The 72,089-nt window shown below is 42.9% G+C and overlaps 2 protein-coding genes across 3 annotated transcripts; one reads left to right on the top strand and one right to left on the bottom strand.

The window, feature by feature from the left end:
- Window positions 1-12,621: 12,621 nt before the first annotated feature.
- zic6 (zic family member 6) lies at window positions 12,622-67,311 on the bottom strand. 2 transcript variants are annotated; one of them, XR_009708375.1, is made up of 3 exons: window positions 67,175-67,311; window positions 40,809-40,965; window positions 13,877-14,005 (listed from the first exon to the last, which is right to left on the bottom strand). XR_009708375.1 is itself a non-coding variant. In XM_061236688.1 (2 exons), the coding sequence occupies exons 1-2, from the start codon at window positions 17,072-17,074 to the stop codon at window positions 13,371-13,373; spliced, it is 1,593 nt and encodes a 530-aa protein (XP_061092672.1). In that variant the 5' UTR covers window positions 17,075-17,161; the 3' UTR covers window positions 12,622-13,370. The 2 variants fall into 2 exon arrangements, 1 of the variants encoding a protein (XP_061092672.1); XM_061236688.1 differs by lacking the exons at window positions 40,809-40,965; window positions 67,175-67,311 and adding an exon at window positions 16,117-17,161 and having other exon boundaries at window positions 12,622-14,005.
- On the top strand, window positions 25,549-30,617 carry zic3 (zic family member 3 heterotaxy 1 (odd-paired homolog, Drosophila)). Its single transcript, XM_061235477.1, has 3 exons — window positions 25,549-26,820; window positions 27,679-27,842; window positions 28,272-30,617. Exons 1-3 carry the CDS (start codon window positions 25,821-25,823, stop codon window positions 28,452-28,454), a joined length of 1,347 nt encoding a protein of 448 aa, XP_061091461.1. The 5' UTR covers window positions 25,549-25,820; the 3' UTR covers window positions 28,455-30,617.
- Window positions 67,312-72,089: the final 4,778 nt, after the last annotated feature.

The raw sequence follows: 72,089 nt of genomic DNA, 5'->3' as shown, positions 1-72,089 counted from the left end.
GTGTGAATGAGCCGTGCCAGCTCCACACTCCTGGAATACCAATGATGCAACAGCCGTGCTCCTTGAGGTAATGTCCTCTCTCGTGAGATTTTGGGGGGGGGGGGGGGTTTCACCTCGTGAATTTGCTCCACATTCAGATTAATGTCGGCAGGTTATAGAACGGCTATAATCCAATGTTCTATGAATACCTGTATTTCTGTACAGAATATCAGAATTTATTTTGTTCGATTTTGGATTGGCACTTATGTAAGTTCTTAAAATGTGTAATAAAATATTTGCGACAACGTGAGGCATGGAGAGTAAACAAGGCAAAGTAAGAGTGAAAAGTAGAACGGAAAATAATGCAATGCTGACAACTGGTCTAAGGATATCAGGGGCCGGTGTCTATCGAGGACATTGCTTGTGAAGAACTGGCTGACTACATCCACGCTCATGCACTCAAACCTATCCAAGTATTTTCAACCACTCTACTTGCCTTAAAGACTTGAAAAATCTTTGTATACAAAGTATACAAAATGGCTAGGACCTCAAATACATTGGCTAAAATACACTGAAATGCAAGCCTAATATACAGTCATCAAATTCGTCAAACAAGCCCAAGATCTTTTGAGAAGCCAATGGTAACCAATAGTGTTGAACCTGTCCTTCCAAAATCAGTTATTTTCTACATCCTGAAATCTGGGAGTTCTGTGGCTTAGAATCTTGCCGTTGGATGATACTGAATAATTGACATTTTATACGTCTTTCCTTCTTTGCTTGATATTGAACATCTCCAAAGGTTGAGAATAAATGGAAGTGGTGAAAACGATGTATGTTTTCAAACATGTGCAAAGACACATTTTTCTAGCCTGAAATTTCAATCAGGAACAGGGGTGTTTCTCCGGCTAAGTGTCTTTTCATCTGGCCTGCTATTCTGGCTCCTAGATACAGTCACTGCAGTGCCTCTTACACAAATCCCGCATGAATATTTCCAATATATGCGTTAACAGTTGGGTAGTATCCTCTGAGTCATCCCTTTAAAAGAGAGGGAGTGAGCGAGAGAGAGAAAAAAAAAAAACCCAAGCAATCAAGTTATTTATTCAGATATTCAGATTCTTATGCAGTCATTCCTGCTCATTTAGTGCAATTATGTCAGCCATCATTAAACAATAAGACGCTTTAAGAACATCGAATCTGCGACCTTCTTCTCTTTAAGAGTCTCAGTCACACGGAAGCCCATTGCCAGACCCCCCGATATCTGTCAAGCCAAACGGGAGTCTACTTCTTTCTTTTTTTCTCTTCTTGCTCTGCCCCACGCCTTCTTTCATATTTAACCTTTCAGAGCCCACCCTGTCACCGCACTTACATAAGTCTGTCACTTACATAACGCTGAGGATATCATAACGTGACACACAGCGCCCATAATGCAGGTTTATGTTAATGCGGCAGAGATCTGGGCTGAGCCCGGGACGGATGAGCTAATTACCCCGGCTATATCCCACGCTAATAATGGCCTGAAAAAATTCACACAAATACATTCTCTTCTTTCATGCCGCTGGATTTTTTTTTTCCTTTTTCTTTTTTTTTTTTCTCTCGCACAACTTCCTCTATACATCTGAAACGTGGCACCATTGCTGGGGATACGCGAACATAAATCGCGATGCAGGTCTTTTCTCTTTGGTGATGCAGAGACACGTTTGTATTGAAGAATGATTAAAGCAGTTTTTTTTTTTTTCATTTGAAAGGTACCCGGCATTCCAGTCAGAGAAGATCACTGGTTTATTTTACAGTTGAGATTACATGGACGTCTTATTAGAACAGGATATTCTTATTGAGTATTCGGGGAAGGTTAAAAACAGTAAGAATTCAAAAGAATGTTTTCAGTCATGCACACCTGTCACACAACTAAAGGCTGTAAGTAGCCAGATTTATGCATCAGTATGTTCAACCACTTTCCATTGTTAATATGTCACTGTCTCAGGAAAAAACCCCAGGGTAACTTTAAAAGTGTTTAAGGAGGTAGGACTATTGTCATGAGTAACGACTGAGGCAAGGTTAGCGCTCAAGTAAAACTCTGATTTCCAAAATATTTTCAAAAACAGGTAAATATAGTAGCATGAGACAGAAGCGGAGAGAAGGAAGTTTCATCACTTCAAGGAGTGCCCTGGATAAAATGTGAAGATGAAGAGAGCTGCCTCGCTCTGTTACGATAACCGTGTCACGTGTGTGAAAATGTGGAGAGGAAACCCACCGTGCGGCTGCTAATGGCTAGGTGATGTCGATGGCTGAGGGAGGGTCTCCATTTCACACACGCGGCCCGAACCAGCTACCTGGGCAGCTCAAGAGCGGGGCAGCTCAAGAGCGGGGCAGCTCAAGAGCAGGGCAGCTCAAGAGCAGGGCAGCTCAGAGCGGGGCAGCTCAAGAGCGGGGCAGCTCAAGAGCGGGGCAGTTCAGAGGGGGGCAGTTTAGAGCCAGGCAGCTCAATGCGGGGCAGTTCAGATTGGGGCAGATCAGAGCAGGGCAGTTCAGATTGGGGCAGTTCAGAACAGGGCAGTTTAGAGCCAGGCAGCTCAATGCGGGGCAGTTCAGAACAGGGCAGTTCAGAGCGGGGCAGTTCAGAGTGGGGCAGTTCAGAGCAGGGCAGTTCAGAGCAGGGCAGTTCAGAGTGGGGCAGATCAGAGCGGGGCACCCCATCGTCTGCCCTCGCTGCCCCCTGCCCCAAGGTCACATTCCAACAGAGACACCAAAGCCACTCTGGCTTCCTCTCCACTGCCACAAACAGAGACATGACAGAGACGCCAGTGGAAATGGACTGACACTCAACAGCTGGACCAGATGAGGTTCTGTCCATGACGTCCAGTCTGTGTCAGTCTATTAGTATTACAATCATGAGTATTGTTGTTGCTGTTGTTTTGCTGTTGTTAGTATTATCATTAATATGATCATTATAAGGAAAGGGACAGCTTATGCATTGTTGGTAGCTAAAGTGACTTGATACAAAAACATTTAACCACTGATTTATTGGGACGGGGGAACACAAGCGAACAGAAAGTGGAGTCCGTGCGATAGTGTTTACCGCCAGCCCCCTCCGATCATCGGGTTCTGCGTGACACTCAGAGGGGTCTCCGGCGTAAATAAATCCCATCCGTCCCTGCCATTAATGTCACGGTCTTAAAGCGACATAGCGTTGGGGGGGAGAGAGAGATTACTTAAACTGTAATTGAAATGGCCCAAAGGGAATCCTCAGCGCCGGGCCGGCCCGCCTCTCCCCGCCACTCAGGACCTCCACGCGTCCCCCTGTCATCCATCACCGGAGACCCGGGCCCCCGAGGTGCCCAGGGCTGAGAGGTTAACGGCGAGATTGCCGACGCAACGCCGGCTTATTGTTTCCCGAACCGCGGCCCCGCGGGCCTAAACAAGTGCACACAGACACTGCACCAGCAAACCTCACAAGGCGACTTGTCGAGTACATATTAATTTAGTAGGTGGGACTGCGGGAATGGCGAACGTCAGAACGTCAGCAGTGAGAAGCTCAGAGGATGGACAGACTTCAATGGCGGGGGGTGGCAATCACAAACACTACCCTTCTATCAGATGTGGAGTTCACAGGCTAGATTATACATTCCCCTTGCGACACAACCTGCTACAGATAAAATTAAACACTCGCGATTACACGCCCGCTTTGAAATAACCCTGGACTGTGATCAATGTACTCGCATTTTTTGAGCTCTCCCTCAAACGACGAGATTTGAGGATTTCAGAGGAAAGAAGAGGAAAATCAAATGCCACATCTTACAACAACCACAAATTATTATTAATGGAATATGATGGCGTTGAGAGACGGCAAAGACAACAGGCACTCGAGGTCCCTCGGCGCCGCGTTTGTGTAATGTAAGGGTTCCTTCTCTTTGGGATTTCTGATCAAAGCCCGCAGTACTCGAAACGCATTCCATTAAACATAAATCACCGAGCATCGAGGCAACGCAATAAAGTCTAATTCCAGAAATATCACAACCATTCAAAAAGCAATTAAGCGGGAAAAAAAGAACAGCTTAGATACAACTAAAACGCGCGCTCTCTTTCCTCCGCGCACACTCGAAGGCTGGGCGTCGTCCTTGCCAGGGAGAGGACATTAAGCGACCGCGTCAGCCCATCTCTAATGAAGAGGTTCTGGGAGGCAGATCAGAGAGAAGGGGAGCGAAAGCTATGGTCACCCCCCCCCCCGCCCCTCAGAAGGATGGCGGGCTCCTCTGCGTCTCGGGCCAGTGAAAGTCGCCCGTCTTCAAACGGCTAAAAAACCTAAAGAGACTTGGATTTTGGGGATGGAAATAAAAAAGAAATCCCCTTCTCCCCCGTGAAAAATGCCAGTCCGCACGCGTGACGCGGACAAGCCCGCTCCAGGGGCGGGAACGTCGACCTGTTGTTGCATCCCGCCACAAGATGACTATTGTCAGCGGCGGGGTAATTTCTCAGCTGATTGGCTGAGAGGAGATCTTTAATCTCCTCCAGCTGCCCAGAGACTGCATCATCAGAAACTGTCAGCCATATCTCTTATGTATTGCATAGATAATGAACGGAGAGGGAGAAAAAAGAGAGAGAAAAAGCTGCCTTTTTAAGAACTTTGTCCACAGGGGGAAATTGGAAAACTAGAAATGCATCAAAAGAGAAAAATACATCAGACGTAAAAAAAAAAAAGAAGAAGTAGTTTTTTTTTCTTCCCATCTTGTTGCAGCTCAGTTGGCAGACGACAGGTTTGGGTGAAGACATACAACAAGATTTTATCAAACCTGTGTTGGGGTGGCTGGCACTTAAGTCAACATTCACCTGAAAGTGTGCTAAATGAACCGGGGTCTGTTTTAATCAGCTGGCACCAGTGCTGGAGGGGAGTCACACAGGGCACGGGGTGTTGGTCAGATTCAGACCAACCCTCGGTACTTTATCTCTTTTCTCCGTCGTATTTGCCTTTTCACTTTTTGATAAAGCTGCAAGACGCACATGAATAGTTTGGATCACTGCATTGCCAGCACATTTACACCTTAACAAATGTTTGCCCGTTTTTTAAAAACAATGACACACTACTTATATATTCTCTTTGGGCGATGTTATTTCCAGATGTCACTGTTTAATCCCATTTGATGACCCAATTAATGCCGTCTCCTACGTCTCCCGTGAAATATCTGTTTACCCGGATCTTCGCCGTCAGCTCATTGGCCTTGTGCTCTCGTGTGTACGGAGGAGCCGTGTCTCGATCCTTTTAACACAGCTTCTTCTTCAGCTCCACCAAAAACCCAAAATGCGGGGAAGAATGGGCGCTCTGCACCGAAGCCGGGCCCAGGCAGGCATGGCGGGGGACAGAGAGCGGAGACCGGGGGGGGGGCAGAGGTAAGATGGAGGAAGAGGAAGTGGACCGCGAGGGTGAGGCTGATTGGTCAGAACCAGCGTGCGGGTTTGGGGGCAGATTGCAGGGGCAGGAAGCACAGTGCACCTGCTGAAGGTCAACAAAGAGGAAGGGGGGGGGGGGGGGGGGGGGGGGCACACCATTATGAGCTGAGGGGGCCAGAGGTATGCAGAGATTAAGGGGCCAATCTACAGAAGTCCTGGAGAGAGAGATAGCCCAAGAGCAGAGGGAGAGGGAGCGATGGAGGAGGGGTGAAGGAGCAGGCCAGAGATGGATGAAAAGGAGAAAGCGTGGAGGAGAACAGCTCTCTTGGCTTGACCTGGGGAAGTTGGAAAATTCCTCAAATCCAATTAAGATGACACTGCATCTGCAATCTAAGCCTGTCCCTGCACGTGTGTGTACACACGCATACACACATACGCACATGCGCACACATGCATACACACACGCACACACATATGTGCACACATACGCACACAAAGGCACACACATATGTGCACACAGAGGCACACACATACACGCACACACGCATACACGCACGTGTACGCATGCGCACACACATGCATACACACACGCACACACATATGTGCACACATACGCACACAAAGGCATACGCATACACTCATACACACACGCACACACATGTACACACACACCCACAGGCACACATACACACACACACACACACGCACACACATATGTGCACACATACGCACACACATGCACGCACACACGCATACACGCATGTGTACGCATGTGCACACACATGTATACACACACCCACAGGCACACATACACACACACACACACACGCACACATATGTGCACACATACACAAAGGCATACACACGCATCCACGCATGCGCACACACAGACACACACACATGCACGCACACACACGCACAGGCACACACACACACACACACACACGCACAGGCACACACACGCACATGCACGCACGCACACACACACGCACAGGCACACACACACACGCACAGGCACACGCACACACACACACACACGCACACGCACAGGCACACACACACACACGCACAGGCACACACACACACACACACGCACGTGCACACCTTCCATACTGCCTAACAGCTGAGATACGGGCAGTGGGGACCCCACTCGGAAGGCCCTGTCAGACGGGCCCCTGAAGGGACAGGGAAGCGCGCAGGAGGGGAACGTTTCCTCCGAGATCGACCGGACCCAGTCACTAAGTGCTGAAGCCTTTCAGACCGGTTCGGAGACGTGCGCTTCGGGGTAAAATGCGGTAAGGGAAGGCGTAACGGAGACCGCCAACTCCTGTTGCTAGGCAGAAAGCGCGCTTTAAAGATGGAGGCCAGTAAGAAGATCACGCAGAGATGAGAAAGGTTCCATCACCCCATAGAGAAGATAATGCTAATAGAGGGCTAGGCAGTGGTGTGGTGGGGGGTATAGGATTTTGACATTGCGTTGTCATTGCCATTAACACAGAAAAAAATCTGTGAATATTTTAGGCTCGGAAGGAGTGTGGGTGTTACAGAACAGAACATTTCAGGGTATTCGATCTAACCTTCCAAAGTACACGAAGACACTGTGCATCCACATAACAGGATCACAGTAAAACTGATTTCAGTATCCCTGTACATATTTCCAATAATAAATATACGAAGGCTGACAGGTTCCCCTGTAGGCGGTTCTGGAACCTCACCAGTGAGCAAACAGAGCTGCAATTCAATTTACAAATCAATCACAGACCATCTCCTGCATTGTCTACCAACATCTCTCTCTCTCTCTCTCTCTCGCTCTCTCTCTCTTTATCTATCGCTTCAGTAAAGTCACGGTGTGACTTTTTTTCACATTTATTTTTGGAAACTCGAAAAAAAAGTGTATTTCTGTGTCAGGTGCATACTCTTATGTGTGGGGCAGTGAAAGTTTCATATGTCTGATTCTGTGAGACGCATGCGTGGGCCACTATAAACATCATATTGATGTCTTTGTATAAACATTATTCTAAATGTTTTTGGCATAGGACTGACTGATAGATCTTCAGACCACGGCTACATGGCTGGCCTTGGCACTTATCTACTTCTTTAGCTAACATTGAGATACGAACACAGCCCTTAACTTTTTTAAAACTGTAAAGAAGTAGGGCGTACAAGAGGAGGAAGCCTGCCTTATAGTCTGTCCTAAAGACTGTATCACAGTCTCTCTGCCCTAAAGACTGTATCACAGTCTCTCTCCCCTTTGTAGCATTCTGATTATTGGGGCTCCCAAACTCTCACACGAAGAGCAAGTGCATGGCGTCTCACTCACGCCTTATTAGAGTGCACCCTGACATATGAATTAGCACAGGATAAGTTCCGCACAGACGTGAGTATTATTTTCACACCAAGAGTGGTCACAGTGTGGAACAGCTTGCCAGGTCATGTGGAATAGCTCGCCATGGAGACAGAAACTCTGGGGGGTTTCGAGACCAAGCTTCAAACAGTGCTCGACACTATCCAGCTTTTAGGTAAACTAAGCATTAGGTACGCTTTAGTGGGAGGAAAAGGCGAGCATTGCTGGTTCGAATGGCCCGTTCGCTTCATTATGGTATGTGTTTTGTTATGTGTAAGCGCTCCAAGACTTTTGCATAACATAACATTGTTTTATTGCAAATGTTTTATTTACCTGGTGTGAACATGAAAGAAAAATATTTACTATATTATGGGGGGGGGTTTTTATCATCTCCTGACCCACCTCAGTACCTCCCAGGACTCACACCCGGGGCCTGGTCCACCGTGTGAGACGCACTGGGGCGTCCGAAGAGGACTTATCTTTCACAACATGGATAATTTGGGGTTCCTATCCACAATACTAAATGCACCTGAATATGAGAAGCAGGAGGAACAGAGAATCCTGGGAGGACATTGAGGGCAGAACTGCACCAGAGACTAAAGACTACTTCTTTAGTCGCTGGTGCAGTTCTTACAGTAATAGGGTTCCCACATAGCCTCTACATTGCAATCTATGGGAAACAATGCATTGCATTTTATGGTTATTTTCACCTCTATAAGAAGTCTCAGATTACTGTGCTCAAGACTGTACATTTGGTGCACAATCGCGCCAAATAAAGTGAAAAATCAAGGATAAAATACCGCTATTGCATATTTGCATGAAACTACCATTCATCGCGAGATACAACAAATACAGTTGTTGCAGTATGTACCCAACCAAAAGAAGAAGTGCGTATTTCTATAATGTATAAATGTGGCGAATCGCTCCAGCAACAGTAAACAGACCTTGTATTGAAGGCGGGTAGCCATCTTTGGATCGGACCAAAAATCAGACCAAAAATAAAAGATATTCATGTCACCGAGTGTAACATTTTGTTCCTCCATGCGGTCCTTGCACTGTACGACCTTTTGTTTTTCAAGCAAAACTGCTGGATACGTTCACATGCGTGTTTTGTAGTTTCACACTAAAAGTCCGGGGCCTGGTAACTGAAATGGAACACTACGCACATTGATTTTCAGATTCTCTCTCCCTTTGAAGTAGACGGTGATTGCAGGAGCCAGAGTTCATCCTTGACACGGTCAATCGGGAGGGTAATCTATGAATGAGCGGCATAATTATGATACTAACACAGGATTAAACGGGTCTGGCCAACCGCAGTAGCATGTTTAAACAGCACAAAAAGGCAAGCTAATGAGGAGAGACCTCAGAGAGCCTAAATACACGTCTGTACCAGAGTCCTGCAGTACCTTCACTCTGCATGTAGGGGACTCAGCTTCACGAGCAGAAAACTGCAATTACATGACAAAAGTCAAATGAGAAAATGAACTTCCCTATGTTCAACTGTTTGAAGTCTGAGTTTTGTAAGAAATATAGAATTAAAATGCATCTTTATGTGTTTGCCTGCATAAGAAGCCATATTAAAAACTTCTGATTCTGTCTCCTGTACCCGGAATATCAATTATTAGGTACAATTATTTAACCAAATAATTATTTGAATCAGAAGGACACAGTACAAAGCGTATCAGTGTAATTGGGTTCAAGTATTTTGCCAGTTAGAAAATTTATTTTGAACTAGTTAATTTGAGGTTCTTTTCCTCTCAGATGTCCTGCCTGGGTGCTCAGAGTTAAAATCAGAACATCCAGTTACATTTTCCTCTCAGACGATGAACTGAAACTGCACTACGCGCAATGACAAGTGCCCGTTAGGCAGTGACACGGAGAATGACAAGGCCACACATCCATGTATCCACAAAGATTATGAAATAGATCCTGTACTTCAGAGACTAAAGGTGAAAAGACACACACAATATATGTGCCTTGCATGCACATCAACCGCACATCGCGTGGGAATTGCATGATTCACTTTCTTATAGGCTAACGTACACAGAACCAGTTGCCCATCCCCATTTTTAAGATTAAACGATCACAGTGTTGCATGCTTAAACATAAAAATGTTTAATAATAATAATAATAATAATAATAATAATAATAATAATAATAATAATATGTAATTAAAGGGTTATTTGTATTTTGAAATTGTCCAGTATATAATACTTAATCTATCTGAAGGACCATTTTTGCCAAGAATTCTTCATGATTCCAAGCAGGGCCTGTGGGCGGAGAGGTTGTTAATAGATAGGAAGAGCTGTTGTTCAGCCATTATGACTGCAGATGGTTCTTTGTATAACCATCTGCAGAGGATTCTGTATTTGACCTTCGTGAGGGGTTCACTGGAGCTCCAAAAAGGCTACATCCTGATGGCCAAATAAAATACAACACGGAGCCCTGAAAGAGATTGCAAACTGTGCAGCCACTTAAAACTCAGAAGTAACATCTGATTGTTTGCTGTCTAAAGGGTTGTGCAAAAATAATTGAGGACAAAACAGGTAAGCTATACTTCCTATAATGAAAATATTGATTATAGTCTACTTCTCTGATGAATTTCGACTTTTCTGCTTGAACGCGACTGTGAATGGTGAATGTCGGAATCCAGAAATCGGTCACACGACAAAAACAAGACAGTCAGCGTTCAGAACCACGGAATACACTTTGCATAAACATCCTCCAGAGCACCTCAATTGATTTTGTTCAATTAATAATGGTTCACACAACATTTTGCAAAACAATGCAATTTGGCGGGGAAAAAAACTGAAGTTTGGATCCGTCCACTCCCCTGTTGCAGGTGGCAAAGGGGTAGTGGACGAATTCTGATGGGCTGCCTTAAAACATAAGCGCTTTCGTCAGCTCTGTTCTACCCATTACGCTCGGCAGCCGAAGCCCGGCTACATCATGCCGGCATAATGTGGGCCAGGTGTCACTCTGATCTTCGGTTGGTGATATGCTGCCTCATCAGCCATCAATAACAGGTTCCCCAAGTTACTATCGGCCTACTAGCCTACTCATCATGAGTCCACATTATCAAACAGCTTCTCAAGCTATCCGTTTAGAAAGCTAATAAGACTGCTGTAAATATCTTATTAATACAATATTACACGAAAACATTACGCATTTGCATTGACAGTGTAGTGTGCTGGCTGTAATAATGGCAATAATCTGAACTCAGTTTAGCAATTACGTTGACCTATGGTGATGTTGCACCAATGGATCTTCGTCAGGTATTTTCGCTATGACCTAAGGTTCTCCGTTTTTGTGATAATATTAAAGCATCATTTTCCAAAAATAGGCATACTGGCCGATACATAAATGCTGTTTCTGAACCGGACGCCGTATAACCATTATTCATGTTGCTTTATACGTAAAGATATAACTATGTCTCTTGTTTTTGTTGCTATGTGACATTCACTTAACGTTTCTGACACGATAGCGTTAAATAAATAAATAAATAAATAAATAAATAAATAAATAAATAAATAAATAAATAATCGTCAGTGGTCACATCTCTCACACGGGCGCCCAGAAGTGATAGCCTCTTGCTCTGATTCAGGAAGTATAATTGGTCTCATAAATATTAGCCTACAGATAGCCTACTACGTTTCGTCATGTTCCATCACAAATGTTATGCTACATTAAACAATGTTTGTCTTGTTATCACACACTCCAACGAATAAAGAAATCCAACCTGACTCGCTTTTTGGAGTGAACCAAATATAATATGTGTCACCGAACTGGAACTGAGAAAAATCCATAATTTGAGGTGAATTACACTTCGGGAAAATAGTAGGACATTGTTTGGTGATCCGAGCGTCTGTTTTTCTCCCAATAAACATCACTTGACTATTTATCATCTGAACAATTTCACAGAGTGATTATAATTTCCCGTAAAATAAAGCTAAATACCGGCAAAAGTAAAAATTACTTATGTGTGACAGATTCCATGTGAAGATACCTAATCAGGTTTATTCACACTTTTTTTTTTTAACATGACGATTTCCTTAGGCAGGCAATCGAAACACACTATTAGATTAAACGCTTATTTTGAGAAAAGAGTAGACTGAACACAAGAGGTATGGCGCTTTCCCGAACCGAGCACGGTTCTCTTGTTAGAGTTAGAATTAATTAATTGTATTAAAGTGCTAATTTAATTCCAGGAAACCTGAATTTAATCCATTGAAATCTAGTAATACTGAAATCAACACGGTGCTGAAGCTTAAGGCGTCACTATGGAACTATATACTTTTTTTTTTTTTTTTTTTTTTTTTTTTGAGAATGCATTTCGCTTAATGACACACTCCCTGATCAAAGAGAATTGAGACACTTTAATGAAATATTGTATGCATAATTAATGTTACAGTACATACAGTAGGATTTTCATTAAATATCTTAATTCCTATCGCGGAAAAAAAGCTTATCATCTCAAATGAACCCAAATCATTTTCACACAAACTCGTGAAATGCTAACACGTAAATATCTGCGCTGGGGGCAGGGAGATTCCTCGTAAATCGCGCGCCGCCTCGAGTAGAGCATCCACATCCAACCCCACTCTAATGCCCACAGCGTATGGCATAGCAAGAGTCCAGTTTGTGTTTACACAGTTAAAATGTTCAGTGTTAACTCAAGTCGAACAGACCGCATATGAGTCCAATACGGACCATATGGGCCTGTAAGAGGACATCTAACGCTGAACATGTATGGCTCCACTTGTCCCATCGTTAATGTCATATACCGGTGCTATACATCATATAGCCTACGCGTAAAGAAATGAACTGAAATAGCAGGTATTCGCCCATATAGGGCTGCAATATAATTTGCAGTGATCTTGAATATTTCGGCAAAATATAGTCAGTTGACGTCTTAATGCTGGTGATTAAAACACGATTTTAATTTATTTTTTACATTAAATTACAGACATGATTACATTTACATATCCCATCCATCCACGTTATTTAGCCTACTAAATTAACTTGGCGATACAAAGAGAGTCTACAATAAACTCAGGCATCTTGTTTCAGTCTAAAAATATTGGCAGACTGATATTATCCTATTATATTAAATACGATGCCACTTTCTTTCAGTGATAAATTAGCCAGTTTAGACCTTCAGCAAGACACTGAACACAATACAATTACATGTGCTCCCCTTTTGTTTTAAGCATTGTTGGTTATGTACAAAAAAAGCGTAATAAATAACAATTAAGAGTATGCTTATTTGTTTCTCAAAAACTGCGACTTGTCTTCACTTGCTATTAAACAATCGTCTTCAATAAACCCCGATGACCCAAAGAGGACGTGTAGGAAAACGGGTTAAATATGATTTTAAAAGGTGACATGTCAGCTTAATTACATGTTAAAACCGCGCTATACACCAGTTAAAGCTTGTCGGTCATAAATTGCACGTGATGCGTTGAGTTCCATCATCTTTACCCACGAAGACTATCCATACAACAACATTTTAAAATACAGTGAGGCGTGCATTTTTTATTAATATTACAATCTGATATTGAGAATTTCACAGACATGAAAAATCCTCGCCCATTTTTGTTGATTCCACGCACAAATGACCACAAATCCAACCATAAATGAAATATATATTATATTATTAAGCAGGCTATACATCATCGTTACACAGCTTTGGCGAGAAAGACTCTGAACCCTTATAACAGGTGTACCATCCGTTGACGATACTTTTTTGGAGAGGCGAGCCGGTATGAAAAGGCCGGTGGCTCTGGGCGAAATTGTGACCCGGCTGGTTGGATGAGTATGGTGCCGACTCCGTCCTAAAGTGACCCCTTTGTAACAGCAGGGGGTCCAAGAGAGCCGGTGACCTATGCGTAGAATAGTCCAAACTGTTGTCATATGAATGATGGACGCGTGGGCACAGAGTAGAAGCGTTTCGAGCGTTCGGGGATAATGAATCTCGCGAGGTCGCAGGCAGAAGTGTGCGCGTCACTGTCGCTTTAGGGGAGCCTGCACTTTGATGATCCGTTACTTCGGGTGACGTGACCTCGGCAAGGTGCTCACTGTCATCCCCACACCCCTCGCTGGTTTTCGCCATGAAGGCCTTGCAGTGTAACTTCATGTGCTTGCGAAGGGAACTGGGATGGGTGTAACACTTCTCGCACCCTCTGATCTTACAAATGTAGGGTTTGTCGCTGGAATGCACGTGAGAGTGTTTCTTCCGGTCACTGCTGTTTGCAAATCTCCGATTGCAGCCCTCGTATTCACATTTAAACGGCTTTTCACCTAAACGTACAGAGGAGGGAGAAATGGCCTGTTATGTGAAGAAGTATTGACTGATGAAATACATAGGCCAAAAGGCCCGAATTAATTCAACCTTTCTACTTATTTTGACACGACATTTTGAGAATTTCTCGACGTTTTGTGGGTTTGTGGAAGAGAAAAATTTAGAATGTTTTTCCATCATACTACAAGCAAGAGATCATAGCATTCCAATAACTGCAGTATATTTTGCATAATTTCCATAATAATGGCGGTCTAAAACATGACATGTCAGATTTATTAAATGTACAGTTGAGAAATTATGCAATCAATGTTTTGACTTTTGTTAAACTAGCCACTAAACGCTATCTCCGTAACGTCATTGTGGTGTTACGTTATAGCATCTAAGCCAAGGTAGCAGTGCATTTCAGCAATCAATGAACTCAGGCTTGATGGCAATGTAGCATTAGAACTGTATTACTCTCTTCATAATGGCACATTTCAATAGCAGCAGAAAACAAATACCTGCATGAATCCTATCAGAAGTAGATACACTTCATGAGAAAAACCTGTTACACTGAATGGTTGCCTAATTTCATACACAGGTTTTGCATATATATACATGTTTATGTGTGTGTTTGTGTGTGCATGTGTGTGTGAGTATGTGTATATATTTTGTTATATATACAGTTGGTTCTATGGCAACTACATAACAACTATCATAACTCATGTAAAGCCTCTACTCTGTTGGATAGGACCTCTGGTTTAGTACAGGCACTGAAGCTGTCAAAACGAGTCAATCCAGGACCTATTTCTTCCTTTTCTTTTTCATTCAAGCATTTCGCTTTATCTCCCAGTTTATGCGTCCATGCGCATTCCGTTTGACATTTGGCCTTCTTTTTTTTCTTTCTTTTTTTCTTTGTATCTCCTCAAGATGTTTTTTAATTTAACGTCTTGTCCTTGTTACATATTCCCCCTGGTTAATAAACTGCATTTAAATATGTCACTGCATTCACAGACTGTATTTAACAATAAAGCAAATGTGCCTTGTCGTCGACTACTTTCTCTAAGCAGTTGCAGCCTTGTTCCTGTGGGAGCGCAGCAAAATAGTGTGAGTTTACCCCAAGCCGGGGCTGCATGAGGCGTAACTGCTACGTCACAGCTCTCCGGTGTCCCTTGTTTTACTTTCTTGGCTAAACTGACTCGGAATGAGAAGGGAACTAAAATAATTACGGGCCGCACTCTCTAGGAGGAGTTCCGGCACAGAGAATCATTACACTATTACAATAATGCTTTTCAGAATGACAGCTACCTGTTTCTCGAACACTACTAATGTGTAATTATTTGCAACTCACAGGAACAGATTCCGAAGTTTGGGCTAATTCAAAAGAACAATTTCATTGAAATCTTATATTCAAAATTACCATTAGGTATTGTGGATACATGTGATATGAAATTTTCTGAAATACCAGGAGATTATCGATTAACAATACAACTACTAACGATAATAATGAGAGTAAAATAGCGCATTGATAGAATAGTAAATTATTTAAATAGTAAATAATCAAGTGTCAGTAAAAGTTTCACCCATTATCTAAAACTGCCGAACAACATGGATAACACGGTCACTTCAAATATTTCTGCATAATGGTTCCAAGATTATCACAAGTGCCTACTTCTCTGAAACTTTTTAAGTTATTAAAAAGTCTTTTTTTCGTAACTGCACTTTAAAATGATTTGGGGATGGAGTATTAATTGTGTTAACGTAAATTCGAATGCAATTGATGCCAATAGAATCACAAACGTCAGTTTATAAGTGTAAAAGAATGACTTAATACCCTACAATAATATCAAGTACTTTCGCGTAATCGCTTTAGTTTACTTAAAATAACCTAAAACGTATTGCAAGAAACATTATTCCATTGAGAATATTTTTCCAAAGTTTCCGTAATTGAAAAAGCCATGTTGTTGATTCTGAATGTGTTCATGAAAAATAAACTCGCTAGACGCAGAGAAAACTAGACTAAAAGGCATCTGCTGTCAACTTCACTTCCATGAAATACAGAAGAGTAGCAACATTGTTGTTATTATTATTATTATTATTATTATTATTATTATTATTATTATTTACCAACCTGTGTGCGTTCTCTTGTGGATCTTGAGATTTTCTGATCTTGCGAAAACTTTCTCGCAGCCGTGAAAGGGGCATGGGAATGGCTTTTCCCCAGTGTGGACTCTGACGTGGTTCACCAGCTTGTATTTGGCTTTGAACGGCTTTCCCTCTCTGGGACAGCTCTGCCAGTGGCAAACGTACTCAGACTGCTCGGGTCCCCCAACGTGCTCCACCGTTACATGGGTGACCAGCTCATACATGGTCCCGAATGTCCTCGAGCACGGCTGCTTCCCGGCCCCATTTTGGCCGTCCATCCACTTACAGACCAGCTCGCGCTTCAGGTCTTGCCTGGAGCACCTGAAGAAAGCATCGCCCCCGCGCTGTATGGCCATGTTCAGCGGCTTGTAGAGATCCAGGAACTGGGTAACTAGTTGTTGGCCGCTGCCTCTTGGGCCACTGAGCGCCTGGCCGTACGGGTGCGTTCTTGTGAGAATATCCCCGGGCAGACTCAACATCACTTGGCCGCTGAAGTCTCGGGTGGCGTCGGAGGAGCCATGGGCCTGCTCCTGATACGCAGTGAAAATCGCGTGGCTCCTGCCTTCTCTATAGCCGGGAAGGTCACGATACCTTCCAATTCCGCCATGTTGGGTAGATCTTGGTACGAGTTGATCAGTGACTGGTGGCATTCTTGTTCCAGGAAGGTTGGCGCCACCGATGAAGCCCCTAGGACTCTGTTCTAACCGGTAGCTGGAGTATCCCGAGTCTGCAGGATGGGGGACGGAATAGTCAGCATATGTGCTGGACCTTGTCTCGGGGTAGTCTCCTAAATTGTGCGAGGGGCAGAGTTTTAAGGAACTGCCAGTGGGGTGTCCCATGTGCTCCCCTGCCAAAGGTGGCAGCACCACGCTGGGTTCAGTATTGCTCTCCCCGGGGTAGACGCAGGAAAGAGGGCAGCCAGCGAACCTCGGGAGGCTTGTCATGTTTTGTTGTGGGTTTGGATGTGGACTTGCAAAATCAACCTGTTTTATGCCTAAGGTTTACCTAGAAGTCGCATTTCCATTATCCACGCTGTGTATCATCTGCATGTGAAATTCCTAACCCTGAACTTCCCAGAACGAACAGGAACCATACTCAAGTCGGTTAAAGTTGGTGCGAGTCCCATGCCGTTTACTTTGCCCTCTTGATTTGTGGCAATAACCGTAGTAGTAAAAATGCTTCGAAACAGGTCATGGTGCAATATAAAAGCACAGCAGGCAAGACCTGCTTTTAAAATGGAGCGCTTTGGGATTGGTTGGAATTCGGTATGATTGACGGGAACTTGGTTTGTTTTAAAAGGGACACGCATGCATTCGCTCCACGACTCCGTTTTCGAATATTGCGAAGAAAATTCTTTGAAATGTGCCGCCTATACACCAACAAATGCTGGTAGCTCTTTGCCTCTCATTAAAAAATCAAACATTTTCCCAAATCCACACATTCCTGCCTGTTTCCCATTGCACACACTGCATACTCATGCGCTATTACGGCTGCAATGGGAGAAATGTGAAGTCTAGTGTACCTCCGAACGTTCTTGCGATAGCATGGTTTTACAGCCCATAGCAAGGGCGTGGTTTAATATAATCCAGAAAGCAATACGACCCCAGTTCAGACAGTAATAACAAATTCGCCTTTTCATACAAAACTACTATTTCGCTTGCAAGCATAATCCGTGCACACGTTATTGTGTGTATATTATAGCCTGCGTGTACATGTTGTTGTTTTTGTTCTTGTTGGTGTATGTGTGTATGTGTGTATGTGCGTGTGTGTGTGTGTGTGTGTGTGTGTGTGTGTGTGTGTGTGTGTGTATGTGCGTGTTTGCGTGGGTGTGTTTATATCATTATACACATTTTACGGAAACTCTTCAGAGATTAGGTTGCTCCGTCCTGTCGGATCATGACTTAATTTAACCAAGATGTTCACACTAAACTCAAACGAAGCGAAACTGACTGTATATACTGTAGCGACATGGAACCAAAATCTAAAACAGCTAAAATGACTTCAAAAATGAAAAAGCTATATTGTTTCTCATTTTATGGTCAAAGGCTTAGGTTTTGATTAAGTGACCTCACTATTGTCCGTTACGACAGTTCTGTACTTCTTCAGTAATCCTTCAACCAGTTGACCATGCTACTCTTGCAAGCAACTTAATCGAAACGAATACTCTGTGCGGTGTGTGTGAGAGAGAGTGTGTGTGGGTGTGTGTGCGCGCGCGCGCGTGCGGAGGCATGAGTGTCTCGCGGTGAAGATCTCCTGGAAGACATGATTACACTATGCATAGAATCGATTGGACGGATGAAATCCATATTTACGGGGCATTTGTTTGCCAATTTAACAAAAAACGGGGGAGATAAGATGCATCTACGTCATCTTAACTTCTGAATTCTCAAAATAGTGACAGCCCACCTGAAGTTGAATGTATCAACAAGTTTGTCAACGTTTCAGTGAAACATGAAAATGAGTATTTCTGAATGCCAACCTGTTATTGACTGTATTCACAAAGTGTGGTAATAAAAGGTCAACTTTAAGTTCATTGCATGATATCCTGGGACATCAGTCATGCTTCACTCCTACTAAGGTCACGACCAACCCTACGGGCGTACCCAGGTGGGTATTTACCAGAATATCTGTTGAATGCGATTTATGGTTATGGTCATGATCATCTTAACTAATTAAAAAATAGCAGGTACGTCTACTTTCTCCTTTGCCAATATACCATGCTACGATTTTAGTTTTTACTGGTCATTTGTATAGGGCCCAGGGGAGACCGATTCTGCTGAAACCAGATAACAATTTTTTTTTTTTTCTAAAGGCTTAAAATCTTATACGATAATTTACTAGATCATACTGGTCTGGAGAGAAGTTTGTAGTCTAGAGGTTCATCAAGCATATTTCAAGTGTGAAAGATTCAATCTAATGAAACGGATTACGGCGGAGCAATTCAGTTTCTTCTTTTCGGTGTAAGAAAAAAAAGTAATCAAACAATCCAATAGCTTATAAAATGCACATGTATACAGAAGCGTACTTAGTGCACATGAAATTATATTCCAAAAAAATAAGCAAGTTTGTGTGTGTGTAGACAAATAATGAATTGATACACAATTAACATGATGAATCTTCATACCAATGAGAATGAATCATTCCTAAGTGTTTCATTCAGTTAAATGTTTTTAAAGGCGTCAATTTATACAGATGCTACTATTGGTTATTATTGTAGCCTTTTCTCTTCCAAAAAAATAAATAAAATGTTCGTCACACCTCTGCAAACTTCCGGATTTGAATGTTCAGTCTATTAGGGGAAAATGTCTCTTTGTCTTCCAGGTTCGTTACATTTATACATTTTGAAACAATAAAAGTAAAAAGTAGAGAAAATGTAAAAAGTAAAACAAATGTGTGGTCATCATGTCACCATTCACCAAGTGCTTTCAATGGATATTCTCAGAAAGAAAAAAAGGTTCCAAAAGGAACCCTCTGATTCCATAGAAGAACCTTATGTAGTTCAAGGGCTCTTTGTCAGGCAAAATGGTTCTTTGTCCGGCAGCTTTCACACTTCACACCTATGATAGAGGGTTCCATAAAGAACAAAAAACGGTTCATCAATGGAGACAAGCCAAATAACCATTTTTTTTCTGAGAGTGTACAAGTTAAACATTGTTGGTGTGGTGTAGTGTGTGTGTGTGTGTGTGTGTGTGTGTGTGTGTGTGTGTGTGTGTGTGTGTGTGTGTGTGTGTGTGTGTGAACAAGAAAGTAAGAATGTATATGTTGTCTCAGTGACACATGACACTTTTATTTAACAAGATACAAAAAGCAGTTACTGTTATAATGGCATAACATCACAAGACTGATAATGGGGTGTACGGATGAGGCTTGTTGACAGACATAAACGTGGCGATATCTGCACGCAAGCAGCCCATTAGCCTTAATAACCATTCGAAGGTAATTAAAATGCTCCTGAGCATTCGCGCCAGTTTGCCCTCTCACCTTGGACATGTTAGTTTGCTAGATAGATTGCGCACAGAAAAGGTGCCTCAGACTTAAAGTGACTTTTCTGGCGAAGGCCTTGTTGGGACGGCAGCTGACTCACACGAGGGCATTAATACACCTGGAGCGTAATGCACGGTACACACCCAACACACCCACACAACGCATGCATATCCATATCCACAACGCGTCGAAGTGAACCAGGACACAACAGGCAAGACAAAACTATATTAAAATATGAAACATATCGGATTTCTATATTACTTTTTTTATATTCTGGATTGTATGGTTAACCTGTGTACCTTCATAGATATTAAGCATCACACCCATGGCATGTGGTAACCTAAAATGAATCTCTCTCTCTCTCTCTCTCTCTCTCTCTCTCTCTCTCTCTCTCTCTGTATATATAAAGACTGTATATTTTTTGATTTTATTCTAAATTTTAAGGCAAATTGCTGTACCTAAAAGTTGAGTATATTTAAGACGTGAAGTTGCCTTACAATTTGAAGTTGGCATTTTTAGACATTTCCACTCAGAAAAGTAATTGAGTCGTAAGTAAATTGATGTGAATCGATGATTGATTTAAAACTTAAATGTCATACGTACATTTCACAAAGCAAAGATGCTGAAAAACAAAGTAAATACAAACGTACTATTTTTCAATGCAGGCAATAATTGACAATAAGTTTCACCAAACAAATACTAGCCTATACTTCAATATACCCGTTCCTTAAAATGACATGCACAAATAATTTGAAAATCTGACGGAAATATCGCTGGATCGCCTGGAACATCAAGACTGTCTGAGAAATAGGAGCAACAGGAAGAGAGCACAACAGACATATGTAATTCAGATAATCAATCTAGCCAATCATTCATTTATTCTTCGTTCTTTAAATAGACATAGTGCCGAGCACAATTTCTTCGAGTTTCTCCATCAGAAGTGTATCAGCAGTCACACTGTACTGTCTTGCTTTAAAAAAATGCTGTTTATTAAACGAAAAATCGTTTGTTGGAAATGTCTATGAAACTGCGGAGAGTGTATAGCATTGTATTTTTCCGTTGAGTAACGAGTGGGTTAAATGCAGTGCAGAAGTTCTTTAGAAATAAACCTGTAGAGTCTGCGCCTTCTAGCAGTACGAAATTCGGAAATACAGTATGCAACTAGGTTTCATGCTGGTATATCCTACGTATTATCCATAACTAGTCATTCATATTTTGATTTCAGCCATGTGGAAGAGAAAATTATTTCCTCTGAAGTAAATCTGAGCACATAAACGCGCAATACACTTTGTATTGTAAAAACAACCCAAACAATTCGTTTCCTTGTTATTACGGATCTGCACATGTTTGACTTAGTAACTGCATGTGAATTATGCAGTTTAAAATGCATTGTTATTGCTTGATATAGTCTATCTGTTCCGCTGCTTATCTATTCGCGGTGTATAATTCCGATGCAATATCTGATCATATTCACTTATTTATTTAATTTACTGTATGTATGAGTAATGCCAGGGAAGAAGATAGTGCAGGATATTAACAACTAACTGGATAACGAATGCTAAGGATAAAAAGTAAAGCCTTTTTAACGTGCCACCTTTTATTACCACTCCATTCAACTCCGACTACCTCCAAGAAAGCTTTTGCGCATGCTCAAGGCAATAGACATTCTGTAGGCCTCATCATCCTTCCACAAATAAAAATGTCATCACTCCAACGCAGTACTAAGATACGTTTCGTTAAATATGAATCACAGAGCCGACGTATGAACAAATAAACACATTCCACTCGTGTGTTTAAACAAGCGCAATTTTGCTAAATATAATTTATGAGCACCGGGCTGTCAAATGTAATGAAAAAAATACATCCAAGGACACGTGCGTGAAGATAGAATATAGGCCTACTCTGAACTCAGCTTGCAGGTAAGTCCATTTAGCGAATCTCTTTATCTTTTATGGCAAAAGTCAAGACATGTGTGTTTGAAAAGGTGCCTTTAAAACGAAAAGTGAGCACAAAATGACTTACGTGAAGTATCTTATTTTGTTCGTGAACTAATTACGGACATGCATGGGAAACAACTGGAAACAACTATTCTACATAAAAACGTTTTCAAAGTCGCATATTTTAAGTTCTAATGGGCATTGTATGATGAAGGAGGAATGACTTTTATTATATTTACACACGTTATCCTAAATTGTATCCACATGAATAGTAGGCTATTTTTAAAATCATTTTTATCAGTCTATGGGCGTCATGTAAAACATTACAACAAGAGATTCTACACTGCGGGGTGAATAGAATATAACTTCATTCATCACTGCTTTATGAGACTTGTAATTCTCGGGGATATTGTTCCTATTAATCAATAATAATAATATTACCATGATAAGAATGAATTACTTCATAATAATTATAGGCGTATATAATAATTGAATTGCTATTTTGCATTTGTAGTAGTAGCAGTAATAGTTTTGTTGGTGTTGGTATTGTTATTGTTGTTTCTGCTGCCATTGGAACTGTTAGTTGTAGTAATAGTAATAGTCATAGTAATAGTACGATTAGTATCTGTATTTAAGAGAACATTTATACTACTTGACCCATCTTGCCATTCTAGGTAGACACCACACCCAGTATAAGAGCTTTTTTCATTACGTGCAATACAAATGCTTCGTCATCGTATGACAGAATGCATTCACATTATATAAGGTAAGTTAAGGTAAGCTACCTCTAAGGAGGTACAATAAAGGACCATACATCATCATCATCATTATTATTATTATTATTATTATTATTATTATTAATATTAATATTATTAATATTATTATTGGTGTTGTTGTTGTTGTTGTTGTTGTTGTATAACTTAAAATACAAAAGTTTACGCACTAAAGAAACAGGGAAGGAAAAACTGTTTTGCACAACCGAGTGGCTGTTTTGCACAACCGCCACATTCCGGACATCTGGAGGAATGTATTGCTCTGAAATTCAAGAACATCGGGAGAATAGGCTGTTTTATGATATCCCATAATATGCGCTGGGCTCTTTGCTGTGCAACAGTTGCTTTAGATTATTTTCTGAAGACAGTAACCTGGAACAACACGGGGCCTATTTTGCTGCCAAAGGTCACTGCCCTTGGTTTGCCCTATATAGTCCGCAACTGCAGACCCCTAATAGAGCAGAATAGCTAGTTGATGCTCTAATTGAATTATGCTTTCTTGTTATAGAGACAACAGTGCACGTGCTTCTTGTCGTTAATTATTTTATAGCTACACTCCTGACTGTGAACATACCGTACACAATAACCCTAGTGAGTCCTTTCGTTTCAACAAGCCAATAAAATATGGAAGAGGAAAAGTTAAGAAAACTTAACTGCCTGTCACTTGTGAAAGTTCAGGAAGGTCGCCATAAATTTTGCAGCGTTAAGACTTCCCAGTGTATTTATCGCCAAATTTGTATGTTCTCTCCGTGTGTGTGTGTGTGTGTGTGTGTGTGTGTGCGTGCGTGTGTGTGAAAGAGAGTGAGAAAGACAGCGAGAGAGCGAGAGAGAAATATGTGGTATATCTGTTCGTTTTCCTTTAAGTTATTACCGACGCAATAAATGGAAGAATAGTGCAAAACTTCTCACAGCAGTTGACAGATTAACTGATTGTTATCAAAACTAATATACTAGACACATGGTTCCTAATAAATATATATTTTTAAATGGACCACTTTTTCGCAGGCCAGGCACATGATAAAGCATCTCCGTATTATAACCGGTTAAACTTTGCTATTCACCATATAAATTGTGTATATCCAGTCATCCTACTGCTAACTGGTCTGTGGCTCCTTTATGTTGGAACAGAACTACCGTAATATCGATAAACAAGGCTAAATAACTTAATTAACCAAAAATACAAAAGCAGCTAAATATTAGCTACAAATGAAATGACAGTTAACTCACCTCATAACATAAGACTATTCTCGAAGAATATGTTGTAGGAAAGAATGCGTGGTAGGTGCAGGACTAATGTGCAATGGACTACTGATTTGAAAAAATGTTCTCTTTTTCTTTTCCCCAGATCTCTAAAATAAAGAATGTGAACTCCTTCCCGGGACAGATTGCAGGGAAAGGGGGGACGTGAAAGGCTTGGAGTTATAAAGCGCTGCTTGAAGCACTCAACGCGTCTCTGAACTTGATCAGATTTTACGTTTCCTGCAGCGAGTCGGCGGCAGCCTTGTGAAACTCGCTCAATAGCGCGGGGTTTTGGGGCTTGGCAAAAATCTGAGCATATTACAATTACTGCCATCTTTCTTTCTGTCTTTTATTCTTACGTTCTACGCCCTATAGGGCTTTGGAATAAAATTCCGCCCCCTACACTCCCCACCTCGCGCGACTGAAAAGAAAGCACATTTGGGAATTCTACCAAACATACATAAACGACGATACATTTATAAAATATTACTAATTACGAAATATATAACCTAGTAAGTAGGCTACTCAAATGAATACTTACAGAGAATCGAGAAACGATCAAGAAAAGTGCTAGTTTGCATGTTAAAATCAATTTAAACTATTAGACAGCACTGCATTCCTTCAAGTTGATTAGCACACCCCACCCTGTGGTACTGTATCTATTAAAATAACTGGTTTATGAAAACCTATTTTAATAACTTCTTCAGAATTGAATTTATGAATTTGTGATTTGTACACAAATTAAAATTATGAATACCTGACGAATACACATGGCATACACATGAGTAGGCTAAAAGCAAATGTTAAAGCTAAAACAAGATGGCAAGGGATTTGAAAATCAGTGCCATTTTAAGGTCAAGAAGTTACTGGTTTTATTGCTCTCAACTTACCAATATTTCACGTGGCTTGCGTGTTTTATAGCTTGCCTTGTAGCCTACACCAAGGGACATTTTTTGAAGCATTGGTGGATGTTAGCCTACAGATTCGAAAGGTCAGAAAAAAGCTTCAAAATTAGTAATGTCAGAGAAACGGTCAGCTTTGTGGTTTTAATCAAAGCTGTGCGGATAGAACTCGTTTATTTTATATATTAGCCTATATGTAGCCTACACTGCATTTCAAACTAGTCATATAGACTAACTTAAAAAACAAAACGAGGCAAAATCTAGGTACATATCTAAATATAACTTTTTGAATAGTATGTATACAAGTCAGCTGACGTGTTTGTAACTGGAAACATACAAGGGACAATTATTAAAGCGCGACAATATCCCGTATCCCTTACCTGCAAATAATGCTTCGGCTGACCAATCAAATTGAAGCGTTGAAATAAACTGCCATTTTCAATACTCAACTGTGCCAATCAACATACAGCTAGCCAATTAACTCGCTCCACTGCGGTCACGTGCCAAGGAGGGAGTGCAGCTCTCATTGGATAACGCAGAGCTGCCTCCCGAGCTCATTTATGTGCAAGCAGTGAGTGATTGACTTTATCAGTCCAAGGACATCATTCGCTTGGAGAGGGGGGGAAAGTTTGATCCTCTTTCTCAAGGATCTGTTGCAGGAGTTTTTTCTCCCCCGGTTACTGTGAGAAGGATTGGCATTCCAGTTATTTTCGTTCTTTTTACATTCTGCATTTAATTTCTGAACAAAAACAAGCAAAAGTGAATTACAGTTCTACATTGTTTAACAGAACGTCGCTTGCCTGGGTTTATTGTTATTTGTCTTTTTCCCTCGTTTTACTTCGTCAATTGATTCCAATGACTATGCTCCTTGACAGCGGTCCTCAATTCTCGGCTCTAGGAGTTGGGGGCTTCGGAACGCCAAGACACCATGATATAGGGAACAGAGACTCAGCTCTAGGGCTGAATCCCTTCGGAGATTCACCCCATTCCGCAGCGTTCAAACTTAGCCCCGTAACTCACGATCTAGCTTCCAGCCAAACCTCCGCGTTCACACCACAAGCCTCCGGATACGCAGCTGCCCTTGGACACCACCACGGCGGGCAGGTGGGTTCGTATGGCGGTGGAGCCTTCAATACAACTCGGGACTTTTTGTTCAGAAACCGGGGCGCAGGCATTGGCGAATCCGCAGCAGCGAGTGCCCAGCATGGGATCTTTAGTGCTTCGGCAGGCAGTCTGCACGGACCCCCTGGAATCTCGGAAAACCCGGGACATCTGTTGTTTCCTGGGTTACATGAGCAGACCGTGAGCCACACTTCTCCAAGTGGACATGTAGTCAACAGTCAAATGCATCTGGGTTTACGCGGGGACATTTTTGGAAGACCTGATCCTTACCGCCCGGTTGCCAGCCCCAGGACGGATCCATACGGAGCTGCCCAGCTGCACAATTACAACCACCCGATCAACATGAACATGGGGATGAACGTACCAACACACCATGGTCCTGGGGCTTTCTTTAGATACATGAGGCAGCCCATTAAACAAGAAATGTCATGCAAGTGGATAGACGAGAACCAGATGAACCGACCCAAAAAGACTTGCGACAGGACTTTCAGTACAATGCACGAGATGGTGACACACGTCTCAATGGAGCACGTTGGCGGTCCCGAACAAAGTAACCACATTTGCTTTTGGGAGGACTGTCCCCGAGAAGGGAAATCTTTTAAGGCCAAATACAAACTCGTGAACCATATCAGAGTGCATACTGGGGAGAAACCATTTCCCTGCCCTTTCCCTGGCTGTGGAAAAATATTTGCCAGATCGGAAAATTTAAAAATTCACAAAAGAACGCATACAGGTAAAAAAAGCAAAAATATATTTTCATTTCGTGCTATTACTAAAGCGAGATCGGTGCTAACGAATACTCTCTTGTACGACTTGTTGGGGGAAATTTGAGGCCTGGATTATTTTGTTGTTTACGAGCTTGTTTAATATGGTTTGCACATAGGAGGCTTAGACGAACACGACTTCAGATGTAAACTTGTTTTTAAATAATATTAACACAGTTAACTCGTATTAAATAAGACTATGGATGTTCGCTCATTTTAAAAGCTGCTGTTACTATGTTTGGTCAAAGCCTAATGCTTTGTTGAGACTCTTAATTTGTGTATTAGCCGGGGACGGCCGTTGTGTGAACTGTGAAGTAGCCTAGCTATTAGTCTACCTCCGCTAAAAGTTTTTGATGAAATTAACACTTTCGTCGTTTCTGCGGTAGCCTTTTATTTCTTTTAGACAAGTGAGCTATTAAATAATATCATTTAAATAGCTTCGCTTATTTCACTATTTAGATGTGTATGTATGGAATTTACATTTACCACAGTGTCAAATAAAATATCAGCGAGCTTTTATATAACTGCCCGATGTGGGCTGTTTAATAAATCAAAGCGCATTCCTGCGAATTTTATTGTGTGTTCGATTTCCTAAGTTTAATTACACGTGTAGGCTGTGCCGTAAAACCGTGTGAATATACTCGTCAGATGGTGCCGAGTAGCCTAGTCGCAAGACATGTACCCGTTAAAGATTTTACTGCTTCAGCACGTAGTAAATATGATGTAGGCTACTATGGCGGGTGGATTCGATTGACCCTTTATGCACTGAAGGAGGCTATACTACAAACGGACGGGACTGTGTATTTACTCTGTCTGTTATCTTGCAGGTGAAAAGCCGTTTAAGTGTGAATTCGATGGCTGCGACAGACGCTTCGCGAACAGCAGCGACAGGAAAAAGCACATGCACGTGCACACGTCGGACAAGCCGTACATCTGCAAAGTGTGCGACAAGTCCTACACACATCCAAGCTCTCTCAGGAAACACATGAAGGTAATTAACCGTTGTCTGCTTTGGGGCACGAAGGTGTTACGAATTCACTCTTCCATTTGACGTGGGTGAAGTCCAGAGACAACCACAACCGAGTAACATTACAATATTTTTTTCCTGTAGGCAGTGTGTTATTGTTTTTGCCCATACAAAAAAAAAAAACAGAATTTCCACAAGATCAACAGGCTATACACAAACGATTAACACCCTCCATCTTTTTGAATTTGTTTGCTAATGTCTTCATCGGCTTGTCAGTTAAAGTGATACAATGATAAAGATACATGAAAAAAAGGCCGCCCGTTCGTTGCTCCAAAAGTGTTTGGGAGAATGCAACAGTTAAGCTGCTCCTCAATATTCCGTTTTACACCAGGCGACTGCGTGGAGTATTAGAGTACATTTGCTGATGTGTACATATTGCTGTTGTATTTGTAGGTGCACGAGTCTCAAGGTTCAGAGTCCTCGCCAGCTGCTAGTTCTGGATACGAGTCGTCCACACCGCCAGCTCTGGTGTCAACGAACACTGAAGACCCGACAAAAACACCCCCATCAGCCGTGCAAAACACTTCAGCGCACAGTGACGGACTTCCGCCCAACTTTAATGAATGGTACGTTTGAAACTGAGAAAACAAGCTTCTCGATGTGGACTAAAAGGTTAAGGAACCTTTGAAAACCACTCGCATCAAGGTGTACATAATGGGATTGGAAACACATTTATGAGGAGATGAGATAGCAGGTCCGCTAGCCAGCAGCAGGCCTTCTCCATTCTCAGGATTCGAAATTTGACTTTTATTCCGAGTTTGAACAAAACATAAAATAATAAAAAATCATTCTTTCTAAAAAATTTAAAAGGCTTTTTCCCTTTGTAGTTTTCAAATTGCAGATAATTATTTTATTTTTATGTTTTTTCACAAAAAAAATTATTTAAAAATAAGGGAAAAAGGAAGAATCTTTCACGGTCTTTTATATTAGGGTGATGCTTATGTCGCCTTTGAATTGATTGTTAAAACTTCAAACAGTCTTAAGAAACGTGCCAAAGTCTTGTCTTGAACTTGAACAAAAAATAATAAATAATAAATAAATATATACTCGTGAATGTATTTTCCTTGTTTGATGGGGTCGAATCTGTTGTCAGTCCGTTTTCAGGTGGAGAAATGTGGTATTAGATTACGATTGTTACCGTTGCATATAACGTTGCCTTTTGTTAATAACTATGTAAATACATATCCATGATGCCATATTTATCAATTTGTAATTTAATTGCCAGAGTAAGTTCCGAAACTGAAATGCTATTTATGGAAATGTTTTCTAACAAGATGATGTACAGTTTTGGGTCATAACCAGCTTAACATTATAAAATGATCAAATTTCAAGTTCACATATTACGATTGTATCTTTTTTACATAAATGTGTCTTATTTAGATCTCAAAAATAGCAATTATATAAATATTCTGGATTGACATTTGTCTATATAATGCTGTTTTGTTTTTGTATTTCCCATCGACACTGTTTATCTTGTGAGGCCACTGATATTCCTGTATAACAGATCTAGTAAATGATCTAGTGGGACGACGAACTGTCATGTACACATTTTTTTCTGTCCTTTAGTTACATTTCTTTGTACTTTAGTTTACTTTTGGCATCGGAGTATAGGCTTCATTTGTACAAACATCACCCCATTATGCGCGTTTAGGGGAGTCCCTTAGCAGCCATGTATACACATTACCCCGTTGCACTCTGATAAAACAGATCCTATGTTATGCAGTGAAGTGCATATAGCTCCCAGCCATAAATTCTAAACAAAGGTGACAACAAAATGAGTATTTGGGGTCAAATACCCAAACGCACCAGCGAATATGGTCGTCCATTATTTATGGTCCCACGCCACCAATGTCTTTGTAGATGCAAGTAAGTGTTTCAATGTATGCATCATCGACAATAAACTGTCACGGCACAGTAACTTAAAAATAATAATAATAAAAAAGTTTTTGTCTGTCAGCTTGCATTGTTTTAAATGTAGTTCTTATGTGAAAATGAGGGTGTAAATTGTGTTTAAGTAATGTGGTGTTACAAATAGAACGGGTTAATTACACATTTGCTTGTTTTATGTGAATAAGCTTTCAAACGTGTTTGTATGAACATACCTAGTCTGAAGAAAAATAGATATACCAGATGAGGGAAAATGTGTTAACGTGGCACAAAGAGTTACAACATTGCATTGTAACCTATTTTTACAAATTGAATCTTATGCATATACAAAATATATTGTGCTTATGAAAATGATTTCAAACCACCAGCACTACTTTCAAAAAAAGAAAGAGTACCTCGTATGTAACAGCGATATATTAAAAAAAATCTTATTTAAATGATTTTCTGAATATATGTTTTATATACTATTTTCTATACCTTAATTTAAAAAAGAAATAAACTTTATTTTAACCGCCTGGACATCCCATGACCTGGAGTCGTGTCAGAATGTATTTCTGATGTATAAAAGCAACTAGAATGTGATGTTGTAACACTTTTTGGAGGAAATGGGTCACGCGCGAAGATATTCCTGAAGAGCAAACATTTGACTTGATGAACTTTGTCACTGTGCCACATTTGAGGCAAATGATAACACTACGCGTATTCGGAATTTAGTGAAAGGAGACTAAGGTTCCTTGTACTTTTTGGAAGTAGCCTTATTGTTTGTTGGTTTGTTTGTTTTACAAACTATTTATGAGGAAATGTGAACATACATTTTGACTGAAATTAAAATTATGAACCATGATAAAACTACCAAGTGAAAACTACTTGTTATTTCTTATTTAAATTGCCATTTACTGGCCACAGTATTTTGTTCTTCGTTTGAAAGACATGTCCCAGTAAAAGAGCCGGCAGTCGACTTGAACTTGACAGTGAGAAGGCGCCATCTTAGCATCTTGTTTCTGTAGAGAGGGAGGGAAAGTTTTGTTGCCAACGTTAACTGCTGCTTTCTTCGCACGTTCGGTCGAAGGGAGATGCACACCTAAACTCTTTGCTGCGATTATCATGAAACGTAATAAAGTTATAAAGAAAACATCGCCAAGAAACTATACACTTATAGAACTCGAAATGACTCATGTTTTTAGCTTTCTGGCCACTTTTTGAAACTTGAGCAGCAGAAACGTGGTATGTAGAAGTTCAGAACTGTTGATATTATATTGTGCCTCACGCTGTCTGATGTAACGAGAGAGCATCACAGCGACGAATACGTTTGCGTGTACGATTATGTCATGTGTGCCCACGCAGTGTAGAAACAACCTTAGGCCCTACCCCATTGGTAAATCGTAATACAATCGAAAACAAAATAGAGGTGTTAAATTTTTAAAAAAGATAAATATGCACTCACGTTACTCCATATGTGCAGATGTGCTTATATGCTACAGGCAGATTATACGCTCGCCAATATGATGATTTCCTTTATATTTAATATTTTCTGTTCAATTTAATAGAATATAAATATGGGCGCATTAACTGCGGAGTGAGCATTTCTAGCCTCGGTAAATATAATAGGTGCTGCCATAAACATCCACGAATGAATGTTTTAGGAAGCATATAGGTCAATCTTGCATTCAAATTTGAAACAACTGGCGCCAGCTCCCATATTTACCAGCCTACTGTGTAGGATGGTACAGCTAAAAACGACATTTTCTCGACGTTTCGCACCTATTATTCTTGTCACATGTTTTAGACCTTATACATGTGGCTTGAAAAATGTTCCCGGCATAAAAATATATTATCATATTTTCAGTCCGACCCCCACGGAGCCACCCACCCCCATCTTCAAATATAAACAGTATTAACAATTTATCTGAACCCCATTTGTTTCCACTTCGTGCGCAGGCGCGTTCTATTATCTTCCTCGAATACTTTTTTTCCTTACCCGAATAGCTCAAGTTCTCCCTGACGAACTTCATGACGTCGAAAGATGGCGCAGGGTATCCCGCTGAGCCGTGATAAAATTGTATCTTAACTTGGTAAATAAAGTTGTAGTATCTTTTAGGATGATGAAAACTGCTGAAGTACATCAAAATATCAGGCTATTGGCGCATGTACCTAAAAGTTCGTTGATAAGATCCCAAGATCCAGTTTTTTTTTTCTTTTCAAGACATGAAAGGCTGCATTCTGCGGGTTCTCAAAGGGATTAGAAAGCGCTGCCTGTCACGTGGCAACAGTTCTTATGGGAGCTGTGGTTTGATAGTAATGATGTTGACCACAGTTCAGATAGTAACAGCGCGGGATTGCTTTTTGTCAGTACAGATTGCTTGCATCGAAATAAATAAATAAATAAATAAACAAACAAACAAACTGACATGGCAGCGCGATGCAGGTATTTGCACCAATTAGGCGACATTTTTAAAACAATGCTTCATAAATTCTGTTCGTGCGCACAATGCTGGCTACGCAGATTGTCTGAGAAACAAGAACACGTCGTAAACGTAGGCTACGCAACAAATGCATTCTTATACACGTTTATACGAGTACGTGGTTTTCTTCAATAAATTAAATCTCTTCCCCCAGACTGACGGCTATACACTACCCGGCTCCCCTCAGCTATCAACCTCCCCTTTCGCCCTACTCAATCACACAGCATTTGCTGGCTAAGCGGAGAAGCTCGGTCTAAGAGGATAAACCCATGCACACAGGTTCAAAACGGTTTTTGTCACGCAACCGTGTTGATGTGATCCAAATGAAGTCAGTGACTACTAAGTTATCTGGCGCAGCTACCTTAACGCGAAACTTGTATACAAACGGACGACTAATACCTACCTACACGTAAGCTATGCGGCAATGGATTTCGTATAAACTCCCATTGATTCTTATATCAGTTTAAACAAACAAAAAAACCGTTACCCCAATTTGTGTGTCGGGTTTTTCGTTTTGACCACAAATATGTGCTAGATGTGCAATATAGTATCTCATGTGTTATGATATATTAAACAACGTTTAATTCAGCGTGTGAAGACTAATAGGCCTATTTCTGTTTTAAAAAAATAATACAGTGCGAAAATTTGCATTGTATATTGCGTATTTATTGTTGATAGCTATATATGCTATAGGCCTACTGGCCTATTGTAAATAATGATGCTAATAAAATTGGAACTCGGAAGTAAAAATATCCAAAATTCGCAAAACTTATGATGCTTGCACACTCTTTTTTAGTTATTGAGCATTAAATAAAAAACAATAAAAACTAAATAAAAATCTACAACACTGAAACAGTTAAGTTGATACAAGGCACATATCGACAAGGGTTATTAGTTCAAGCAACGTTTTAATACCTGTTTGATGGTGGCACAAAATATGCAGCAGAACAAACAACATAGTGGAACTATAGTTGGCTAATTCTGATGACTAATTACGAGAACTAGTAATACTTATGCCTAATGTTTTATTTACCATTTAGAGCTGAGGGTTGTATAGGTTACTTTTAAAAGTTGAAGTGATAAGGTGCTTTTAAACTTCTTTCAGCTTCTTTCCGTGAATGCTCGATTTGTGACTACTATAATGGGCTTTAAAGCGAGTAGGTTTAACCCAAAACACCGCGGGTTTGGTGAAGAACATTACTGATATGTATTTTTCTCAAACTGGACAATAACACCGATATAGCAATTAGCAATTACACTCATCAAGTTTACTTCCCTAGACCGCACTCATATGAATATAAAAGTTTAATTGTTCAACTTTTTCAACATTGCAGATAGCAAACAAATCATCCGCATTAGAACACCACTTCTTACTGCAGAGACATGGGTAAATACATTAATAAAATAATAAATTAAAACATAATTTCGTAATTTCGAAAAAGATGGTCCGGTGTAAAAGGAAATATGGATGACCCACGACGGATCAAGTGCGTCTAACAGTTCAGATACGAATGTTTCATTGTAACATTGACAATCAATGAACAGACAGTCTATTTTTTTTTTAACAACTAAGAACAAATTGTTTCAGTGACAATGGGATTTCTGATGAGACGTCTGGACATTGATATTAATGATAACTAGTCGTGTTTGTTTTTACGTTACATTTGCTTTGCAGATAAATATTGAGGAGGGAATGAATAAGAACAAAAATTAACTGTGAATTGGGCATAAAGCATTTGACAATCCTGTGGACTTCTTTTTAAAATGGGGGTTATTCAATCAAAACAACTATGACAGTTCTGTTGTTTATTATAGGCATAATAGCCTAGGTCTTATTAGGTAAGTAAGATCAAAACTGTCCTGTTCTTTGGTGGAAACGTCCCCCATTATTACAAGTGGCGAATCATAGTTTTATGACTGATAAAAATACATTGACTTAATTTGTACATTAAAAGGCGCATTTTGGCACGACGAAAACATGTTCGCAAATATCAGTCTTGCTCAGTATCCATCATGCTACAGCTGTAGATTTGTTGCCTAGAGCAATTAAACCAGCGTGCTGTTAATTATGTTATTTCACCTGGAATTAGTTGCTAAAGTGCTGATATGCAAAGATATTCAACAAACCCGGATGTGTCTCCACAAATCGTTTATTTAAATCTGTTGCGTGACTATTGTCATGGTGAACACGAGAAACAATAGCATTGAGTTGTACCTCAGGAGTTGTAGATTGAGCTTTTAAGACTATTTACAAGTCAATGTCATTTGCAAGTGATCGGAAAACATTTATTTAAAATGACCATACATCCCCCTCAGCAATGCATTGATAATGGAAAGCACTTCGTTTTTAATTAAATCTATAAAGATTATAATTTCACAAAAGTGGGACGCCATGAGTTCGATTGAGTAAAAACATTTTTTGTAAGTGTGTGTTTGTGACATTCGCATCAAGGAAACTGGTTTATAAATTCTGCAAAGTGAGGTAAGTAATAAAAAATAATAGCCAATGTGAACCAGTTACACACTCCCTTCGCTATCTCAGCTAACAGGGATCCACTTTTAGACGGTTTCATAACTAAACACGCGCTAACCGCATAAACATGCTTATGGCTGAAATTAAGCCATATTGAACATGAGTCATATTGCAGCAACTGAGCTTCAAAACTAGGCGAGATTAGGCAGCTCATATGCCAGTGTTTACTGTCCAGACAGTTTACTCATGCCAAATGTTACTGTATACAGTTAACTTATACAAGACGCTAGTTGAAAAGATGCAACTCTGAAGGGAAAGGAAAATGCTAGATCCTTATTTTGTTTTGATGAACACCCGTCCAATACAGCAGGAATTCACAAATGTTTTCATCGCAACTCCCTTAAAACATCATTCGACCAAGAACGCCTACTTCCATGAAATACGTTTATCCTAAATCTTATCTATAGGAGATGCGCATTTATATAAAAGGTAATGAGTTATAATAACAATAATATCACGAAAACATGAAAGCTTGATTAGATTTAGATTGTCTGAAAGTCTAACCTACATTTCTTTCTTTTATAAATGTATACAAAATACTCATAAAAGGGATTTCTTTCTTCAATTTTGTTTGGGGCTCACCCACAGGGGTCCCCATACCACAGCCTGGGAACCCCAGCAATAAAGAACCTACAGTGGAGCTCTACCGACAGGTTAACCTTGACCTTTCAGAACAATTTGGGAATTCAAAGTGAGAAAGCATTTTTTTTTTATCTTGCTCACACATGGTGTATAGCAATAGTATTCGCTTTAGCAATGGGGTTTAATGTTCAAGCAAAGTCAGACAAACAGTTGAGACTGCAGTGTGTACAGTACAAAATTGTTTAAAAAAAAAAGTGATGAAACAAATGCATGTAGCCTGCCCTGGATTCATGGCTTGTGCAAGGTTGCTGGGTAGTGTTCTTTGAGGCTATTTGAAATTTGATTTAATCGATATTACCGAATTAAGATAACACAGGCTCAGAGACCGTAACAGTAGAACAATATTTATGTAGGTATTTACATTAATTCATTCTAACATTTCCAGGCCATTCTAACTTTAATCTTTACGATGGGAGGTCTGCACCTTACACTGTTACCAGTTATTATGAAAGATTTGGAAAATGTGTATTTTAAAACTCTAAAGCGCTCAGATTTATCCTGTGCTGTATTCCACTAAATCGTGCATACTTACTCCCTGTAAGAATAACATTTCTGGAAAAAATATCCTTGCGTCCTCTCGTGCCGTATAGTGCTTATAGTGCGTAAACGAAATTCATTCATCAATTCAATGGCGTTGCACCACCGCGTCTACGAATTCCACATGTTCGTCGCGAAACTTTCAATTGCTCTGCTTCAGATGTTTGTATACTCGGTTCTTGCCATCCATTCACGAACACATCTAAATTGTTGAATTCTGCACGGTAACTTAAAATGTATTATTAGTGTTTTCCTACTTTGTGTTCTGTTGATTTGTAGCAGTATGGCCTACTGAAGCCTAAGTCTGCAGTGAAACGTGAAATCCAAGGTCGCATACTCCGTCGTTTTGAGCATCTTTCTTTTCCACGAGTTACTATAGTCAAACTCTGTCATTAAATTGCCGTTAATTTGATAATAAATTAACCCCCAGTTGCAGTGAAATAATGTTTTCTTCACAAACTGCCGAGGACTCCTAAAAGATAATCAATTTTATGCTCAACAAGAGTAGTTTTTAATTCCTCAGCATATGGTAAGGTGTCAAAAATGTGATGAATTTATTCACAGGGCTGCCATAGGAGTCGAACTTAATGGGTCCCCCGAGTGCAAGTTCAAGCAATCGCCTTTTTTCAACTAAGCAGATGTTCTGCAATGGTAGTGCAAGCAGGTCTTCACAATGGTGTCTTGTACTTTGATGGATTACCTTTAAACACTAATGAAAGACGTATTAATAGGCAATTGACTCGCACTTTACTCGCGGCCAAAAATGTAGGCCTTCGTCCAGGCCATTTGCGTTGCAGTTTCTGATCTCGGAAGAACCTATATAAATCTATGCTGTTTTCACATTTCTCTCTGGTCAAAGAAAGCTGAACTCGACGTCAAATAAAAAAAGAAAAACAAGAATAGCGTAAAGTATAATAATTCCTCCTCCATCCTACTCTCTAATCACGTCTGAACGTCAAGGTCGTCTTCAGTTAAGCAGAAGTTAGAGAGAAAGTCTAACTTAAACAAAGCTATACTAATTGGTGTTCCGATCTGATTAGATCGCATCTGTCTACTGGAGCGGGCGATCAGAACTAACTGCATGACACTTTATGGCTAGACATTTTATTAGCCTATTTTGTCATCCCTGCACATTTATTATTCATATATGTAAGGACGTTTTCTTTAAGTGTTATGACCAACATGTGGTAATTTCGTTTTAAAATGTAATGCAATAAGTAGATTTTTATTGACAAATAGCCTTAGCGTCAACGCACGCATAAGTAGCCAACAAACAATTTGACCTATGTTCAACGCACGTATCTACAGTGGTCTATGGCAAACATTGCATATTTGTTTAACATCTATTCCGTTGTTCCCCATATGAAGAACTCGGTTTTAGAAAGTTCGTACCGTTCAATCCACCAGGTGTTTTTTTTGTTTTTGTTTTTTTGGTTATTTGACCCCGAAGATCCCACTGGGTGCAATGCCTTGCCTCGAGGAATGGTCGAAATGCGCAGATCAATGAAAAAACACTTTTCTTTATCCCATACATGAAAGCCAAGAGGCAATATACAAGACAATACGTGTTAAAGCTCTTCATTTGAAATTAGGGATTTGTAAAACATTGTCTCCTGGTCCGGTGTTTAAGACGTGAAATCCTTAAATTAGGCCTACTTTATTAATCGCTGAATTCTAGCCTATATTCACGCAAGGTGAGATCAACGACAGAGAGAGAATCTGCTAAGTTTAAGGCGATTTGCCAGTGTTCAAAGAACGTATGTTCAAAGACAAATTCGCCCAAAACACTGACACAAGTCTGCAGTTACTAAATGACCTAAAACTTGTTAACATGACATTCAACTTCTTAACTTCTGAAAGGTCAAATAATTGGGTATATTATTAAAATGTTGTCGGTAAAATGTACTCTTCTATGCGGCATACATACATTCTGTTTCATTAAGGTTGGTCAATAATGCTCATCTTTTGTATTACACATCGCCTAGCGTATATAGCCTATAAACAATTGCTATATTACTCGGATTAGGTAGCCTACTAGCCTACTAAAACAAAAGGAATATTTTGTTGACTCCATGGGGCTTAACAGGTTTATTTAGAAAATGTTTTTTCATCAACTGAAACTGTCAAAGCCGGGGTTATCTACACTTATAACACTAAATAGGCAGATTAAATGTAATTAAAATAGGCCTTGACAAACACGAGAGCACAGTAGAAGACAAACATTTCAAACATTAGTCTGTTCAATTCAATACACTATCTATGTTATGAAAATTAATTTAGTAGTAAGAAAAATAACATTTAACCCCGTAAATCTGACGACCCTTTTTTGCAATTATTTATTTTTTCAGCCTGCAAATTTTCAATCACTATGGTAACAGGATATACCATTTGAAAGCGTTAATACTCTATTAACGGATACAACGGATAAGTCCGGTCCATTGTCTCTATTGGTCAGTTTGCGCTCCAGCAGTGCCAATATCCACGAGGTTAAATTGAAAGTTTGTTTGTAGATCACCGTTATCTACTTTATAACTGAAATTAACGTAAAGTTATCATAATCGCAGATTTGGAAAGGAGTAGGAACGAAAAAAGTACAACTAAGTCAATATCCTCTGATCTAAATACCAGCAAGACCACCAAACCCAAGCGAAATAAATCATGACTCAAGGCTTGGAGTTATTTCAATAACTGCACGTTATCTCTACAACAAGGACACATGACAGTGTGTCAATGTCGTCAGGTGTAACGTAAACTAACAAGCTAGGTAGCTGACTTTAGTGCAGTGGGGCTACATTATTGCTAGTAGCTAACTTGTAAAGTTGCATAGCTAGGGGATACATTATTACTAGCTATGGTTGCTTAGCTAGTGCAGTGGGGTACATTATTGCTAGCTAATGTTAGGAATACCGTTGCTTAGAAACCAATAAACTACTGTTCAGCAGAAGAATAGATTTACCATAAAACATAGTCCCATTAAAAATACATTAATTGAAACTTTGTCTTGTCTTTTTTTGTGAAATTTTGAAAGATAAATGTGATGCTCATTGTACAAATATCCACGATATACCACAGGTTCTAGATTCATAATGCTTACTTAACACGCCATTGCTTCAACAGTTCCTTATTTTGTAACATGTGGGTGGTAAAACAAGTATGGGGGGACCAAATGTATAATAGTTTCTCATATTAAACATTTGCTAATTCGGAAAAACGTTGATATAATGTAAATTGTTTACTTAGTATTTATCCGTAGGAATTAATGTTGTCATTGTATACTTTGCCATTGTATACTTCGACAAAGGTATTTGTGCATAGAAATGCTATTACCTACGTTTTGTATAGGCTCTCTCGAACAAGATGAGCCCATGTACAACCCTCTCTGAACAGTATTTGTAATTTAGTTGCAGAGAAATTGTGTTACCCCCATCCGTGTGTAAGAAAATCAAGTATAACTTCAGCTCATGTTATTGAGGCATTTTAGCTAATGACATCACATTTCCAACAGTGTATAATTTGTTAGGCTTGCATAAAACAACAAAGCATTTTTTCGCCTGCATAACAAAACAAGCAGGCGGAGTCTGTTGGACTTTGGCAAAAACAGTCCTTGAGATTTTATGCCGAAAACGGTTGACGTTTTACAACAAAAAATAATTTTTGCCATGCCTACGTCTAAAATGCCTACGACTTGGAGGAGTTGCAAGGAATCTCTCATCTGAGAGAATTTTTCTGAGGAACACAGTGACAATACAATAGAGGGCATGTGATCCCATTTTATATCGGTGAGCATCTAAATAGATTCTCAAAATATTTTAGTATTATTCAGTATGCTTATAAATAAGGAGCCAGCCTGCTTTTGAATAATAAATAGCATGTGAAATTATGGAATGTGTTTGACTCGTTGATGGGGGTTGGGTATTTGCAAAAACTTCAATGAATGGACCTCAATGAATATATGAGCGCACAAGATGGTATTATTGTGATTATTGTTTTATTTTTTATGATCTTCTCTATCTGTTGCTGTCTGAGGATAGCTGCAAGGAGAGGGACTTTGGGACAGAGAGGTAGGGGAGGGTGACAGGCGGGGGGAAGTGCAAACACATTTTTTAAGGATGAAAAGTGTTGTATAGTTTAGTAAGCAAAATACAGAGTCTTATACCATAATATCATATAGTTTCCATGTGTCCCTTCGGAGTCTCCAAAAGTCTCCTTTTTGGAAAACTGCCTTGACATAGATTAGAAAAAACAATGCAGAATGCTAATTTGTGGTGATATTGTGCTGAAATTTGAAAGGGATTTTTCCAGTGTTGTGACTTCGCTCCATTGTGTTTCTAAGTGCACAAGCCACAGCTACAATCATTTGCACCCAGTCAAATACAGAAAATCTTTTCAGTGAGAAAAAAAAAAGGAGCTTCTGTAACTATGTTTCAGTAATATTTGCAGTAATTCTGACACTTGGAAAACAAACCCCAGAAGAGACCATGATTATGCCTGTAGTCAAAATGCTGCAAGAATAGTAACTATTTTATTTTTGGTATGTCATTTTTAAGCTTGTGTCAAGAAACGGGGCGATACCTGAGGGGCTAAAGTGATTGCTAAGGTAAATCCGTAAATGGCTGCAAGCTACATTGTATGGCCTTATTATGGTATGCATCAAGCATTAGCAATTCTGATGTTGTTTTCAAAACAGATTTTATGTCAGATATCTGTGCTATTATAGTGATTGGCACTACTTCGGATAGATATCTGGTGGATGTGTTATTTCAACTATTTCCTGCCCTGTTATAGCCACTTTAATTGAATTACAATTATGGCTACAGATTAAGACTAAGCTGTGTTAAAAATAAGTTTTGCCGTTAGTGCAAAATGTACCTGCAGTTTCCACGTGTGTCCAGATCAGAGCAGAATATCACAGTCCAGAGATGAAGGCTCATTCTGGCCTAGCGGCAGGGAGGATGGTATTATGGAGGGATGGCAGGTATCATCCATTTTGTCCTGCACTATTGTGCCAGCGTGAGACTGTGCAGGCCTGAAATATCAATAAGAATGAACATCAGCTCCATTGATTGCTCACGGACTGCACACCAGCAGAGCCCTATGCCCTCTTGTGCTGGGCAAAGCAGCCGGATTAATGCATAGCACTGCAAGGTCACACGTCACACACGCATACACATATACAGGCCACGCATCTGCTGATTCGAAGTCCGTACAATGGTGGACCACAATGGAAATAAGTCTGACTGGATCGTGTTATTATTACCCTTGATATGTTTAAAGGTATGTACTGTTATCACACACATCTTAAACATCTTGTCACGTTGACTGTCCAGGTATTCTTTTTAAATCTTCAATTAAATGCAGTCAAAAAAATCTATTAATCAATATAATAACAAATCAATCATCAAATTTCCCAGGTAGTATGACCCCATACACCTGTTGAGCCCTAGCACCTGTGACTGGCTTGGACATTTCTCTACAAATAAACACTGCAAACAAACCTACACCAGGTCAGCTGTAAACATTAACAGCAAAATTGATTTGCCAGCAATATGGAAATACATATTTAACAGCCATTTGCTTTGGTAAAGTTATTACTTACGAGAAATACATTTCTGTTTATAATAGTTTCAAAGAGACAAAGCATTCTTTCTTTAACACGCAATCTTTATGGTTGCAATTTTCATCTGCAGAGTGACTGCCATTGCTGTTTAGTGTCTCATCTAACTCAAAATTGTTTCGAATTTTATCATAGTTAGATTTTAATAAACCGTTCTGAGTTGTTTACATGCCGATGCCAAAGTATGTGGTGTGTTTAAACTGACTGGGTGCATGAGGAAACGGAAACCTTTTTTATCATTATCACTAAAAAGCATCAATGATGATTTCATCCACTTCATGATGTATCCAGAAAGCACAGAGAAGCCTTGCAAAGTTGTAAAAATACTGTATTCTATACAACATTAAATATCCAAAATGTTACAAATGTTATGTCAAATTTTATATATGAAATGCGATCCAAGCGTCATATAGCAATTACTGGAAATAACATACACATTAATGGAGTTGATCCTCAACCCAGATTTCATTTAGGCTGATCTCTAACCTTCAATTAGGCAACGTGATGACATCACAATCACTTACAAGCAGGGCTTCAGATATTCAATGTTAATTAATAAGTCCCCCGTGATTTGGTTCTGATAGCGAGGCAGGACTGAGCGTGTGGGTGTACGCAGACAATCTGGCCATCGCCCAGTCCCACTCCGCAGGCACGGCGGAGCGCGGCGATACGCGCCCAATTCACATGACTTTTGTCCTTCATTTTCACTCACAAACAAATGCACAAATAAACGGACGCGAATGTATAAATGCGGTCAATGAATACCCAGTTGGTGAAAAAAAAAGAAAAGAAAACTATTATCTAAAAAGTTGAGCTTACAGAAAAGTTTCCATCATTTTTAGTTTTACAAACACTAACTTACGCATAGGTTCAATCTTCACACAATCTACATTCTTCCTGACAATTTAAACCCAATTGTTACCATTAAAAGAGAATTAGCCACACAAATAAGGATGCAAGGACACCCCACACAATCAACTCGCCCCGTGCATCAACCTCACTAAAACTACAACCTCAAGGAAAGAAGACAGCCAAACAATCCCGTATGTATCCAAATGGCAGGTTCAGCCTTGCCCGTTCAGATAGATTCCCTAGAGAACTCCAAACCTACCAATACAAGATGGAAGTTTAACAGAATGTGGGACTCGTCCCAAAAAATAAAAACGGCTTTGGGCATGCAGCCACATCCAGCCCAGTGACAGGGACGGAACTTCATGACAACCACACACCCTCCAAAAGACATTACACACGTAAGAGCATGTGTGGAAAGAGGTTACAAAGAGCACTGACCCAAATGCTTCATAATCATTTCAGAGGAATGATGAGGAGCCATATCTAATCTACATATATACAGCAGTAAAATGTATTAGTTGGTGAGTAAATAAAAAAATAAAAAGGAAATGCCTAAATTCTAAATTCACATCAGCACAATGGCTGTCAGCCTCTCAAACAAAATCTACGCCAAGAAAGTAGCTTTTATACTTTTTGTGAGGAATATGAGACAGACCTGTACTACTTCAGGAAACAAGGCACAAGAAATACGATGCACCGGGCATTTGTGCAGCAAACAAATCACGCAAGGTGTGAACATTCTTGCTGTAGTAGAAAGAAAAACAACCCCTTCAGGAAATGACTGTTGTGCCAAATGAGAGGAAACTTGCGGAAAATGCTAGAAACGCCCAGATGTATGCGATCCTGCACTCGCTGACATTTGACCAGGAAATAATACCAAGGAACTGTAACACTTGGTTTAATGTGTTACTCGAAGTCAAGGACAATGCACAATGCGAATCTGGCACTCAGTCCGGGGGACATAAGGCAGTGTGTACAGGGGCCTTTGAGACTGCAGCGCATCACACTTCTGCCTTTCATTTGTTGGACACCATTGCAAATTGGAAATAAGCAGAGCCAAAATGGCTGGCCTCTTCAACAGAAACAATCATTAGATAGATATTGGCTGCGAGTATGTAGATGAGGCATCTTGAAAAACACACCCTCCTACCAATTCCTGACACAGTTGGGGGGAAAAGACTGAGCCTTCCAGGCAAACCCATATCTGAACCATTCACAACTGCTTATTGTCACCACACATTAACGTTGTGTTTAGGGATCCGACAGATTGAAGTCATGTCCGAATCAGGTAAGATTATCCAGCTCTCCTGTCTTTATATGTGCTTTTGTCACTTATATTATTCCTTCAGACGCGATGCTATAATGTGCATAATTTAATATATTGCGATAATAATAACAAATTAAACCACTATAAGACGTAATATTGAAAGCATGTCCCTGCCACTTTTAACTTTCTCTCGACAATTCATTGAGAAATGCACTCACTGAGCACTTTATTAGGAACACTACACTAATACTGGGTATGGCCTCTCTTTGCTCTCAAAACAGCATCAATTCTTTGTGCCGTGGATTCCACAAGATGTTGAAAAATTCAAATTCAAATTGAGAATCTGTTCCATGGTGACATGATTGCGTCATGCAGATTTGTCAGCTGCACATTCATGCTGCGAATCTCCCGTTCTACCACATCCCAAAGGTGTTCTATTGGATTCAGATCCGGTGACTGGGAAGGCCACTGAAGAACACTGAACTCATTGTGATGTTCATGAAACTATTTTTTTTTTTTGTGCTATGGTGCATTATCATGGTGGAAGTAGCCAGTAGAAGATTGGCACACTGTGGCCATGAAGGGATGCACATGGTCAGCAACAACAATCAAATTCAGACGATGATTGATTGGTATTAACGGGCCAAAAGTGTACCAAGAAAACATTCCCCACACCATTACACCACCGCCACCAGCCTGGACTGTTAACCCAAGGCAGGTTGGGTCCATGGATTTGTGCTGGTGGCACCAAACTCTGACCCTACCATCTGTATGCCTCAAATTCATCAGACCAGGCTATGTTTTTCCTGTCTTCAACTGACCAGCTTTGGTGAGCCTGTGCCCACTGCAGCCTCAGCTTTCTGTTCATGACTGGCATTCTGAGACGCTTTTCTGCTCACCACAATTGTACAGAGTGGTTAGCTGAGTAAACATAGCCTCACATAGATCACATTTTTCCCCATTCTGATGCTTGATGTGAACATTAACTGAAGCTCCTGTTCCGTATCTGATGGATTTCTTTTGTACTGCTGCCACACGATTGACTAATTAGATAACTGCATGAATAAGTAGTTGTTCCTAATAAAGTGCTCAGTGAGCGTAGATAACCCATACCTCTCTAAACTAACTGGAGAAGCTGGAACTTCCTGTGGTAACGGCCTTTCAGAAAGGTGAAAAATGCATCAGCTATATGCACTGGTCTGCAAAAACAAGTGTGAGTGAACACAACTGCTTCATTATCCCGAAGAACATTGAAACCGATTTGTCCTCAGATAATAGTCTAAGCAAAAATATTCACCGGCTAGCAAAAAGGCACATACTGAAAAGAGCCCCCTTGAAACAATACAATAAATAAAGCAATGCGATGCAGCAGCAACAGCAACAACAACAACAACAACAACAACAACAACAACAACAACGCCAACCAAAAAAAACTGAATTCCTGTTATTTTTGGAGCTCTCTGGCCTTTTTCAACAACTTCAGCCCTGCGGTTGGTGGCCATACAGGTGTGTCTTCACGACGAGAGCTTTCATTTGTCTTCCGAAAAAAAATAAACGAAGCCAGAGGCTCACACAGAATGCCAATGTGCCTGTTTTGGGTTGTTTTTGGGGGCACTCCTCAGGGGGAACAGGACAGGCTCAGGTAGGCAAGGCACAGCAGGAGACAGCTAAAGCTATCAAATTTGAACCGGTACATAGTGCTTGGTAAATTTCACACACAGAGAGGGCAAGGTAGCCATGTAGCAAGTAAACAGACCCATATTTCAATCTGGCCTTAACCTCAACAAATACAGTGTAATATTACCTTTTCTATTCTTACAACTGTTCTTATCTTGAGTTCAACTGTCCCAGAAATGTTTTTTTTAATGTTTTTTTTTTTTAAGTTAAGTGTGGAGCACACTTTTCAGAGCACCTCAGACTTTGCAGACCATTGAAATTGGACTGACATATCTCTCCTTAGCTTTGGGTAATGAATTGGTAAGGAGTAGCTCAGCGGTGAGAAGTAGCTCGAATTTCACAGTCACCGTGAGGGTGCAGTCCCTCAGATGAACAGAAAACAAATATCCTGTAAGCAACAAAATGTAGCACTTATAACTCCTTAAAGTGCAGTGCAGTTAAACTGAACCTGGGCTCCGCTCTCTTTCTCTGTGCCCTCACCGGGGCAGAATGGAGCAGGGCCTTGGAGAGGGTGAGAACATAAAAGCCGGGGAGGAGATTACAGACACTAAGGGCTAATCTGGCCCCGTGACCTTGTGGATGAGAAGGTCAACAGGGTGGCCGTAATGGGAAAGTAATGATGTGGAGGCGACCTACTACTGCATTCAGCGGGCCTTTCAGAGAGAGAGCCAGGGCGCACGCATGTGTGCGCTGTGAGTGTGTGTGCGGGGCAGGGGGAAGCGAAAAGGCACAGCCTCTTCTTTTACAAGACAGGCAAACGCACCATTCCCAGCTTTACTCCTGCAGAAGAGGGGATGATTCTGAAGCTCGGAGCAAAAACGCAGTCTTGAGCAGAATGCAAGTGATGCAGAAAACAAAAGATGTTTGAGGAGAGTGTGTGTGTGCGTGTGCGTGTGTATGTGTGCGTGTGTGTATGCGTGTGTGTGTATGTGTGCGTGTGTGTATGCGTGTGTGTGTGCGCGTGCGTGTGTGTATGCGTGTGTGTGTGCGTGTGCGTGTGTGTATGCGTGTGTGTGCGTGTGCGAGTGCATGAGTGTGCGTGTGCATGAGCATGCGTGTGTGCATGTGCGGTTGTGCGCATGTGCATATATGCATTTGCACATGTGTGTGTTGGTGAAAGCTCCTTTTCCATGGTAGACTTCCTCTGGGCTTGGCTGCCATTAAATGAAGGACAGGGCCAGCTCGGCCTAGCCTGGGTGCCTGAGGGCAGACCCGGGGACTGCCTAACTGCCTAACTGCAGCCCGTTTGGAAAACAATTAAGCAATATGGTGGCGTCCGTTCACGGGCACTTTGCCTTCCCATCAGCCAATACACACTCTCTCCTTCCTCAGTCTGTTCTGCTCGCAACAACCCAGGTTAGGATTGACTCTCTCGGTAAACACAGGCCATATATCCTTTCTTAGTTGTTTTGTTAATTCTTTTTATTTCTTGTTACTGCGTGTTGCTCATTGGTGCTTGTTTACTCATTACCTGATCCTGCAAAAAAAATCGGCCTAATTATTTTTTTAAGAATGAGAACAACTCTAACTGCCAATTAAAGGGATAGGTAGTTTTATGTCACAACTCATACGCCGCAATTGGGTTTCGTACTGAAGGGTGAACTAACCCGCACATTTGTCAGAACCCATGTCACTGTGACCAGGAAGGAGAACCGAGATGCCACTTTATTTGCCACAGTTGAAAACGCCGGACATTTGAATAGACTCATTCATTATTCCACGCAAAGGCCAAAAAAAACTGACTTGACTGAGCGGGGCCCTTATTATTTAAAGTCAATGTCCGCCCCCGCCCCTTTCTGCTGGTCTGCGGAGGGGGTTGTGAATGGTCGGTTGTAAAGAATGAGTCAGGGGTAAACAGTGGAGGGGGAGGGGGCAGGTATGACACACTCAGGGGGGGGACAGGGAACCAGGTGCTGATGGAAATTGCCAGGCTCTTTGAGCCACACTGACCTCATGCCAGGATAATACCAGATCCATAGGTGTTCCCCGGCTATTTCCCATTCTCATGCTGATTGCCTTTCAGTGTGCATAGTCAATCTAAAATTGCCTTTCTCTTAATGCTTAATTTCTTCTGTTCTGCTTATGTAGCCTACCAGCCTCATAGAACATGAAACACAGTGTCGTATGCGCCGAAGTTAAATGTTTCTTGCACAAAGTAGCATTTTAAAATGCAACATTACAAACATATGTTTCTTTTTAGGGTTTACACATGGTCTGTATATTGTCCTCAAGATCAAATAAAAAATGGTTTTGTGATTGATAGTATCACATGAAAACTGACAAAATCAAGACCCACAACTTTTGTCTGGTATCAGAATAAAGTCTGAAAATAACTAATGTTCAAAGGCTGTACCCCATTCTAAATCTGACCATGCTTACCAAAAATAACAGCTAGATAATTCTACCGTTCTACAAAACCACAGCATAGTTATTTTCCGTCACATTCAATATTAGACAGACATGCAGGGTTTTCTGCCGGATATTAACAAATATTTTTAAATGCGTCGTTGCGAAATACAATCCTCACCCCATATGTAGTGACCAATAACATTTATTTTGAAGAATAGGTTTAAAAAAAAAAACTAGGACCAACAATCTCCAGGAGTTTCTCTTCAAATACCACAATTTCTCAGTGGATATAACAATCTTATATTTGTCACAAACAACGCATTTATAGGATATTATTATTATTACTATTATTATTATTATTATTATTATTATTAAGCATTATCGTATATGTACCCATATGATTCGATATATAGTGTTCCGAAATAATTGAAAGAGTGTGCAACGGCCTACACAAAATTGTGTTCCAAATTTTAACACAAATAAAAATGTATGACAAGCACTTTTTATTATAAGCCAACAACTGCAGGTTAAAAGTGCAATGAGGGCATACAGTCCACTTTGAAATGGCAAGTATATATACACATATAAACACATTACAAACATGCAGACTTGTTCTAATATTTCATTGAAAACATTTAATTATATGTATTATTTAAAACAATTTAATGCACTGTTCACTGGTTATTGTACATCAATAGCCTACTTCGCCGAAAGACACGCTTGATCTTCTGGTGAATAGTGACAGCGATTGCCAAAATATAGGCTACTAGATATGTAAGGAAATAGGCTTACTGTTTATTTACTATATAAATCCAATATGATTAGGCTATATTGCTGGATGGCGGTTGAGTAAAAACTCACGTCTTCCACGAGTTTCTATTGAATGTTATGAGCGCTGCAGTCAAAACTACAGCGCAGCCCCGGAAACCTCAAAAAAGAAAAGAAAATGCGCAAACGCAGCTTCGCGTTATTAACAATTCACTTAGCATGTCCTTGAACAGCTCAGTCGCAATGAATGTCAAGGAAACCTCAATCATGCACTATGGGTCAGATTGTGGTAATTTTCCCCTCCGTTAATAACTCTTTGTGTGCTGGGCTGTGCGAAATAAAAACAGGATTCACGTCAGTTTTGCTATAGCTTTGTGTGTGCATATGCGGTTGAAAGATTAGTCTGGAAAACTGGAAAGTATTTAATTTGGCTATTCCCCACTATCAGGTCATCGCCACTATAATACATGGGCCTACACGTGTTCCGGTAAAATTGGCTACTCTACAATTCTCTCCGTGTTAACATCATGAGGCCTTGAACAACACGGGTAAAATAGGATCTCGTGCATTGACCCATATTTTTCGGACTATGTTTAGTCCAGGTTTAACTGTTCTGCCAAATTACAGTAGGCTAGCTTGTCTCACATATAAAATGGCTTCAGAACACTAGCGGTTTGTTTTTTATTCTTGCTATACATAAATTATATATCAACTCCACTGTCTGGCCGTTGAATATAATATGCCATCGTTCATGCATTAGAAATGATAAACTGACGGAATGGGGCGTGTGTGTGTGTGTGGATGGGGAGGGTTTGGCTTACTAGCGTGATCTTATAAAACCACCGCAGCGGTTGTTGTTGTAGCCACTGGAGCGACACGGGCATAGCGCGCGTATCACCACGCAACAGCATCATCACCCAGAATCCCACGCTCCAGATGCAAAGACGTCACTTAAACGAACAAGTTACCAACCTGCTGTAAAATATCTACACCGATGTTGCTGATTTTTTTTTTAGCAGAAAGACACAAACTAATCTGCTTGGCTGTATGCGCTACTGCAGACCTTCAGTTTAACAACAAATAACCCTTGCACACACTGCAAATGTGTTACTTTGAAACATCCAAGTCCTGGATATTGTGCGCAATTTGCTAGTCTAGAGAAAGACTCTTTCCCGTACTACCTAAATAAGGTGAAATCTGGGGCAAGCTCAAGTAGACTGGTTGTCTGAGCCGGTGAAGTGTGAAATTGCTACACCAGACAGCCGGCATAATAGCACAGAAGGGGGCTAATGTTCACGCTGCATTCACAGAACATTCTTATAATGGCTAAATTAAAAGGAAAAAAATATATATATTAATGTAATAATGCTCTAGTCAGTTTTTCAGTGTCTTTTAGAATTTTCCCCATTGGTTTTTTGTTTATTTGGCATACTCCCACTCAGAATATTCCTCCTTGCTCCATTCCTGTCTTTCTGGGGATCTTCTCTAATGGGCTGAGGGTTATTTGGAAAAATAATGAAGACCTGCATGATTTTTTTCCAGAAACAAAAGGGAAAAGGGGAGGGGGGGCAGGGATAGAGTGAAATTCCTTCCTGGTTTGTAATTTACACCGTTGTCAGGCACCCCCCCCCCCCCCCCAAGCACCCCCCCCCACCCACTCACACACACACACACACACACTCACCCCCATCCTCTGCCACCCCATGACACAGAGGCAAGGAAGAGACAGAACAATTAAAATTAATAACTGAGAACAATCCAAGTTCCTTTTCCATGATTATTTCCGCATGCTCCCACAAACCATACCCACCCCACACCTCCCCAGAGACAATACCCAACACCCGACACTCGCAAATGCCCACCAACACAAACACACAGACACACATCTAGGCTGTTAGAACACCTGTTGTTGACCCTGCTTCCTCTGTAGCCAACACTCAGTCCATATTATTGCTGAGATCCTGAACAGCTGAAACAATGTGCCCCTTTCTCTTTCCCCATGAACAACACACTTTCCCATACACAACACTCTTCCCCATACACAACACTCTTCACCATACACAACACTCTTCCTCATACACCACACTCTTCCCCATACACCACACTCTTCCTCATACACCACACTCTTCCCCATACACCACACTCTTCCCCATCCACAACACTCTTCCCCATACACAACACTCTTCCCCATACACAACACTCTTCCCCATACACAACACTCTTCCCCATACACAACACTCTTCTTCAGTTGTTTTCATTTGTGGATTTCTTGTTCACCTTCAGAAGACAAGGATGTCTCTCATCCTTCTCCCTCTCAGCCTCAGCCCGATCATTGGCTTTGGGATTGGCTTTGGCAGCCATATTTCACTTTTAACCGCCGCTGGTTTTCAGAGGGGACTGCAGATCCCACATCTGTGCCATCCACAGCCTCTGACACAGACAGCCGCCAAACAGCTCCGGCCAGGCCGAGCCCTACTCACCCTCCTGCAACTCATTCAGAAACCCAACCAGATGGCACGCACATTTTAATTCTTTACTCAAAAACAGTTACGCACACACACAGCTTAAGGCGGGATGCCACATTTGTGTAAATATTATGAATCAATGTGTTTGATCTGATCTCATATTGAGGGATACACTTATATTTAAAAAAAATTTGAATCTATTTTTAATTTAGCTATGAACCATCAGTATAACAAACAGCAGTGTGGTCTGCCTCTTGTGTTTTAGCTGCAGGGGCTCTGAATGTGAGTCTGGCCTCTACAGGACTCCTCTTCCACAGTGTGGTTTCTTTCAGTGTGCTCCAGTTTAATGCCAGGGATGCCCTCTAACCCTCTGTTTAAATGCCCTTCCCCAAAACCCACCCCCTCCCCTCCGCCGAACCCCGAGAGTGAAACCTGGCACTGTGTCGAGGTCACTGTACTGGTGGTCTGTGCTCCCCATATCCAAAACACATTTTCAGCCTAAAAGATTACACACAAAAAAAACAAAACACTTTCTGCTGCTGGAATTCAACGGCACTCTTCAAGGTGGAATTTTTGGCTAAGGTTCTGAGGGGATCGTGTGTAGGTTTCTGGACATTTTCATCTGAAAAGGTCACCCTCCAGAAAACATGTCAGTGGACTACGATTCAAACCCCAAGTTTAAATGCTTTGTGAAATGCACACACGCTTATTACAAACGTGAGAAACCCTCACTTTAAAACTGTTAAAAACACGCCCAGGGCTTTTTTTGCGAGCGTATTTTGCACACACACACACACACACAGAAAGAGAGAGAGAGAGAGGAAACAGAATGAGGGCACAGAGCAGAGGTGAGCAGAAGAGAGCTGTGTCCTCAGAATGAGAGCTGTAAGCAGATCTCTCTCCCCTGCTGCTGGTCTCCATGTGTGCTGAAGGTGAGCGCTAAAGTAAATAAGGCCATGATGATTTCAGAGGATTTGGGGCTTTTTCTGACGAATGGACAATCAGCCGCCCAAGCAGACAGACTAATGCGTAAGCACAGGGAGGACAGACAGACAGACAGACAGACAGCGCGTGTAGATTAAGGAGGTTTAAGTGAAAAATGATCAATCCACTATTAATGACAGCTGGCGAGGAGAGGAAGCCCCATGAGAGAACTGAGTGAGGCAGGGACGGGGGCTGGTTGTGAGGCAGGGACGGGGGCTCGTTGTGAGGCAGGGACGGGGGCTCGTTGTGAGGCAGGGACGGGGGCTCGTTGTGTTCCAGGGCGAAGGGCTTCTGCAAACCCTGCCCCACCCCTAAATGAGGGGAACGCAGGGCCTCTGTGTGTCCTCTCTGCCGGCTTCTCACACCACCGACCGAGCCTGACCCCAAACTGGACCAGCGCATGGCAAACCCGAGAAGAAGCCACCGCACAGGCCTTCAAACACAAACCGAGCGGTGTACAGATGCACGAGCACACGGTTTAGACACACTCAGGAGTACACGCTTTAGACACACTCAGGAGTACACACTTTAGACTCAGGAGTACACGCTTTAGACACACTCAGGAGTACACACTTTAGACACACTCAGGAGTACACGCTTTAGACACACTCAGGAGTACACGCTTTAGACACACTCAGGAGTACACGCTTTAGACTCACTCAGGAGTACACGCTTTAGACACACTCAGGAGTACACGCTTTAGACACACTCAGGAGTACACACTTTACATACACTCAGGAGTACACGCTTTAGACAGGCATGTGCTACTACTGCACAACTGCTACTACTGTTTGAATTCCATTGTTGGACGTGTTCTGAAAAAAATCATACAAAAACAGAAATGGCTGTGAGTTAAACAAGAGGAAATCTGACAGTGGAACTAATCTGCAAATAGCTTTTCTTAACATCGCAGAACAACAGGGCATGATGCAAATATGCCCCTACCTTAATATGTGGAATTTGTCTAAACACTCTGGGATATAATACGTCTTTAGTACCCCCAGCCAAAGAATACTACGACCACAAATGTAATCGTGTGGTACAATCAAAACCGCTGCAATCAGTGTGTGACGGCTTTAATTAATCTGCAGCTCTCATTACCCCGCCGTTTGAAGAAGAAGAAAAAAAACCCTGAGATCGCCTGGGGAGAGCAGACTGTCAGTCTTTTCATCAGCCCCTCCCAAAATCAGATCTGCAAAATTAATTTTGATTAGAATATCATTTTGCGGAGAAAAAAAAAGTATTAATTTACCGGTTCCCTTACCCCCCCGCCCCCCCCCGCCCCTCCTCACACTGTGTCTGGAGGTAGTTGGGGAGGGAGGGGGGCTTGATGGACCAGCGGCAGGTGCAGGGGTTCTATGGCCAGGCAGGACAGCCCCACTGACTGCCTGTAATACCACTCACTGTCATGCCCAGTGTTCCTCACGTCTCCCCGTAGAAGCTTCACCATGAACCCGGTCTTCTTCCACACACCCCGGCTATTCGACCTGTCGTACGTACCACACGCTCCACACACACCCCGGCTATTCAACCTGTCATACCACACACACCCCAGCTAAGTCACCACACACACCCTGGCTAAGTCACCACACACAGCCCAGCGAAGTCACCACACACACCCCGGCTATTCAACCTGTCATACCACACACAGCTAAGCTAAGTCACCACACACACCCTGGCTAAGTCACCACACACACCCTGGCTAAGTCACCACACACACCCTGGCTAAGTCACCACACACACCCCGGCTAAGTCACCACACACACCCCGGCTCACACACACACACCCCGGCTCACACACACACACACACCATGGCTAAGCCACCACACACACCCTGGCTAAGTCACCACACACACCCCGGCTCACACACACACACACACCATGGCTAAGTCACCACACACACCCCGGCTCACACACACACACCATGGCTAAGTCACCACACACACCCCGGCTCACACACACACACCCCGGCTCACACACACACACATCGGTGCTCAATTAAGAGTAAGCAGAAGCCGATAAGTGAAAATAATTTTTGGCTGAAATGGTTTCAATTTCTCTCCCGTCCTCTTCATTTTTTTATTTTTTTTTGCCCCTTTCTAGAAAAGTTAAGAGTTTTGAGAGCGGCTGGATCAACAACAGGAAAGCGATTGTTGTCGAGACCCGCTCTCTGCAGTAAATGATTAATTTATCTCAGCGTCAATGGGGCACTGGCGTGCCAAGGCGGTTACGGTGGGCCAAGGCGACCCAGGGCTGGCGGACGAACACGAGCATTAACGCACCCAGGGGAGGGAGGAAGAGCGCTGGCTCACGTGAACACGCTCTCCCGGTTCCTTTCACGCCAGCAGGTCCTCCGTGCCATTATCAGACTCTCTGTGCGTGCTTCCTCTCCGCAGAACGGCAACCTCTCCTCTCAGGTCCGTATCATCGCCCGCCGCACCGGTTTCGGTGAACGGTAAATGGACCGCAGTCATACAGTGCTTTTACACACAGTGGATGGCACTCATCCACCCAGTCACACACACACTGACACACCAACGCTGATGCACGGTACCAGTCAGCTTGTTGGGAGCAATCGGGGGGTTCAGGTGCTTTGCTCGGGGATCGAACCGGCAACCTTCTGACTGCCAGAAGACCGCGCTCACCTCCTTATGCTAAGGTCGGCGCTGGTCTTACCCGGCTACGTTTCGTGACCGCCACAGGGCAGTTGCGTGTCTGTGTCCGCACAGAGGAGAATAAAGAAACGGGCTTCATCGCGCCCCGCAGACGGACCACTGAAAGAGACATCAGTTGCACATCTGCTGCGGATTTACACAGACTGTATAAACTCAACTAGTCACCTGAGACTGGGACATGGTCCGTGTTAGTCTGGTGCGATGCAGGAATCAAAACGTCGAAAATAAGACAAAGCACAGGCTGAAAGCACAAAGGAACTATTAGCATCCAAACAGTAATTACAACAGTGAAATAAAAATAGCAAGAGAACCTAAGATGTGCCAAAAGTCTGGATGCCAAATCAGATGTGAAAAAGTTCTACGAGAGTTTTGTTTTCGTTTTTTCAGGTGTGTTTGTGTGTGTGGTGCGAAGACCAACCCGCTGCAAAGCTTCTGAGACCCTTATTCATTCTCCTGCTGAGCAGTTTGCAGAAATGCAGATGTAATTTCTTCCATTTCTCCCAACAGGATAGACTGAGGCACAACGGGTCCTAGCAAAACAAAGCCAGTGAGTCAAGATGACCCTGAGCCCAAAAAACAGGCTGAAGGAGACTGAAGGAAATCATGTGTGTGTGTGTGTATGTGTATGTGTGTGTGTGTATGTGTGTGTGTGTGTGGGTGTATGTGTGCGTGTGTGTGTATGTGTGTGCGAGTGCGTGTGTGAGTGTGTGTGTGTGTGTGTGTGAGTGTGTGTGTGAGTATGTGTGCGTGTGTGTGCGTGTGTGTGTGTGTCCGTGCGTGAGTGTGTGTGCGAGTATGTGTGCGTGTGTGCGTGTGTGTGAGTGTGTGTCTCTATGCGTGTGTGTGCGTGTGTAGGCATGTGTGTGTGCCCGTGTGTAGGCATGTGTGTGTGTGCCCGTGTGTGTGCATGTCTGTGTGAGTGTGTGTCTCTATGCGTGTGTGTGTGTGCATGCGCAGGCATGCGTGTGTGTGCATGTGTGCATGTTTATGTGTGTGTGCGTGCATGCGTGTCTGTGCATGCGTGTGTGTATGTGCGTGTGTGTGTGTGTGCGTGCATGTGTGTGTGTGCATGCGTGTGTGTATGTGTGTGTGTGTGTGTGTGCGCGTGTGAGTGTGCGTGTGTGTGTGTGTGTATGTGCGTGTGTGTGTGTGTGCACGGGTAAACGTGTGCTTGCGGTGTGATGGTGGAGCGTGTTCTCCTCCATGGTAACTCCACAGTCATGGCTTGTTCGGTGTCTGGCAGCTGGGCAGCCAACAGCCCACACTCCACTGCACTCTGCCAGAACGTAGCATTTATGATCTCCACTTATAACTCCCAAACGCTGCAATGATGCAATCCCAAATTTCATGCGATTTCTGTGATTTACGGAGACTCGTAGCCTCCCGCAGCACTTGGCCCGGGAACGCTGGGAACCTTGCCGCACGTCCGGGATTGAGTCACGGAGCGCCTCGGTCGCCCACGGCTTCCGCCGACCGGACTGACCGCCGCGTCTCCGGCTCTTCTCCCCCCGCCGGCGGGGGCTGGCTGAAGCACACGGGCGGGAGGACGCACACACGACAGGCCAGGCCTCCGGTCTACCTGCAGCCTGGAGAGAGAGTCCCCGGCCCGGACTCAAACGCCCCGAGGGCCCGCGCCTCCGCCACACGAGGCAGATGGAGCAGCGTTTCAATAGAGAAATAAAGAAATAAAGAAATAAATAAAGACAAAGACGAGCTGGGTTACTGCACAGACGAGAAAGAGAACGAAGCGAAGCCGATGCAAAATGCCCAGGGAAGGTGGGCGGGCTTTACTGAGGGAGAAGTGAAGCGTAGCGTAGCGGTTAAGGTGCATGACTGGGGCCCCGTAAGGTCGGTGGTTCTAATCCCGGTGTAGCCACAATGAGATCCGCACAGCCGTTGGGCCCGTGAGCAAGGCCCTTAACCCTGCATTGCTCCAGGGGAGGATTGTCTCCTGCTTTGTCGAATCAACTGTACGTTGCTCTGGATAAGAGTGTCTGCCAAATGCCAATAATGTAATGTAATGTAATGAGGCAGTGAAAGTGAGCACTACCCCTGTCTCCATCCTACACACACTGATGGTGTCCGTGGTGAATAGCTACACCTCTCTGGTCAGGTGTGATGGGTAAGGTTGGGGCTCACAGTGACTGAGCTTACACATACTCACACGCACACACTCAGACACACACACACATACACATGCATGCACAGAAACACAAACACTCACACACATGCATGCATGCACAGAAACACAAGCACTCACACACACACACACACATACATACACATGCATGCATAGAAACACAAGCACTCACACACACACACACACGCATGCACAGAAACACAAGCACTCACACACACACACACACACACACACACACATACACATGCATGCACAGAAACACAAGCACTCACACACATGCATGCATGCACAGAAACACAAGTGCACACACATGCATGCATGCACAGAAACACACACACATGCACACACACACATACAGCCACACACAAGCACACTCACTCACTTGCACAAACACACACACACACACACACACACACACACACAGACACACGCAGACAACAAGGCAGTGGAAGGCAGCCAGCCCAGTCGCAGTTGCCAAGGAAGGGGTCATATTCTGTTAGGGTTATTCTCCCCTTACACTACTCTCACTGATGAGCAGAGTAAACCTCACCTACACCACTCTCACTGATGAGCAGAATAAACCTCACCTACACCTCTCTCACTGATGAGCAGAATAAACCTCACCTACACCACTCTCACTGATGAGCAGAATAAACCTCACCTACACCACTCTCACTGATGAGCAGAATAAACCTCACCTACACCACTCTCACTGATGAGCAGAATAAACCTCACCTACACCACTCTCACTGATGAGCAGAATAAACCTCACCTACACCACTCTCACTGATGAGCAGAATAAACCTCACCTACACCACTCTCACTATGAGCAGAGTAAACCTCTAACTCACCTACACCACTCCCACTGATGAGCAGAGTAAACCTCACCTACACCACTCCCACTGATGAGCAGAATAAACCTCACCTACACCACTCTCACTGATGAGCAGAATAAACCTCACCTACACCACTCTCACTGAAGAGCAGAGTAAACCTCACCTACACCACTCTCACTGATGAGCAGAATAAACCTCACCTACACCACTCTCACTGATGAGCAGAGTAAACCTCACCTACACCACTCTCACTGAAGAGCAGAGTAAACCTCACCTACACCACTCCCACTGATGAGCAGAATAAACCTCTAACTCACCTACACCACTCTCACTGATGAGCAGAATAAACCTCACCTACACCACTCCCACTGATGAGCAGAGTAAACCTCACCTACACCACTCTCACTGATGAGCAGAATAAACCTCACCTACACCACTCTCACTGATGAACAGAGTAAACCTCTAACTCACCTACAGAGTGAGCTGAGTAAACCACTATTGAGCAAGCTGTATGTGGTCCTTTTACAAAAGAATTATGAAAAAAGAAAATTACTCTGGAATAAACTACCTGGCTCCTCGTGTAAATGCAGTATTTTATTTGAGAAATGACCACTCACTGAATAGGAAGTTGTTTAAAAATGTGGGCCAGACCATTGTAAGGAAGAGCACGGCTGCTCTGTTGAACGCAGGATACAGTGAAAGGGAAAGGAGCCATTTTGGCGAGCGTTACTGGGAGCGACCGGGGTATTTTAAGTTCGTGCCGTCACCGCCCGTGGTGTTACCAGAGCTCCGGCGAGCGGGAACACTTGCCCCGGCCGAGAGAGGTGGAACTGCACTGCCTCAGACCCAGCTTCCCAGTGGACCCTTTATCCACACACAACATGAAAGTCCAGTGCGTTTCATACTAAACCCGGTACATCCCCTTCAGAAACGGCCGATGTAAAGAAAACGCATAAAACCCTGAGCCCGTAAGCCGCAGCACCGTAAAAGCAGTCAGGAGCGGATTTCACAGAGTGAGTTATGTGCCGAAATGCCGCTTGACCTCCGACCCCCCGGGGCCATGTGATCTCCCTCAGAGTGGTCCACCCCAAAGAACTTCATCCCACCGCTGGATCCTAAAACTCGAGAGCCGGGGCGCTCCCGGAAAAAGAAAAAAAAGCCAGGGGAAAGACCATGAGGACGCGCATTTTCTGCCCAATAAATCCAGGGGGACCGTCTCAGCCACATGTCGGCTTGTTAACAACCGAGAGGGGCGGCCCGGCCCCTCCCCATGCCTCCCCCCCCCCGGCTCAGCTGCCAGTTTTGCGTGACGTCCTGCGTGCGGTTCTCTCCGACGCGCGACGGTGCAGGAAAGCTCCAGTTTCCATTCATGCTTCTCATTACTGAAACATGTTGGGGTTTAATGGGCTCTTGTAAAACAGTGAATTACAGCACTTTAAAATGGATTCCGACACCATTATGTGACCGTACTTATGGAAAAGGCTTTGATTGCAAAAACCCAACGCTTATGATTGCGGACGGAAAAAAAACACAGAGAACGTGACTCGTTAATTATTTTTTACTGCCAGATAAAATGATTATGAACTAGAGAGAATACACCAAGGATCAGTAACAGGGCCAGCGCTGGCATTAAGAAGCCATTTCCTCTCTTTTCTGACCCTCAGCACCCTCACAGTCTAATAAAGAGACTTGAAGGAAATTAAAGTGGTGGTTCAGCTCATTTCTACGTTTATACACTCAAATTCTTTTCACAAAAGCCCAATTCATGTCTTTATATATTTTAAGAAGCCAAAACTGGATTTTTTTGGCATTCCCATTTATTGTATTTTTAAATTTACACATTTGCCTTTAATGCTTTAAGCCATAAATCTGACTGCATGTCAGGCAGCACTTTGCCTTGTGACAGCCACTGTTTCGCTAAGAAATGCTCTGCTATGATTTTGCCTCCGTACAACTGTACGCAGTAAGATCTGTTATGGAAGCAGTTTATTTCAGTTTTTTTTTCCTTCTATTTAACAAATATTTCATTTGGAAATTGTGCCATAACAATGTAGCAGTTATAGCCCTTATTTACCCAAACTATGTAATCAAAAGTAGGAGTTTTGGAGGGAATGTTCCAAATTCAGAGACTTCAGTTCAGATATAAGATGGAAATAAGTAATACACATCATTTGTTTTAAAAAAGAAATGAAACTAGAGAAAAAAATTAATTATTGGCCATAAATGAAATGATGTTGACAACATTTGTGGAAAAAAGGACTGCCAGCAAAAACTAAAGGAGATGAACAGTCTTTCCATGCATCAGTCTGTCAGCCTGAAGCCTTGTCTATGCTCTAAAAATAGCCCCAGCTCAGGTGTACTGAGGCATTATATATATCTAGGTGTTTATGTGTGTATGTTATGTGTGTGTCTTTGCGCCTATGTTTTTTGTGTGCGCATGTGCATGTGTGTATATGTGTATGTATGTGTGCGTACGTGCGTGCATGTGTCTATGTCTGTGTGAGTGAGTGTGTGTGTACGTTCATGTGTGTGCGCATCTGTGTATGTGCTTGTCTGTCTATGCCTGGGTGTGTGTATGTATGCCTGTGTGTGTGTACAGTACGTGCGCGTGTGTGTATGTGTGTGTACGTGCGTGTGTATGCGCGTGTGTGTACGTGTGTATGTAAAAGTGTGCGTGTACGTGTCTGTACGTGCGTGTGTGTATGTGTGTGCGTATGTTAGTGCGTGTACGTGCGTGTGTGTGTATGTGCGTGTGCATGCGTGCGTGTGTGTATGTATGTGCATGTGTGTGTCCGTGCGTGCACGGGTGTGTGTGTGTGTATGTGTGCGTGTATGTGTGCGCGCACGCGGGTGTGTGTCTATGTGTGTGTGTGTGTACGTGCGTGTGTGTGTGTCTATGTGTGTGTGTATGTGTGTGTGTGTATGTGTATGTGTGTGTGTATGTGTGTGTACGGATGTGTGCGTGTGCATGCGTGTGTGTGTGTATGTGTGTATGTGCATGTGTGTATGTGTATGTGTATGTGTGTATGTGCGTGTGTGTGTACGTGCGTGCGCGGGTGTGTGTGTGTGTATGTGTGCGCGCACGCGGGTGTGTGTCTATGTGCGTGTGTGTACGTCTATGTGTATGTGTGTGTGTATGTGTGTGTACGGGCATGTGTGTATGTGTGTGCGTGTACGTGCGTGCGCGGATGTGTGCGTGTATGTGCGTGCGCGGGTGTGTGTGTGTACGTGCGTGCGCGGGTGTGTGCGTGTACGTGCGTACGCGGGTGTGTGCGTGTACGTGCGTGCGTGGGTGTGTGCGTGTACGTGCGTGCGCGGATGTGTGTGTGTACGTGCGCGCGCGGGTGTGTGTGTACGTGCGTGCGCGGGTGTGTGTGTGTGTGTGTACGTGCGCGTGCGGGTGTGTGTGTGTGTACGTGCGCGCGCGGGTGTGTGCGTGTGTACGTGCGCGCACGGGTGTGTGTGTGTGTGTGTACGTGCGCGCGCGGGTGTGTGTGTGTGTACGTGCGCGCGCGGGTGTGTGTGTGTGTGTGTGTGTACGTGCGCGCGCGGGTGTGTGTGTGTGTGTACGTGCGTGTGCGGGTGTGTGTGTGTGTGTGTGTGTACGTGCGCGCGCGGGTGTGTGTGTGTGTGTACGTGCGTGCGCGGGTGTGTGTGTGTGTGTACGTGCGCCGGTGTGTGTGTGTACGTGCGCGCGCGGGTGTGTGTGTGTGTATGTGCGTGCGCGCGCGGGTGTGTGTGTGTGTACGTGCGTGCGCGGGTGTGTGTGTGTGTACGTGCGTGCGCCGGTGTGTGTGTGTGTGTGTGTGTACGTGCGTGTACGTGCGCGGGTGTGTGTCTTGTCTCGGGTCCTCTCCAGCTCCATTGATGGCGCAGTCTGTGGGTTGTCAGGCCGGTCAGAATAAAAGGTGGCAGCCAGTCAAAACAAGCCCTGTTATTGCAGCCAGGACCGGGGCCGAGTGAAGAGGCTCTTTTCAGGCACCCTTAGTGTGCTAAAGTGATCCCGCACACAATGGAGGACACAGGGAGGCCATCCCCAGCAAACAGGCAAAACAAACAGGACCCCCAGGCCCCACCAGGCCCCACCAGGCCCCACCAGGCCTCTAATGCCCACCACGCTACGGACCCTTCCTGGGGCGCCCCCCCCTCCCCCCCTCCCCCCCTCCCCCAGTCAGACACGAGCGAGGCCGGATCACACCACACTCCATCATCCTCTAATCTCTCCCTCCGGCGGCCATTTTGAAAAGTAGGCAGATTCTCTCTGGCTGAAGTCTCACAACTCTCCGTTTACTTCTGCAATTCCCCCGTCAGCGTGGTCATACGGGAACTGCATTATTACTTCACTGACCGGCCGGGACCGAATGTTAAAAAACAATATATTCAACATATAGCACAGTGTATTTAAATTTAAATGAATACAAATACACGAATAGAACATATTGAATGTATTTCAATTCAAGGCTTTTAATTGATTGTTTGTTTGTATTTTAAACACGTGAACGAAAATGCGAAGCCAGGCATTGTTGTCCATGCAGGCACAAATGCACACATATACAACTTATGTTTCTGTTTTTACATCGGAGCAGCCTGTGTACACACACACACCCACACATTACATCATTATTTACTGTCTCAGTTACATTTAAGTCCAATAAATGCAGCGTTATATGCTTAAGGAGGGAAAGTGAAAATGAACAGAATAAAAAGAGGGAAATGTACACAATAGCATGGGGACCCCCTCTCTGCCAGCAAATCAATCTCGATCCCGCTGCGATGCCAACGCGCAAAATAAAGCCCAAAAAATAACATAATACCGCATCATAGCAGCGAAATAAACGCAGCAGCGTTTCTACCACAAACAGCAATTTTACCCAAAACTTTATGGATATTCCAGAAATGATTTTATCTGCGATCATACAGCATTTTTAAACGCAGGCCAAAACACGGATGAAAAATGAACATACAACGTACACACGCACGGCTGAAGCACGCAATCAGCTCCTTTCTCATTAAAAATACTCCCTTACTTTTCCCGCTAACCCTGACAGCTTGATAGTTGAGCTGGTACTCTCTGTTGGTCCGCGCAGGGGCAGTTTTGACTTTGTGGAGGAGTGCTTTGAATCACGACCAGGGAAAGTTTGTGTTGAAGCCCAGCTGGCAGGGTGACAATTTGGCTGACAATGATGGCGGAATTAGCACTCCGATTTATTAGCACTGCCTCAAATTACTTTCCCAACTTATTGGCCACAACCAAAAAAAAAAAAAAAGAAACATAAATAAATAAAAAATAAGAAAGAAAAAGAGAAAAAAGTCAAAAGATTTTTTTATAAGAAGTTGAGGCCAAATACTTTTTCTTAAAAAAAAAAAAAACACTTGCGGTTTCCAAAAAAATAATATGTGTAAAACACAATTTTTTTTTTATTAGAACTCATAATTAGAAGACTTAAACCAACTCCTTCAAACAGCTACTGGAGCAGGCCAGCTAGACAAAATTGCTGAAAAAAAAAAAAGCGATTTTTTTCCTTTTTCTTTCCACCCCCTCCCTCCACCTCTTCTTCTTCTCCTTCTTCTCCTTCTTCTTCTTCTGGTCTTTTGAAACATGTGGTCAGCTGTTGTGCTTCCATGTGGTCAGATGATCAAAGCCCCGGCCTGGCGGTAATGGTCCCCCACTGCAGCGTGGCTCTGCCTGGGATCAGCGGCCCAGCAGGTGGGGGGGACAGCCTTGGGAACGGACAGAAGAGGAGAGGGGGAAGCGAGAGGCCCAGCCAGCCAGAAATAAAGACTTCCTAAGGCCCGCGTCTCGGACAACGGAGCCGCCCGGCGCGGGGGAACGGGCTGAAAAATGAAGGGTCCGCACATTTTGGGGGAGAGGGGCCGTCGAGGGGGGACTGGGGTGGAACCCTGTGTGAGAAAGGGAGATGGATTTTTTGGATATATGTTGGCCGGGGGGTGAAGGCTTGATCCGGACCGTTTGTGCAGAAATGTGTGGGGTTTGGAGCGGGGGTGATGGGGAAGGGAGATTTCGCCACCTGCTGCCCCTCTACACAAACACACAGTATTTCACTCTCACCCAGAACACAGTAAAACACTCACACCACTTAAAATTAAACACTACTGTATATAATACAGAGGCCTATGCCTGTCTATGTGTTGTGAGGTTGTGCGTATACTAACTCGTGCGCACACACAAACACATACAGACACACACTTGCAGGCAAGCGCACAGACACACAAACACATACAGACACACACTTGCAGGCAAGCGCACAGACACACAAACACATACAGACACACACTTGCAGGCAAGCGCACAGACACACAAACACATACAGACACACACTTGCAGGCATGCGCACAGACACACAAACACATACAGACACACACTTGCAGGCAAGCGCACAGACACACAAACAGATGCATAGACACTCGCAGCACACATACACACAATCGTGCACACACACACACACACACACACGCACGCACGCACAAACACACAAACAAACACACGTCAGGACCACAGCAGGGCTGTGTTTACCTACAGCCCACGGGGACATGTGAAAACTCACAACCCTGGCTACTTCACATACATGCAGGAGCCCCGTAGAACACTTTTCACTGCTGTCTGTCATTTTGATTGCCCAGAAGGCCTCGGCCCCCCCGCCAATGCCCCCCCCCGCCCCCCCATACCCCTCACCCCATACCCCCCCAACGCCCCCCCCCACACACCCTGTTTGGCCAGATGGCTTTTTTTAACTGTCTGTGGTCTCCTGCACCTCCACACTAAGTCCCTGTCAGAAAATAAGAGGGGCGGGGGGGGCGGGGGGGGCTGAGAATTGTGGGAGATTTGCGAGGACAAATGGTTTGGAGGTAGCAGAGCAAATAAAAAGGATTAGAGGGATTCTTTTCACAGATACTTCAAACTTGTTTGGCGCTCGTCTGCAGTCTTCTCTCAACCCCCCACCCCCCAACCCCCACCCCCCCACCCCCCTCCCAAATAACAAGAGAGCTTTCCCTGTCAAAACAAACTTCAGAAACTTCAGAACCTCATCAGGAGAACTGAGGCCTACAGCGGTCCAGACTGAAACAAATCCAGGGCCTTTTTGTACGTGTGGAACATTACACAGATCTGGGATTCCACACTAAACCACATTTATAACTGATCAAACATAACCCTAAACGTTTAGGGATCTAAAATAAATTGTAAAAAAAAAAAAAAAGCCTACTTTTTCTCCTTTAAAAACTGTTGGAAAAAAACGGAATCCCTTCTTAGTAGAAGCATTAATGCGCAGTAACAGCCTTCCATGGAATAATAACTCGGGGTGTGAAGCAGAACCTGAATGTTTTTCCCCCGATTTCAGGAAAATATGAAGACCTATCAAATTCATGTCCACAAAGGCAAAATGAATCTCCTGCTGGGTCCTGTTCTCTTATGACACATGCCGGTATTTTCAAAGACAAAACAAATAGAATCTATCATAAAGATGACCTCATCAAGTCGTTACAGCAAGAAGAACGACCGTTCTGCTCAACCCCTTTCAGCCTGGCTCAGAAAACAAAAACTCTGAGGAAGAAAGTAACGTGGTTTTAAACCGGGGGGCCGTATTTATTTTATATTATATTTATTTTATTATTTTATCTAGGCATCATCAGAGCTGAGTGAAATCATATATTTCATATACTTTCACCCGTTAGGCCTGATCTGGTGACCATCTCCTGGGCTGGAAGGCATCGGGCATACCCCCGTCATAAGTTAAAAGGGTTATTTAAGAAAGGGCTTCACAGAGATCAGGGATCAGGCACGGGGGGGGGCATTGGAGGGAGATTTTATTTGCCTGCTGATGGAGAGGGGCAGTTGGTGGTTGCAACTGCTTGCAGATGGGGGGGAGGCGGGGGGGCAGTTGAAAACATGGGCTTTTAAACCCATTTAGCATACGAATTTAAGAATCAAACTTTTCAACAATATTCAAAGCGAGATCCTTCTTTAATACCTTTCAACATTTTGATTAGTGTTCCGCCGGTGTGCTCAGAAATTTCACCTCTGCCTAACAAGGTACCGTATCAGAAACGTGTGTGATGTTTTTATTTTTAGAGTTCTTTCAGTCCTTTCATGTAGTTTAATGCTCACTGAGGTAATTTTATTCTCATTTATATACAGTAACTCAGTTTATGTTCAACACTCTTGTGGGACTATACTCTGCCAAAACATTACATTACATTATTGGCATTTGGCAGACGCTCTTTTACCTTAGCCACTACGCTATGGGCCACCCCTCTAGGGAAGTACAGCACTGCGGTCTCTGACCTGTGCATGTGTGTTTGCATTGTATGGGGCTCAGCACAAGAGCAGGTAACATAAAGCATATCTGACCCAGGTCTGAGCAGCGTCAGCAGCCTGCTGAATAACGAGGCAGTGCACTATGGGAGATGAGGAGGGCAGAGATCGAGGGCGATGGACGTGCGGTAACCTGCTGGATGTCCCAGCAAACTCAGCCGAGAGGCTGAAGCTCTTTTTAGCTTCACCCATGAGGCACATTACATTACATTACATTAATGGCATTTGGCAGACGCTCTTATCCAGAGTGACATACAACAAAGTGCAAAGTGCATACCCATAACCAGGGACAAGTATGGGTGCGGGCAGCCTGTAGTGTAGTGGTTAAGGTATGACTGGGACCTGCAAGGTCGGTGGATCGATCCCCGGTGTAGCCACAATAAGATCCGCACAGCCGTTGGGCCCTTGAGCAAGGCCCTTAACCCTGCATTGCTCCAGGGGAGGATTGTCTCCTGCTTAGTCTAATCAACTGTACGTCGCTCTGGATAAGAGCATCTGCCAAATGCCGTTAATGTAATGTAACAAGTGCGCTGAAAGAACCTAGAGGGAAGTACAATTTCAACTGCTACCTGTACAACATAACCACACGTCACCCTGACATCACTGGGGTGACACGCTGAATCAAGTCCACGCCACCGAAATTCCTCAAGCGCGCTTCGTTTATAAACCAGCAGCTGATTGCTGCTTCTGCTGGATCATGATATCGCATCGGAGACTTTCCAGTCAGGGCTGAGCCTGCTACATCACGGGCTGATTATACATATGAAGCTGGATAAACACAGAAATCAGACTGCGGGGGGGGAAAGTGTGGGATACAGCAACTTTCCTTATCAGATGATTCGGAAACGCATCTGAGGAGAACCTAAATGTGTCGAGGGTACCCGAAAACCTGCGATATCAAAAACACTCCATATCAGCGAGCGTGCCGCCATGCCCGTGCGAAACAGTCATTTGTGTTTGATGTTGTTGTTTTATGTCTCAGGCTGTCAGGAGTGAAGTCACTCGATGGCAATTTTACTAGCATGGCATTTAAAGGTGTGCAGAGAGGGTTTTACTCCATTTTGAGTTAAGCAGGTTCATGGATAGGCAAAGTTTTTATATAAAATATACCTCTGGCTGTGTACTCCACATCTCAAAAGTTATTTTGAGATGTCATTGGTGGGTATAACGATGGCTAGCTGCGCCATATGCTGACTTCCCTGCTGAAAAAATAGCTCACGCTAGGTTTTGAAACAGCTGGTAGCTGGTTGACCAGTTAGACCAGCTCCGTACTCACCACGGTTTGACCAGCTCAAGCTAGGTTTTGAAACAGCGGGTAGCTGGTATTTCAGACTGGCCATGACTGGATTTTACAGCGGGGTTTTCACTGCGTACAGGGAACGCGGGGAACCCACCGTCATTCCGTAATTATGCCAAACCAGCCTTTGATTGTTTTGCATGATTAACAAGCATGGCAATTTAAAAAGGATTAGATCTACCCATTAGGAGGTGATTCATTTCAACATGATTGCAGCCGTGATAACGCTACCTTAGTTCATTAAAATATCGTCTTCTTTTTTTTTATGACGAATAAACCCCTAACAATCGGAAAATGACTTAACATAACCCCATCTCCCTTCCAGTGTTTACTTAATATGAATCGCACAATGAATAGCTGTAAGACTACAGTATTAGTCACAATCAATTGAGTAGGAATACACAGCTGAAGGAACACCGCATCCTAAAGTGCTAAATCTAAAATCAGCTTGAAGACAGCGATCAGAGAAATGAACAGTTCCCCGCGTATCCGGCTCCTCGCTCACAGTTCACCACCGCACCGAACATACTATAAGTAAATACTTAATGTTTGCCAGCTTTAAAGGAATATTAGGCTCCGTATTGAATTTATTGGAGCCTCTTAACTAATTCCTGACAGCACAGGGCTAGACATTTGATTTCGAGTGTGTAGATGTCATTATGTTGCTTAGCAACGTGCCAAGAACTTCCTGTTTGAATAAAAGCAAACTATTCAGACTGTGATCCAGGAAATAATGCTGGCTTGTTTGGAAGGAGGTTTGCATGCGGGCACACAAGAGCCACATACTAAGTAGGCTGTGTTTGAGTTTAGGCTACCATCAAATACAGACTTACACTTTGGGAACAAATAGTCGCCATAATTCCTTATTAAAAAGATCAAAGACTGATTTATTGATCTTAGATTTACACAATCATTTGGGATATTTGATTACTGTAGTTTGGGGTGTGTTATTACTACCATACAGTGGAGTACAATACACCGAGTACAAAAAGACATAGAGGATTAAAATGAAATTTCTGGATTTTACAAACTGTGCTTCAATGCCAGGAAAGTAACCAGTTACAAGAAAGTAACCATGGCATACATAAAAACACTTTGTTATTCTTAATCCCTTTTATAAAACAGAGAAAGACATTGTCTTCCAGCAATACATACGAGGTCCTCAGAACAATGTTTTGGATATGGTATAAAAACGTCTGGGGTGATAGGTAATCAGGGTACATACTGTAAGTGGTACAACACTGGGAATATCGTGTGACTGTAATATAATCTGCAGGGAAAGGACCAGCCTCGATGGGCTGAAGGTCTTCACATCATACTCTTATGTCCTCATGCTCCAGGCTTTCCAACAGATCACTATGTGCACACTCATCGAGGCCGAAAGCATACCCAGTTCCATTAAAATAAGAAAAACTTTAGAGTGCTGATTATTTGAAACAGAATCCATACGTTTTAAACCGAACGCGTTTTATAAAACTATATCTACTGTTTAGCAATGAGCCCAAATAAAAGCGCTCTGCAGAACGACCCGATGACCTGTCAATCGGAGCTGGTGAACAGGCATCGCGGCCTACAGACGCCATGTTACATTACATTACATTATTGGCATTCGGCAGACGCTCTTATCCAGAGCGACGTACAGTTGATTAGACTGAGCAGGAGACAATCCTCCCCTGGAGCATTGCAGGGTTAAGGGCCTCGCTCAAGGGCCCAACGGCTGTGCGGATCTTATTGTGACTACACCGGGATTAGAACCACCGACCTTGGGTGTCCTGGTCCTTTACCTTAACCACTACGCTACAGGCCGCCCCATCACATCAGGTGCAGCGCTCGGCAGTACAGTAGTTTTGTTTTGGGTTTTTTCATGAAAGAAATTGAAATCTGCAGCCAAATCTGAGGAAAGTGAGGTTTACAGTACTGAGTAATAGCTGGAATGAGTCACACTCTGTCTCGAGGTGGACACTGTGGATGTCGCACCCCAGGAAGACCCACCAATCTTTATTTCTGTATAGCACTATTTACAAGCAGATTGGCATTCAGTGCTTTACAATGGACAGAACAAAAAACAGAAACAAGCCCAATTTACACAATTGAGAAAACGTGGAAAATCATTCCCGGACCCCTTAAAAGGCAATCAAACTGCAGGAAATCCTTTGCTTGCCAGGGTATTCAGGATATGACATCACAGAATATGGTGTCTGAGAATTTGGGCCACACTCACACTGGAGGTGACCCAGAGGTTGACTTAGACTTCTGTAGACAGACAGAATGTGTGTGTGTGTGTGTGTGTGTGTGTGTGTGCATGTGTGTGAGTGTGCGTGTATGTATATATGAGTGTGTACGTGTGTGAGTATGTGTGTGTGTGTGCGCATGTGTGTGCGTGTAAGTATATATGAGTGTGTGTGTGTGTGTGTGTGTGGCTGTACGTGTGTGTGAGTGTGTGTGTGCATGTAAGTATATATGCGTGTGTGTGTGTGGCTGTACGTGTGTGTGAGTGTGTGTGTGCATGTAAGTATATATGCGTGTGTGTGTGTGGCTGTACATGTGTGTGTGTGCGCGAGATGCGGACCATTTCCCCGGTGGAGAGCCAATGTGGGGCGGAAGCACCCTGCTGTCATAAGAATGAAAAACACGGCCGTACGAGAAGGAAAACACACCTTTAAACCCCCTGCACAAAGAGCACAGCGCTCAGCAACACTCACAACCCAAATGAGAAAGAGCTCACAACACAAATAAAACTCATTCTCATCCTATCACACCGCGACTCACACTGCTTTCAGCCTTCAGACGCCAGCAAAATGCCAGCAGATTATTTTAAGAGAGACATCAATTTTCACGTTCTGTTCATCAATATTTCCAATGTGCTGTGCGCTCCACCGTCCTCTCAGCTGCACCCCTCTCATCATTCCACAGTCTGCTCGGCCCCGGTGACCCCCAACACAAATTCATTCCCCAGCAAAAGACAACAACAACATTTACCACTTTCCTTGCAGAAGCAGTTTTGATTATCTTTTTCTCTCTTTTCTCTCTCTCTCTCTTTTCTGCTGTGTGATTAGCAGTCTCTCTCTCTCTCACTCACTCTCACTCTCCCTCTCGATCTCTCTGTCTCTCTCTATCCCTCTCTCACTCTCTCTATCTCTCTCTATCTCTGTCTCTCTCTCTCCCTCCCTCTCTCTATCTCTCTCTCCCTCTCTCACTCTCTATCTATCTCTCCCTGTCTCTCTATCTCTCTCTCTGTCTCTCTATCTCTCTCTCTCTCTCTCCCACTCTCTCTGTCTTCCTCTCTCTCTCTCACGCAGACACACTATCACTATCACACACATCATATGATCGTTTGGAAGCAGGGGCAGTCCCCCTGAGGAGGAGCCCCATTTTAAAAGAGAGTCATTTCCCTTATTTACGATCCCCTCCATAAACAACATGTCACCTCCTAGCAGGGCCGACTGCGGACGCAGAACAGAGGAGAAGCGTTTCATTAGCACAGCAGCCCGCGCGCCAATCTGCATATGAATGCGCCGACTAATGTGCCCATCATCGCAAACTGCCTGCTAAGCAAATAAACGGGGAGAAGTACAAGGTAATCATCGGTTTTATTGCCCGTACGGAAATATGGAGCAAAAATCACCAGCGCTCGGAATGAAACCCAGACGCCGTATTTCGATTGATTTGAATCGGATGGATTTGAATCGGATTGATTTGACACGGGATAAGGGCTCACATTCACAGGGAGTGGAGCTGAAACAGGAAGAGGTGGGGATGCACTCCTCCCAGTCTCCTACCATCACTCATACCCCGTCCAGCGCATCAAACCCCCCTCCAGAGACATCAGCACTTCTTTGCACTGCACTAATGCTCCCATTTGGGCCCTGTTAATTGTGCAATGATTATCTTTGCACTCTTCAGACACTCACACTTCACCTTGTGTTCCTCAGGGTTTCATTTATTATTCTGGAGTTCACACCTGAGGGAGGGCATACGCAGGCAAACGGGGGGGGGGGGGGGGGTCTCAGAGGGGCTGGTGACAGAGGGCAGACAGGGGGGGGGTGTGGGAGAGGGGGGGTGGCTGTTTTGACGGGGGACGCCCATGCGAGCAGCACCTCCCTGCGTTCAGTCTGCCTGTGTATATATTTGATTAGCCGTAATTACACAGAGGGAGCCATTTCCTGTTAAGGCAGTGTCAAAGGCACTTAAATAAACAGGTAATTCAGATAACGAAACACAGAAGACTACAATCCAAATGCTCCCCCCCCCCCACCTCACACACACACACACGCACACACATACACAGACTCACGTACACACACATATACACACAAACACAGACTCACGTACACACACATATACACACACACACACACATACACAGATTCACATACACACACACACACACACACACACACACACATACATGTTTACATTTTTATCACAGTCTTATTATTTCAATCTGATCCCTTAAGTCAGTCATTCATCCTTCAATCAATGACTTCACTAGATGCCATTAAAATATGGTCCAATATTGCTGGGAGCTATAAGAGGGGATGGATGCACAGTCCCATGAATCAGTTTGAGTTTATTTTTGAGAGGTCACTGATTCCTTACAGCCGGCAGGAGATTCACAGAACAGCATAAACTGCATCGGCGCTGGGGGAATGACAGCAGAAATCCATGGCAACAACCTTGCTTGCAATCAGTTCCTATGCCGGGACAAACACCCTCTTACTGTAAACTGTTAAGTGATTATTGAACCAGAGCAATCAAGTGTGGCCCCCCAGGCCCCAGAAACCCCCCCCCCCCCCCCCTTCCCTCCACCTCTACAAACAATGTGGCAAATGACTCACGCATCTCTCCTGACATTTTAACTGAAAGCCACAAAGCACGGTGACCCCGCATACGT

The sequence above is a fragment of the Conger conger genome, chromosome 3, assembly GCF_963514075.1.
Source record: "Conger conger chromosome 3, fConCon1.1, whole genome shotgun sequence".
NCBI classification, from domain to species: Eukaryota; Metazoa; Chordata; class Actinopteri; order Anguilliformes; family Congridae; genus Conger; species Conger conger.
The sequence above is the reverse complement of the archived record's forward strand: the minus strand, read 5'-3'. Positions and strand labels throughout refer to the sequence as shown.

Bases quoted from the DNA above. Each gene is read 5' to 3' on its own strand.
- zic3 (XM_061235477.1), top strand. From the start codon at position 25,821: ATGACTATGCTCCTTGACAGCGGTCCTCAATTCTCGGCTCTAGGAGTT. The intron at 26,821-27,678 runs GTAAAAAAAGCA...GTTATCTTGCAG, and splicing joins TCACAAAAGAACGCATACAG to GTGAAAAGCCGTTTAAGTGT. The intron at 27,843-28,271 runs GTAATTAACCGT...TTGTATTTGTAG, and splicing joins CTCTCAGGAAACACATGAAG to GTGCACGAGTCTCAAGGTTC.
- zic6 (XM_061236688.1), bottom strand. From the start codon at position 17,074: ATGACAAGCCTCCCGAGGTTCGCTGGCTGCCCTCTTTCCTGCGTCTAC. The intron at 14,006-16,116 runs GTTGGTAAATAA...CTGTACGTTTAG, and splicing joins CCACAAGAGAACGCACACAG to GTGAAAAGCCGTTTAAATGT.